The 72,089-nt window shown below is 42.4% G+C and overlaps 3 protein-coding genes across 7 annotated transcripts in view; 2 read left to right on the top strand and 1 right to left on the bottom strand.

The window, feature by feature from the left end:
- cUnh6orf89 (chromosome Un C6orf89 homolog) overlaps positions 1 to 48 on the bottom strand; it is a 6,905-nt gene extending 6,857 nt beyond the window's left edge. The window contains exon 1 of the mRNA XM_083938413.1: positions 1 to 48. This exon is cut by the window's left edge and continues 85 nt beyond it. The gene's annotated coding sequence lies outside the window, so the exon portion shown is untranslated.
- Positions 49 to 6,453: 6,405 nt separating this feature from the next.
- nfs1 (NFS1 cysteine desulfurase) lies at positions 6,454 to 17,290 on the top strand. Of its 3 annotated transcripts, XM_083938437.1 has the most exons (14): positions 6,454 to 6,509; positions 7,498 to 7,705; positions 8,963 to 9,039; positions 9,121 to 9,237; positions 11,597 to 11,680; positions 12,130 to 12,282; positions 12,376 to 12,469; positions 12,879 to 13,013; positions 13,360 to 13,517; positions 13,933 to 14,038; positions 14,283 to 14,364; positions 14,634 to 14,717; positions 15,042 to 15,131; positions 15,641 to 17,290. In XM_083938437.1, exons 2-14 carry the CDS (start codon positions 7,600 to 7,602, stop codon positions 15,702 to 15,704), a joined length of 1,350 nt encoding a protein of 449 aa, XP_083794563.1. In that variant the 5' UTR covers positions 6,454 to 6,509; positions 7,498 to 7,599; the 3' UTR covers positions 15,705 to 17,290. The 3 variants fall into 3 exon arrangements, with proteins under 3 accessions (XP_083794563.1, XP_083794562.1, XP_083794564.1); XM_083938436.1 differs by lacking the exon at positions 6,454 to 6,509 and having other exon boundaries at positions 7,388 to 7,705; XM_083938438.1 differs by lacking the exon at positions 6,454 to 6,509 and having other exon boundaries at positions 7,635 to 7,705; positions 8,722 to 9,039.
- Positions 17,291 to 37,302: 20,012 nt separating this feature from the next.
- cpne1 (copine I) lies at positions 37,303 to 70,224 on the top strand. 3 transcript variants are annotated; one of them, XM_083939172.1, is made up of 16 exons: positions 37,309 to 37,406; positions 56,943 to 57,071; positions 57,379 to 57,558; positions 59,169 to 59,243; positions 59,560 to 59,631; positions 60,294 to 60,377; positions 62,359 to 62,448; positions 62,544 to 62,642; positions 62,728 to 62,814; positions 63,981 to 64,040; positions 64,279 to 64,412; positions 64,925 to 64,979; positions 65,157 to 65,211; positions 65,513 to 65,646; positions 65,762 to 65,998; positions 66,305 to 70,224. In XM_083939172.1, the coding sequence occupies exons 2-16, from the start codon at positions 56,943 to 56,945 to the stop codon at positions 66,428 to 66,430; spliced, it is 1,617 nt and encodes a 538-aa protein (XP_083795298.1). In that variant the 5' UTR covers positions 37,309 to 37,406; the 3' UTR covers positions 66,431 to 70,224. The 3 variants fall into 3 exon arrangements, with proteins under 3 accessions (XP_083795297.1, XP_083795298.1, XP_083795299.1); XM_083939173.1 differs by lacking the exon at positions 37,309 to 37,406 and adding an exon at positions 54,970 to 55,213; XM_083939171.1 differs by lacking the exons at positions 56,943 to 57,071; positions 57,379 to 57,558; positions 59,169 to 59,243; ... (10 more) ...; positions 65,762 to 65,998; positions 66,305 to 70,224 and adding an exon at positions 45,022 to 49,068 and having other exon boundaries at positions 37,303 to 37,406.
- Positions 70,225 to 72,089: the final 1,865 nt, after the last annotated feature.

The raw sequence follows: 72,089 nt of genomic DNA, 5'->3' as shown, positions 1-72,089 counted from the left end.
AAACTAGCTTGCTAGTTAAGGTGTATTGGGCTACCACGAACAGACCGGATACAGGTTTCTATTTTTTTGGCGGACACCAACTTTAGGTTCATACTGACACCTTCTTCTTCTTCTTCTTTGTGGTTTTACGGCAGCCGGCAACCAAAAGTTGCATTGCTGCCACCTATGGGACTAGTACCTTAGTGCTCTATATTCTACTATACAGCCCAGTGTCTTTTAAGAATCTGAAAAAAAACTGCTTTTTCCCCTCCTGCTTGATCCCACTTCCAAAATACCTTTAAGAGAAACTTCATTTAATCCAATTTCTTGCAATTCTCTAAGAAGGTCTTGTCTCTGGCGATCATGTTTTCTGCAAGACATCAAAACATGTTGTACTGTCTCAGGTTCCAGACAGGAACACAAGCCACTCTGGTGTTTCCCTAAAATAAACAAGGTGCTGTTCAGATATGTGTGCCCAATTCTCAATCTAGAAATAGTAACCTGTTCCTTACGTCTTAACCCCCCTCTTTTGCAGATGTTAACTGAATCAGTTACCCTACTAGATAATGAGAACCGGTGCCTGCCTTTGTGTTCTTGCTCCCAGAGCTGCTGCCATTTTAAAATGGTTTCCTGCCAAACTATACTTTTACCCTCTGCCTTTGATAAATGTATGTTGATATCTACAGTTTCCTTAAGAGCAGCTTCCTTGGCCAACTTATCAACCTTTTCATTTGTCGCAATACCGACATGAGCTGGGACCCATAGAAACGATATTTCTACCCCTCTCCTTTTCACATCTCTTATGGCCAGAAGAATGTCATATACTAGATCTTGCCGACTCTTTGACGATCCTCTCCCAACACTATTGATCGCTGACACAGAGTCACTGCATATCAACACCTTATGGTTCTGGATCTGCTCTGTCCATTGCACTGCCATCAGGATTGCGTATAATTCCACTGTGAACATGCGTAGGAAATTTGAGGTTCTCTTCAAAGCTTGAGCATTCCATCCCTGCACAATAAATGCTGCTCCTGTAACACCTGTTTCTGGATCCTTTGAGCCATCAGTGAAAATTAATATGTGATCTTGATATTGTCCTATTACATGACACTGGAAGTGATGCACCAAATTTGAGTCAGGATTATGTGATTTAATCTCAAGTACCTCTAAGTCGATCTTTGGTACCTCCAGTTCCCATAAAGGTACTGATGGCCACAGTACTCCTGTACAAAAGTTTTTATCATATATGGACATTTCCTGTGCCACTGCCTTCCCGGTCCATCCAAAACTTGGGAATCTTGCCACCTCTCTCTCCCAGCTTTCCTGTATTGTTATTTTAACTGGGTGGTCATCCCTTTGACCCATCAAGCTGACCCAATAGTTAGCCTGAAGCTGCTTTCTCCTTAGACAGAGTGGCATTTCTCCTGTTTCTACCTGCAAAGAGCATACTGGAGAGGATCGCACCGCTCCTGTACATATTCTCAGTGCCATAGCTTGGACTTTATCTAATCCAGCTAAAACTGATTTGGCTGCAGATCCATAAACCAAACACCCATATTCAATTCTTGCTCTGATTAAATAAACATAAATTTGCTTCAAAGAAGATATATCTGCTCCCCATACTGTTCCAGCAAGACATCTCATTAAATTCATTACTTTTTTACATTTATCTACTAATTTTGATACATGGTCCCTCCATGTAAGTCCTGCATCAAAAAACACACCAAGAAATTTAAAACTTTTGACCCTCTCCAAATTCCTACCATACAGCTCCAGTTTTATATTTTCATCTATTTTCTTTCGAGTAAAAAACACAACCTTAGTCTTCTCAATAGAGAATCTAAAGCCCCATTTCCTTCCCCAGTTCTCCACTAGTGTAAGAGCTTCCTGTACCTTCTTTAGGGTGTACTTTATATTTTTCCCCCTTTTCCATAAGCTACCATCGTCTGCAAATAGTGATTTTCCAATACCTGGCTGAACATTAGCGAAAATGTCATTAATCATGATGTTGAACAGTAATGGACTAATCACACTTCCTTGCGGTGTCCCGTTTTCTACCAAGCACCTTCTAGATGTTTCTTTCCCTATTTTCACCTGAATACTTCTATTATTTAAAAAGTCCATTACCCAGTTAAACATATTTCCTCCAATTCCTAACATATGCATTTTGATTAAAAGGCCCTCTACCCATAGCATATCATACGCTTTTTCCACATCTAAAAATACTGCCACAACAGTCTCTTTCTTTACCTGTGCTTTTCTGATTTCGTCCTCAAGACATATGACTGAATCAATAGTACTTCTCCCTTTTCTAAAACCACTCTGACAACTAGTCATAACCCCCCTCTCTTCAATAAAGTGCATTATCCTTCCATTCACCAACCTTTCCATTAAGCTACCTAAGTGAGAAGTTAGAGCTATTGGCCTATAATTAGCTGGATTACTAGCATCCTTTCCTGGTTTTCTTATTGGAACAATAACTGCCTCCTTCCATCCTGCAGGAATCTTTCCTTCTTCCCATACTTTATTAAATACATTTAAAACCTTCTGAATTCCTGTTTCACTTAAATGTCTTAACATGCAATAACAGATTTCATCTTTACCAGGATCAGAGTTCTTACACCTATCCAAAGCATTTCTTAACTCTCTCAGTGTGAATGGAACATTATATTTATCCTCTGTTTTGTCTTTCTTTTGAATAATCTCATTATATAGACTCCTTGTTTCTTCCCTACCCCTTCTTTCTTCTTCTGATAAATTACTTGAACTATGTACCTTACTCAGTGTGTTCACCATCATGTCTGCTTTCTCTAGTATTGATATAGCCAACTGTTCTCCATCTGACAGGATTGGATAATTCCTATTACCTTCCATTTTCTTGATCATTCCCCATACATCATTTATATTAATAGCACTTCCAATTGAGGTACAATAATCTCTCCAGTATGTTCCTTTTCTTTGCCTTAAAGACCTTCTCACTACTGCCTGTGCTTGTTTATAATCAATCAGATGTTGAAAGTTATGAGTTCTTTTTAACCTTCTAAATGCTCTGTTCCTTTTCCGAACTGCCTCTTCACATTTAGCATCCCACCATGGAACAACTTTTCTTACTAATTTTCCTGAACTTTTTGGTATTGAAGCCAGTGCAGCCATATAAATACTGTGTCGTAACTCACTTTCATTTCTTTCAACATCATTTGTTACTTGGATTGATCTAATGTACAAATCACTTTCTTCCTTAAATTTCTTCCACTCTGCTTTTTTGAAAATCCACCTTCCATGGCGATCTTCTGAGCTCAACCTTACATCAACATCCAGTTTACATAGAATTGGATAGTGATCACTTCCAATAGTGCCTTTTCCGTGCACTTCCCATTCACATTTTGGAGCCATTCTACTGGACAGAATTGTGAGGTCTAGTACGGACTCTTTACCAGTTCTAATATCAATCCTAGTGCTTCTACCATCATTCAAACAAACTAAGTTCCTATCATTCATTAAATCTTCAATTACCTGCCCATTGTTGTCCGTCTTCCCCCCTCCCCACAGTGTATTATGGGCATTAAAATCTCCACACCATACAACATTATCTCTATCCTGACCTTCTATTTCCTCTAGTTCATTTAATGCTAGCTTTTTACAAGGGTTATAATAATTAATCACTACTATTTTCTTTTTATCTGCCCATACTTCCACTACCAAATATTCTTGTTCCTTCCCTGTACCCAACACCCTATAGGGAACACCCTTCCTTACAAAGGTAGCACATCCCCCACCACTTCCTTGTTCTCTGTCGTGTCTGATGACAGTATAGTCAGATATAACAAAATCAAATCTAGGTTTTAACCATGTTTCTTGAACACACATTATTTCTGGTTTTATACTCCTACTATCTATAAACTTTTTAAAATCTTGACCATTTGCCAACAGACTCCTTGCGTTCCATTGTAAAATTAACATATCATCCTTTCCCTACTTCCTGGTTTGAGTGCACAGCAAGACAGTCCCTTACTTCTTCCCATTTTAAGTCTACCATGCCCAAATGTTGAGTTGCTGCCTTTGTAATGATTTGAATCCTTTCAGTTTTAGATTTAACCTCAGCTGTTGCATTGATTACTCCAGCAATAAAGATAACCAAGTCCCTCTTTTCCTCCCTCTGCTTTTCCTCCTTCTCTCTGAATTGTTCTTGCCTCTGTATCCACACATTTCCTGTCGGTGTTTCCCCTCTATCATTACCTTCATTCTTATTCTTTGTTTGTTCCACTCTTTTAACTGCTTCGGCATAAGAAACTCTATCCTTCCTTTTCACACTCTGAATCTCAGTCTCCTTTCTCATTACTTCGCACCCCCAGTAGGCCGCACTGTGTCCCCCTCCACAATTACAGCATTTAGGTCTTACCCCCTCTCCACATTCTCCATAGTCATGTTCCCCACCACATTTTGCACATCTTTTTGTCCCTTTACATAGTTTAGCTACATGACCAAACTTCTGGCACTTGTAGCATCTTATTGGCTTAACAGTGAACTCTCTTACCCTGTACCTCATGAATCCAAAGTATAGCTCAGTGGGCAACTCTTTTATACTGAACTGTATCAGAACTGATTCAGATTCTTTTTTCTCAGCTCCCTTGGTTAAGCGCTTTGCACTCTGAACTGCATCACACTTTATTTTTAAGTTCTTTACCAGCTCTTTCATCTCAGTTGCCAACGGAATCCCATAAATCACTCCTTTACTCCCTTGTTCACCCACTTTTACCACCTTTACTACCACTGCTCTCCCAATAGCTTGCAGCTTTAGAGCTCTTCCAATCTGCTCTTCAGAGTTGCATCCTATTAACAAATTTCCATCATTTAGAATTCTAGCGTATTTTACCTCGCCAACCTGATTCTTAATTATTTTTGTCAGTTTTATTGGATCTAAATTCTTCACTCCTGGCTCTTCAAACCTCACCACGACATTCAATTTATCCTCACTCTCTTTCACTTCCCTAGTCCGTTTTGCTTTATTTATCCTCCTTGTCTGCCAGTGCCCATCGTCTTGATCCACTTCATCCATACTGCAACAACTATCTTCCTGATTTTCTGCCATGGTAGAGAATATGTACAAGCGTATCGTATACCGGACCTATACAGGTCGTCGGCCGATACTCTCGCAAAATACTCTCTCCACTAGATCTACTCTACTTCTAACTATCCTTGAAAAATTATTGTGACTTTTATTTATACAAAACAAAGCAAAGCAATGCAAACTTCTTCTAATCGCCGAACTCAAACGCATACACCGCTCCTCCAAACGAAACAGTCCCAGCCATACTGACACCTACCGTACTGGAGTAACTGTATGCGGTTATCTATGCTGGTTTATGAGTCTGTAAAAATAAAAGTAGAATACTTTTAAAACAAATGTTTTAAAAATCCGCTGATCATCAAGAACTCCATGGACCTTTTCCATGTTATGGAAGATAACAGTCCTAGTTTATTTCCTGTTGCAGTGAATGTGAACGACATCAACTGACAGGACGTTACCAAGGACCAAGGCTGTTGCCTAGCAATGGAATTCCATTGGAAAAGGCCTGTGACTCCTTTTGCTTCACTTTATCTCCGTTTATCTCCGGTGTGAGGGTTCATGTTGATCACCTGGGAGTAATACAGGAGAACACTGTAATCAACTTTGGATACCAGCAAAGTCAATGTATCACTGCGTCAAGCAACAGTAAAAGCATATGACGGTGAGACTATGGATCTGAAAATAGCACAGTGTTCGCGCCAAGCTGTAGGCCTAAATCCATTTTAAACTTGCATTGGAGACTGTTTAGAGCTTTATCCATAGGTTTTTATGGTGTTATTCTTTTTATTTTTTATTCTTTATTTGCCAATTTTAACAAATATAATACAAAGTATGCAGTATGGCATCATGCTTGACAAAGATAGAGGTGTATGTAAAGACAGTCAGTTCTCCTTTCAGTAAACAATACACATTTCATTATAATGACATTACATAAGAATACTTAAATACTTAATAAGATACAAAGGTATAGAAAAAAGACATTAAATAAGGCATAAATAAATACATGTTAAGAACTTAAATTAAGACACGGGCTGTTCTGTTATAAATCTTCAAAAAAAAAAGTAATGTAATTTATCTGTGGTATAATTTCATTTCTTATTATTGATAATCTGGATATACTCAAAATAGTTACCGTATTTTATTTTGAAGGGATTAAAGTTTGGTCGAGATTTGGAGAATTTAGCTTTATGGATATGATGCTTCAGGCTATGGCGTTATTCAACTTTATGGGAGGCTGAACCCCCGTTTCATAAGCTCTTCATGTAACCAATCACAGGACAGATACACTTCTCAAACAGGACCAAAACAACGCATATCGACCAAGCAGAGATCAGCCTGTCCAGAGGAAGTCCCGCCTCCTGCTCTTGTTGCTTGTGCAACACATAAACTGTGTTTATAATCGTTCCCTATCACAGAAGTAGTGCACTAATAGAGAATAGTGAGTAACTGGATGAATGAGGTAAGGATTTTGAACACCGCTATAAATTTTATAATAATAATCACATACTTCAGCGCACTTTGCACATACCTTTGTTTATTTTGGTAACCATTGTTTCTAAACTGTATGTCTTTTTCTCATATGTCTTTCATGTGTTCAAACTTGGTCATTAAAACTATGGCAAGCACTTATAACATTCAGTCGAATCACACTCCTATCTATAATCGCATTTTAGATATTCATAATACCGTATCTCCTAGTTAAAATGTAATTCTTACTAGTCAGAAGGATAATTCCAGATATCCACACTGACATTTTTCCCATTATCAGTCTTACTACTACAAATGACGTCACTTTTGCCATTAATGTGTATTGGTCTTTCAATTCTCCACAGTTACACTTTAGATATCTAGAATGATCATTCTGGTTATCTGTATTGTAATTCTTACTAGGAAAACTTGCAGTTGTACATATCCTTAAAGACATTTTAATAGTCAGAATGGATTTTGGATAGTCAAAATTACATTCTGGGTATCTGAAATGTTTTTTCATTTGGATATCTGAAATTAAAATTATGACTACTAACAAGTGGATTGTAGATATCTGAAGTAGGAGTTTTGCCTTGTAAGTATTACATTACAGATATCCAGAATGTCCATTTGAGATATCTAACATGTAATTGTGGATATCTAGCATTGAATGCCCAATACGTATGTCATTGTTGAGATCTGAAATATTATTTTAAATAGGAATAATTTATTTACAGATGTCTGTAATACATATCGAGTATAGATATTAAATGTAAAAATCGCTTGTCGTAAGCTGATTCTAATCATGAAAACATTTTATTTTGAAAATTGTCACCGGAAGTGTTCGTTGGTAACCATGTCAACCTTGACAAGGTTTATGCAACGGACAGGCGGCAACGTTTATGAAACCAAACCAAACTTCGCTCACGTTTAACGTTTTATCCTTAAATCGTGAATTATCTTCTTCGTTTTTCCCACAGAAACCAGCAGGTTAAACTGGTTTAAACCGGTTTGTACTGGTGTCGCGGTCAGCGTGTTGTTATCGGAGGTCAGCGTGTCTCTAGTTGAAACCAGCCGTCCAGATGCTTTCCCCGGGCAAAACGGTCTCCTCTCGGCTGCTCAGGCCGTTCTCGAGGCTTCATCTCTGGCTAGGCTCTGGAGGTAGAGCCGCCAGCTCTCAGCAGAAAGGTAACATCCGTCCGGAGCACGTTAGTCTGGTTATTTGGACATACAGGGCGGCTAGCAGCACCAGGCTAATCACCCAAATGACGCAGTTTAGTACCGAGACAGGAAACTTTCTAACTATGGAGGACTAAGCATGATTTAAGTCTCAATGAATCAATAAATGTGTAAATAAATACATGCATGAATAAATAAACACAGAAATAGAGGAATATATAAATGCTTAAATAAATAAAGGCACGAGCAAATGTATACATACAAAAAAATTAATGTATAAATAAAATAATCAATACAGGCTTTACATTTATTTCTACTTTTTTGTATACAGCATTTCAGAGTGTTTGTAAACAAAATCGTCAAGACACTTCCGGGTGGCAGGACGCGAGCAGCTTCACTGACCTGAAGCTGACCAGCTGCTACTGTAGACAGTGTTACACAGTTAAAAACGAAGATGTGTGTTGTGTTTGGGTTGATGATTGATTCCGCCTGATAAACAGCTAAAGGTGTAGGGTTTTATCGATTTCCTTCAGAAAAAAACAAATATATATATCCAGCTGGACCAGTGGATGAGGAGGTTAAAGAGTGGACGTGGTCAGATACATTTTCTCACAGAGAACAGATCTGTGTCACCAGACGGACAATTTCTGGCTAAAGTCTATCAAACTTCCTGTTTAACTTAAGGTGACCAGATTTCTGAGGAACATCCGCGGACACCTGACCGGTACTAAGTCAGTTTGTGATTCAACATTCATTTGATATTCAGAATAATAAAAAACTATTATGCATTTAAACCATTTCATCATAAAGACTAATGTTCATCATGTATCACAAGGCTTATTTTTGAATAATATATATTTTTTAATGTTTTTTTTATTAAACTTAAATCTATTGTGCTTCCTTATCTTTTGACCTGAAGATGTCAAACCACTTTGGCTTTGGCCTGTGAGTTGTAAGGTGCAAAACTATACATGGTTTTTGGTCAACATTTACGTTTTTTAATTTTTTCTTTATTCCTTTTTCAGATCTTTCAGTCACAGTGAAAACCGGGGGCTGTCCTCGGAAACCTGGGACGTCTAGTCACCCTAGTTTAACCTACAAATATAAATGATGGTGTAATGTTTAGAGTTAATTTAATAGTGTTAAACTAAAGTCTAACTTCTCATCTTTGTAACCATATATCGTTTTAACAGCCTGATCATCCAGGTCTTATTAAACTCTGAGTAAAACCACCTGTCTGTCTGTCTGTTGTTGTTTTTGCTGCAGAGTTGATAAAGAAACATGAATTGGAGAAAGATGAGCCCCGCCCCCTCTACTTGGACTTCCAGGCCACCACGCCCATGGTAACTCTTACCAACCGTGTTACAGGCTTTACCCACTGATGTCTTTCACCCATAGTTTAACGTGTGTGTGTGTCTGTGTAGGACCCGCGGGTACTGGACGCCATGTTGCCCTACCAGGTGAATTACTACGGTAACCCTCACTCCAGAACTCACGCCTACGGCTGGGAGAGCGAGAGCGCCATGGAGACAGCCAGGAAGGTAGAGAGAAATATATTTTATCATATTATATATTACTATATACAGTTATTTAATTACAGTGCAATCTACAGTTGAGATCAGGATTTGAGAGCCACTAATACATACTGGGTTGATTCTGAAATACTGATATTATTTATTGTTCATAATTTGATAGAATATCAGTTGTGGCTATCCCACTGCTGTCCTAGCCCTTTCCTTTATTTTATGAAAAAAAACAGTGAGCAAAAGTAGAGAAAACTTTCAGATCCCTCCCAGTAATTGGTGTTTATCTGGCACTTGGCACATTCACTTAATAGTTGGACACACCCTATTTATCTGCAGCTCTCCTGGTTACTTTGCACAATGGCGAGCTGCTCTAAGGAGACTCAAACCCTGAGACAGCAGGTTGTCCAGATGAAGGATAAAGGGATGACCCTCTCAGCCATCAGAGAGAGGTTCATCCCTTTGGCAGAATATTGATACTTTACAAGGACACAGATTCATTTAAGTCCCTCAAAAAGGCCGGCCCACCTAAAAAGAGCATGAGAGGACAGGAATATGAGAATACTCTCAACGGGGAATCAGTTCAACCCTGCAGCTGGAGTTGCTCACCAGTTCAGTGCTGATCAGGTTAAGGATCTGTCTCTGCATACAGTGTCTCATTGTTTAAGCCCAGTTCAGACCAAATATTTGCAACGAGTCGAGTTGAAACTTGCAACATGCAGGTCAGCAATGTTCTAAAACCTTCCAGTTCACACAATTGAGACAAGGTGAGACGGTTTATCGTCTCCATAACAACGCCTCTCTGTACTTCTGCTCTAACCTCCAATTTTTAAGGCTTTTTTTCGTAGCTGGATATAATTTGTAGCATTATAAAATATTAATGAGGACAGAGACAGTGAGATACCCACTACAGCTGCATTTATATAGAGATGAAACAGAGAAAATAACGTTTATTTCCCTGATTCACTTCCGTGTTCTGGATTACTGTGCTCACTCTCCTTATTTATTGTAATGCTCACGCGACCCTTTCTCTCTTCGTCTCTCTCTCCGTCTCTTTTTTCTCTCTCTCTCTCTGCCACGCTCGTTGAGCCTCCGATTGATTAATTGGCTGTTGAAACAGGTGTGTTACGTTCTAAAACCAGCAGCCTGCGATTAGACAAGTTGAATCACTAGCGACATCATTAGCCGGCAAGATTCGCAACTAAACAGGTCAGTTCACACCGCTGCAACTTTCACCTGCGACGTTCTAAAACCGTTTTGTTGTGTTTATCTTTGGTCTGAACTGGGCTTAAGACGTTTTGGACTGAAGGCCTACTCTGCAGTGACCAAACCTCTCATCAGCAGAAATAATAAAAAGGCTAGACTTACCTTTGCACAGGAGCATGTTGTGTGGATAGAGGAGAACTGGTCCAGAGTGACTTCAGTGATGAGAGTATGTTTAATTTATTTGTGTCTGATGGGAAACATTACAGTCTTTCCCCTCCCATCATATTGTGTGTGTGTGGGGGGGGGGGGGGGGGGGGCTGCTTATTGAATTGTATTTTCTGAATAGCGTCAGATCAAAACAGGAGTCATTTAAGGATCCCTTTCCTATAGAACAGCTCTATATTTTGTCCTTTTAGTAAACAAACTAAACAGCCTCATGTTATTTATCTTATTTACACGGCAGCATGTAAATTCTGTCTCTACATTGTTGCTTGTTTCCAATTCTCAGAAAAAACGACAGCGTTGGAGATTCACTTGTTCAAAGATCGTTTGATAATTTGTTTGGGAAGAGGCTCCACTCCTAACAGGAAAAACGAAACTGAAACTTATCAGAGATCCTTTATTGTTTAGTTTGAGAAGACTATAAAAAAAAAAACCAGAACAGAATTAAACAAACTTTCTAACTTCTTTCTTTATTTTGTTGATTTTTGATTTAACTTTGGACAGTTTCTGTTGGGGAACATTATTTGGACCTTTTGGACAATTATTTAAAAGACATTTTCTGATGCTGAGTGTAGCTCATTGTGCAATACACTGATTTAAACTGAGTTTGCATTGTGGCTCTGATTATTGCTGTATAATTGTGTCCTTCTGTAACACTGATTCATTTACCCGTGTGGGGATTGACCTTTAACACGAACCTAACCATTAAATTGTCTGATTAAACACTGACTAGCACGCTAAGAAAAGAACATTCAGGCGATCTGCTACAGTGCTTTGGAAACGCATGAAAACCACGATTCCTTTCATTTTTTGTCTAAATAAATAATTTTGTATAAATTCTACATTTTTGTAATTACGTTGTGAATCCTATATAGCATGATGTGCATCATTTAATTCGATCTGAATTTCAGGAAAATACTGACTGTGTGTTGTCTCTCTCTCTGAGCAGCAAGTGGCTGATCTGATTGGAGCGGATCCTAGAGAGATAATCTTCACCAGCGGAGCCACAGAGTCCAACAACATGGCCATCAAGGTCTCACCCTGCACCTCCTCTTCAACACTTCCTCTTTTTTAGCTCAGACCGTCAGTGTGTTACCTACAGTAGATGATGGTTAGCATCCCACCAGTTTAGAGAAGCAGGCAGGAGTCCTGACATGCTGTGAACTTGGGCAGTATTTTAGACACAATCCATTTCATATTAAATATATGCTATATTTAGAATATCTTTACTGCTTTACTTTGCTCTCAGACAGCTCTTTCCTCTAGTTTCCACAGAAGTTTCCCATCTCTTTCAGTAATTGCAGTGTAACAGCAGCTGCAATTTCCCAGCATAACACAGTGCACACGCAGTTATGCTTATGTGTAGGAATACATTGAGAAGATAAGCCCAGCTTTAAAAGTAAAAGTGCAATAAAAAAACAGCACTTAATTAGAACATGGTTTGTGATGTCAGCAGTGACCCCGCATTTCTCCATCCTGCAGGGCGTGGCCAGGTTCTACCAGACCAAGAAGCGTCATGTGATCACCACGCAGACGGAGCATAAATGTGTTCTGGACTCTTGTCGAGTTCTGGAGTCTGAAGGATTCAGCGTCACCTACCTGCCAGTCCAAACGAACGGACTGCTGGACCTGGAGGTACACGTAAACATAGTAGTGCAGAGTGAATGCATACAGAAAACACACGGAAGTCATTGTTTGTATTAAGTGTGTGTGTTTGTGTGTGTTCAGCTGTTGGAAGCCTCCATCCGTCCTGACACCTCTCTGTTATCGGTGATGACCATCAACAACGAGATTGGAGTCAAGCAGCCCATCGAGGACATAGGTAACCATGGCAACATGTTATGGAGTCAGAAATCAGATATCTGAAACATCCGTAAAACAGACCACCGTGACCATTACCGGCTGTTAAGCCTGACTTAACACCCTTTCAGAATACAATTTCCGGGTCCAAATGCTCCGTTGAAATAAAACAGACACAACGGCTGAGCATGTGAGCAATTACGATCATCTCTAACGTCAGTTAGACACCTTTTTCATCCATAAGAAAGAGGTTAAATGACAATTACATTGTTTTCTAAAACTCGGGGAACACGGCACTGCTGCGTTGTAAAAATACGAGGCTTGGACTGGCTTGGACCCGGAAATTATATTTTGAAAGGGTGTTACGTCATGGCTTTACAGCCTGATAGAGCCTTCACCATGGTCTTGATGGTTACGCTTTATGTCCGCAGGTCAGATTTGTCGCTCTAAAGGTGTCTTCCTCCACACTGACGCCGCTCAGGCTGTCGGGAAGATTCCCATAAATGTCACAGACTGGAAGGTCGATCTGATGTCCATCAGCGGCCACAAGATCTACGGACCCAAAGGTTAACCATTGCATTTCTGTAGATATAACGCTAACTGTTAGCTCATTAGACAACACGAGGCAGTTTATTTATACATCACGTTTCATTCATGTGGTGGTTCAAAGTGCTTTACAAATTGAATAATAAAATTAGAAATCGTAAACATCTCAGAAGTCGAAAAACATGCTTAACTGCTTTACTGTAAAATGTAGACTTCATAATAAATATGGTCATTTATGTTTGAAAAATCTGTCCCCACCACAGCATGTAATGATAGAACAGATGAGGCTTGAGTTTCGATCCTTGTGGTACTCCACGGTCATACTGACCTGCTTGCAAGTTACATTGCCGATGTGCGTGTGTACAGGTGTGGGGGCTTTGTATGTGCGTCGCCGGCCACGAGTGCGCATGGAGCCGCTGCAGAACGGGGGCGGGCAGGAGAGGGGCCTGCGCTCCGGCACTGTCCCCACCCCGCTGGTTGTTGGGCTGGGAGCTGCCTGCAGCATTGCACAGCAGGAGTTGGAGGTAAAACAAATCCACCCAAACATACAGAGTAGAGCTGCAATGATTAAACGACTAATCGATCAAACGAAAAATAAACACCAACTATACTGATAATGATTCATTTAATTTTGTTGTGCACTTTACAATGGCAATATAATAAATATATTAATCGTTATCATTTAAGTAATTTCAGTAGTTTTCAGCCTCAAACGTGGAGATTTCCTGCTTTTCTCACTCATATTAAAGTAAACATTTTTGGGTAAAGGACAAAATAAGACATCACTGTGGATTCTGAGAAACATTTTTCACTATTTTTCCAAACAATTAATTGAGAAAATAACCGGCAGATAATCGATAATCTGTTTGTTCTAGTCACCAACTAGTTAGTTGCAGGCCTGATTATGTGTGTGTTTTCCGTGTGTGTGTCTGTGTGTAGTATGATCATCACAGAGTGTCCATGCTGGCTAATCGTCTGGTCCAGAAGATCATGTCTGAGCTTCCTGACGTCATCATGAATGGAGATGCAGAACAACGCTACCCTGGTACACACACACACACACACACACACACTGAAGTAAAACTCTTGCACAAAAACACTGCGCTGTCACATGTTTGAATTTCAACCAACATGAACTTGAAAGTCCTTGAACTTAATGTTCTGTTTGAAAAACATCACTGCTCTGATTCTGACCAATCAGAGCAGTGTTGTATTGACACAAACCTGTGACTGCAGTAGAGAAGGCAGACAAACTTATCTGTTTGTTTGTTTGTTTGTTTATTTTTCAGGCTGTGTCAACTTGTCCTTTGCATATGTGGAAGGGGAGAGTCTGTTGATGGCGCTGAAGGATGTTGCTCTGTCATCTGGGAGGTCAGACACACCTGTTAAATAAGTTATGTAGTTAAATTTTAGATGTAACTGTACCCAGATGAGTTCCTGAACATTAGTAGTGCTATGGAGCAACATTTTTACCAGCATGTCCCCATTTTGTTTGTCATTCACGTAGATGCATGTTTGTGTGAAGGCAGCAACAGATATTCTACATTATTCTGATAGCAAATGAGGAAACAATGCACAATTCAAAATATTGTAACAATTGTGAATAAAAGATGGACAAATGCTTGTTTGTGTGAACACAGTGCATGTACGTCAGCGTCTCTGGAGCCATCGTACGTCCTCAGAGCGATCGGAGCTGATGAAGACCTCGCTCACTCTTCCATCAGGTAAAAAGGCTGACAGCCTCACTGTAATCCAGGTGTCAAACATATTAGTGGTTTGATTTTAATATGAATAATAATTATAAATATTTATTATAAACATAAGAGGGGGTAGGACCAGAACTTAACTTATTCCAATCCTTTTTGAACATGAACAATATTATTTGAGTCATGTATTTATCACTTAGGATTCTGAGGATCCCATTTGCTTGTTTTTCTTTTTTTTGCTTTCATTTTTACTGCTTTATTTAGTTTGTATTATTATTTTTCTATTAACATGTTCAATAAAGATTCAATGATGATGATGGTGGTGGTGTGTGTGTGTGTTAGGTTTGGCATTGGCAGGTTCACCACAGAAGAAGAGGTGGACTACACAGCAGAGAAATGTATCCACCAGGTCAACAGGCTCAGAGAGATGAGGTGAGTTCAGCTGGACAGATAATTCTGTTGTTGTTTTTCTAACTCTGATCTTATTTTGATAGTTTTGTCCATCATTAATGTCAGTATAACAACACTGTACTCAATAATAAAATCTCTTAGGGCAGCGTGACACATAAAAAAAGAAGTCTGAAACACAAGCAGTTAGACAATCAGACAGATTGGAAACAAACCATTTTTTGTAAAAGAAAATTAAACTTCAACCTTCTGTACTTACTAACAAAGTTTTCCTGTGCAAGAATGGAATTTTACTGGTTACCTTCACATAATGTGGTTTAGATAATCGGAATACATTCAATGTTTCTTTCCAACCTGTCTGTGTCTCTTGATCCATCCGACTTCTTTATAGTTATAGTGACTTTGTTCCCAGATCTCAGATACCAACTTGATGGGTAAACAATGGCAATATTATCTGTAGGTGTTCTAAATGGTAATAATGTTCTGGATAACGCCCAATAATCTCACTCTCTGACTCTCTCTCTGTCTGTCAGTCCTTTGTGGGAGATGGTTCAAGAAGGCATCGATCTGAAGAGTATCAAGTGGACGCAGCACTAGACTTCTCCCACTTCCTGTTTACTTCCTGTCGGATGATGATGATGATGATTGATTCCTAGTGAACCGTGGGAATGCACTAGCTTTTCCTTCCTGTACACAAACACGCACAAACTTCCTATCTGACTTGAAGTCTGTTTGTAACTGTAGCCTTCTGTCTCAGTAGAAGCCCCTCTTATTGCTCTAATTATGTTCAGAGAGTTGACCAAACATGGCAACCTCTGCTTGTGAGGTCCTGTATTACAAAGTCAGTTTATCTTAGTCTTACATGGCTTCACTCTCAGTTATCTCTGTGTTTTCTAATCCAGCTCTGAGCAGGTTCACAAGAAAGAGGAGTTTATAATAACAGTTACATTTAACACCATCAGCACCATAAAGGTCTTGATATGACTTGAGATGAAACTGAAACCAGCAAGGAAATTATATAACTTTTCTATTTGATTTTTACTTTATTGCAGGTGTTAAGATTAAGTATAACCAAAGAAATGAAAGCTAAATTAAACAACAAAAGTAATCTTAAATTTTGAATTATATTATTGAGTTAGCCCCACAGCGTAGGTTACCATAAGCCGTATTTCCATTTAACACTTCCAGTATAGTACCTTTAAAACCGTACAGACATCTACCAAAACACTTGTTCTGTTTTGCATTTCCACCGTAGACAGTTCTTTTAAATGTAGGCGGGGTTGTTGCCAGATGGTAAGAGCTGTGTTAACCACGCATGTAGCGTGCATACCAATCGCGGACTGCAGTGTTTCTAGCTCCACCTTTTGTTATCAGATCAGTGTGCTATAGGTACTTTAACAAAGGGGTAGTAAAAAAAACAAGACAGAATGGAGCGGTTCTATTGGTACCATCCACAACTTTTGACATTGGAAACACAAAAATAACTTCTGTGTAATGAACTGAACTTAAGTGGACTGCTTGATGATACCAGAAAACCACAGAGGTGGTCATTCTCTTGTGACAAAGACTCCTACCAATGTGTTGAGTGGAAACAAAATAGGAGCAGTGGCCCGTGTTACTTCAGTGAGGCAGAGCTGCAGCCGAAGGAAGCAGACCCAAATTAACTCATCAGTGACGATTTAATGATTCACGGATAACTCTTTGAGTCAGAACTTTCATTTGATGGTTCAAGGATTGTCTCCTGCTCTGTTCACATGATACACTGTCCTCTGTCTTGAGATTACTCTAAAGTAAATTTGCACATTAGTTTTTCAGTAGTCAATAAACTGCAGCATCATGCCAGTTTATCAGCAGTGTTCACAGTGTTAGCAGCCACAGTTTGATCATTTAGAGTCTGGAACACTCTACAAGACTTTAGCCGTGATTTGACCACAACAGCTGGTTTTCAAGGTGGTAGAGAGTAAAAAACAGCTTGGGTCCAGTCTCTGTCACTCTGACTGGAAACAGTGTGTTCTGAAAGAAAGAAAACTTTTTAAAAAAGGATTTTAAAAGTCTTCTATTGTTTGTAGATGTTCCTGGCAAATTTATTAGACTCAATCTACTGTTACTCTCATCATATACATTATTAATATTATTCTAAGTGCTGCTTCATGGTTATGCAATAAACTGCCTCATGGTTATGCAATTAACTTGTGTTGTTGTTTTTTTATGTCATGTTTACTTTTAATTACATTTACATGGATGAATGCTTCATATAGCCTGAGCTAGTTTGGACATCTTGGCCTGTGCACAAAATCCTGATTCTGATTCTGAAGAGGGGAAACTCCCCCCTCAAGTGCCAGTAAACTCAATCAGAATCAGAAATGCTTTAATGATCCCCGGGGGGAAACTATTGAAATGATTTGAAGATACATTTCTCAATATTAATGACAAATATAGCTTCTGTTACTACACTGTAGAAGCATTAGAACATTTATTTTTCCAACTACATGTGCATATCTTCAGGACTGAGTTTCAGTTGGGTCTCAAAAAACATCTTAGCAAAAATATTACATTTAGAGTTGTATTCAAACATCCAAATTTACCTAAGAACAAACAGTATTTAATTAATTTGCTAGCCTGGCAGGGAGAGGAAGCAAAAACGTGGGCGTGGAGCAGGCTTGCTAGCCCAGCTAAGAAAACAGGCACACAGACCTCTGCTACCATCTATCCTCCTTAACCCCAGATCCCTGGCGGACAAGATTGATGAGATGCAATCACAACCGCCTCATCTGTGACTGTTATCTGATTGTTAATGACTCCTGGCTACACCCGCAAATCCCCGACTCTGCAGTGTAGCTAGTAGACCGTAACTTGCACCGCCATGTTCGGACTTAAGCCTCCGGTAACACCTGGGGGGGCTGTGTGTTTAAGCGCTTGAGGGCTGGTGTTCAGACAGCAGAGTTATCAACACCTATTGCTCATCGGGCCGAGAGGCCATGTCTGTCCAGTGCCTTTCTACCTGCCGCGGGAGCTAACAGTAGTCATTGTGACTGCTGTTTACATCCACACAAATACTAACGTTAGCACGGCACTTGTCCAGCTTCAGCTCATGGTAACAACAAACAACAGAGGGCCCATCCTGATGGCGTACACATCATTGCTGGGGACTTTAACAAAGCATGCCTCAAGTCTGTTCTCTCTAAATTCCATCAGCACATCAAGTGTGCAACCAGGGGAGAAAACACACTTGATCACACTTACACCAACATTAAGCATGCCTTCAGAGCTCCCCCCTCCCCTACCTCCGACAATCAGATCACCTCTCGCTATCCCTCTTCCCGGCCTACACTCCCCTCAGGAAGCAAACAAAACCAGCCCCTCTGACCTTCAAAGCCTGGCCTGGAAATGCTCTCTTCAGGACTGCTTTCCCTGCACAGAGTGGAGTGTTTTTGAGGATCAGGACCTGGACACATACACCAAGTCTGTCCTTTTCTACATCAAGTGCTGTGTACAAAATGTCACAGAGGATAGATGTATCCGGGTCTTCCCGAACAGGAACCCCCGGATGACTAGTGAGGTCCAGACCCTAATTAGAGCTTACAACTTGGCCTTCAGGACAGGGGACAGAGCTCTCTACAGCACCACCAGAGCTGACCTGAGGAGGGTCATCAAACAGGCCAAGGACTCCTGACAGAAAACAACCCACGACAGATGTGGAGGGCCATCGAGGCCCTAACAAACTGCAAAGGCCGCTCACCTCCCACATCCTTCAGCAACAGCAGCACCCTGGTAGAGGAGCTAGCTGGTAGAACAGCTTCTTTGCCAGGTTCAAGACCACCATGACACACCTGCAGTCACTGCCGCCCACTGAATCCAGCACTCCACGGCTTTCTCTTCAGGAGCATGAGGTGAGGAGGGACCCGAAAGCAGTGATCCTCACCAAACTCTTCAACCTCTCCCTGACACATGCCACCATTCCCACCTGCCTGAAGGCCTCCCCCACCCCCCAAAAACATGTGATGATGATGATGATGATGAAGCCCTTTATTTGTCACTAGTCACAAGTACCAGCGAAATTGCAGCGCCACCTGTCCAAACATACATGTACATACAATGTGACAGAGGGGTAGACAGGACAGGAGGCAGGGATTGGATTGAGAAAGTTACAGCATAACATGAGGAGAGGGAGGAGAGAAAAAAAGGCAACCCCCAGACTGTACTCCAGAGGGAGTGCAGTGTGCACCTCAGCAACAAGCACATAATCACTCTTACAACAGAAAAACTCAAGACTAGCAACAGGGAGGGGGCGAGGGTGGGGGGTGTAACCCAGGATAGACAGCAGCCACCCGGTCCTGCAGCCATATTCGGCGCTGGTCACGGACCCGTCTGTCTCACAGGGGGGGTACAAAGCTGCAGAGACGTGGGAGAGGGGGAGGAGGGTGGATGCATATCTGTATAAATGTATAATGTCACTGTATGTGTGAGCCTGGGTCGTCACCCCGCCCGGCGTCACAACCTCGGTGCCTTAGTCTGATCCAACGGAGACGACCTTGATCATGACCCAGGCAGAGTCAACAATCAGCAGGTGTCTGTGGGAGGTGGGGGAAGGAATGAAGAGCGTCTCACTGCAGTGTTCTCCAGGGGAGTTGTTGTTCCAGCAGCAGCCTTGGCCAAGGCCACTGCTGGTTGGGGAGGCCGAAAAGGATAAGATTGGGGTTGTTTGGGTTTGGGGACGAGCAGCCACATTCCAATGTCGCGGCTACTCTCTTTGTCCATTCTGGTCAGCAATACGATCCACTTTCCTTTGCAAAGCCATGAGCATCTCCTTGATGGTACCCACATCGCGGCTCAAGTTGTCCATGTTACGGTGCAAAGCCACAGTCTGAGTGCCCATGACTCGCACCGCCTCAATCATTCCAGGCAGCCATGTGGGGCTTTTGGCAGCTGCCATGGATTCCCGAATTCTCTGATAAACCAGGCCCGTGCCTATTCCAATCAGCAGGGAAGTTGTTATCACGGTTCCGAATAGGTAGATGTTCTTAGGCGTCCTCCACGGAAAGAGCCGCCAGGCACACGACCCGCCACCTCTCCCACGCGTCCATCGAGTAGCCAGCTGCAAACGCTCCGGCAGGACAGTCAGGTTCCCCCGCACCCGGGCTTCTCGTCGAGAAGATGGTGTCAGTAGCGTGCAGAGACCAGTTGATCAATTCCATGAGTCTTTAGGTTCGGAGAGCAGTGCGGAGAGAGTCTCTCAAAAGAAATACATAAGACAGAAGACTAGACGAGACAAGAGAAGCAAAGCAGGGAAAGAGAAGGGAGAGGAGGGAAGGAAAAATGCGACCGCCTCCGCTGAGAGCCAAGAGAGAGAGATGTCATACACAGCCTCAGTGACTACAGACCCAGGGGTTGACACACAAGGTTTCAAAAGCACATGCCCATCGGGCAAGTACAGGTCATATTCTACTTGCCAGGATGTCATGTTCACTTGCCCGAATAAAAACAAAAGCCTGTTAAACAATAATGAGTATAATTGAGTTACACCTTTTAGCAGCGATGTCTCATACATGCAAACACTCCTGCCCAGTCTCATCCTGACCACATCAAACTAACATGTACTGCAGACTTTGCACAGGAAAACACCATCCTTTGCTTTATGCTGTACCCATGGAAGTTGCCATTGCCTTTTTATTTGCTTAATCAACGTATTTGTTTGGACAATCTTTAAGCAGGCCAGGTGCCTGACAAAAAAGAGCGACTAACAAATCTGCAGCTGGACCAGAAATGCTATTACTAAACCCAATTTACCGAGACTGATCAGTAGGGATGTAAAGATACATAAGGATATTGAATTAAAAACAAACTAAGGCTTGGTCTGTGTTCCTAGTTTGTGAATTACATTTTTTAAAGTAATGTCAGCATATTTACGTATATTTTCAGAAGCTGAGAACTCTGCACATTCACACGTGTGTTTACATGGACATAGTTATCCAATTTATAAGGCTTATGATAAAAGTGCGCATTCGCGGAAGTTGCATGCTGCCTGTTACTACTCCATCCTTTGAGTTTGCTTTTTAAAACTTTCTTGACTTTTATTCTCTTTCCTTCGTTCTATATCTTCACCCTAACTTCTGTGAAATTCTGCCCTCTACAATGAGGTTACTTTCGATTGTTTTTCGTGTTTCTTTTTCTCGCTGTTTTTAACAATGCCGCTTCCACCAGGACATGCTGTCTTTGTTTACTCCAGAGAACAGCTGATCGCCCTAAAGTTGACCGGCATAGCGACCAGACCAGCTGATATTCCACCCGAACTCTGAAGAAAAAAAACCCACCGGGGATGCAGAGGTGGGAAGCAACGTCGGGGCAATAGAAGAAGGTCAAGACGGGACGGGCTTATGGAGAGGAGAAGATTTAAGCCGTGTCTGCCCTCTGTTGTTATGGGAAATGTACAGTCCCTGTACAACAAAATGGATGAACTTACCGTGCTAACACGGAGCCACCCGGAGTGCCGTGGTTGATCTGATGTGTTTCATGGAAACATGGCTGCAAAGGGACATTACGGACCAGAACATCTCTGGGGATGGCTTCCACACCATTCGGGCTGACCGGGACTGCACCGAGAGCGGTAAGAGGAAAGGAGAGGGGCTTGCTGTTCTAGTAAACAGCAGATGGTGAGATCCTGGTCATATCACTGTTAAAGAACAGCTCTGTAGCCCAGATGTTGAACTGCTGGCTGTTGGACTCCGTCCATACCGTCTGCCTAGAGAGATCCTATTTGCCATCACTGTTGTTCGGTACATCCCTCCTGCTTCAAACCTGACATCTGCCTGCAGCATCAAACACACCACCATCTCCAGACTCCAGACTCAACACCCCAGTGCCCTCATCATCATGTCAGGAGACTTTAACCACGTCACCTTGGATAGAGTTCTGTCGACCTTCCATCAGTATGCGGGCAGGTCAGATCATAGCCTGGTTCACCTCAAACCCTGCTATGTGTCTCTGGTGAAGAGGAAGCCTATGACCACAAGGACTGTGAGGAGGTGGTCTGAGATGGCTTTCATTCGTTAACTTTCTTACATGTTTTTTGTCTGTTTGTCTCATTCTTGGGACTATTTTTGCCGACCGCGTCTCCGTCTGGACGCAACAATGCGGCGGCTCCATTGTTTACACTCGTGAACAGCTGTTGTCGCTAGCACCAACGGTGCTAATGCAGGAGAGGCCTGAAATCCCCACAGAACTGAGGAGAAAGTACAGGGGATGTAAGGCTGGACGTAAACACCGGGAAAAGAAGAGGAGATATAAACCATCTCTCCCTTCCATCACCATGGGGAACGTGAGGTCGCTGGCTTATAAGATGGACGAGCTGGCGGGCCTGGTGAAGACTCAGTGGATGTATCGTGTGAGCAGTGTGCTGTGTTTCACGGAAACATGGCTCCACGAGGACATTGTAACTGTGGACGGCTTTCAGACTGTTCGGGCGGACAGGAGTCACCGTGAGAGTGGCAAGAGAAAAGGTGGGGGACTTGCTATTCTTAATAACAACAAGTGGTGTCATCCTGGACATGTTACTGTAAAGTGCCGTGAGTCTTCGGCCTTACTACCTGCCGAGGGAGTTTTCACACGTGATCGTCCTGGTTGTTTACATTCCGCCGACTGCAAACGCGGCGCGCGCGAGTGACGTTATCCACACCGTCGTCGCGGGCCTTCAGACACGGCACCCAGACGCATTCATTGCAATATCTGGGGACTTCAACCACATCACTCTGGCTGCAACACTGCCCACTTTCAAGCAGTTTGTGGACTGTCCCACCAGGGAAAACAAGACACTGGACCTGCTGTATGCTAATGTTAAGGAGGCTTACAGCTCCACTGCCCTTTCTCCTCTTGGAAGATCAGACCACAACCTCATCCACCTGCAGCCCCTGTATAAGCCCCAAGTCCAGCGGCTTCCTGTGACCACCAGGACTGTGAGGAGATGGTCACAGGAGACTGATGAAGCTTTACAGGGCTGCTTTGAACTCACAGACTGGGATTTGCTCTGTAATTCACATGGAGAGGACCTTGATGATCTCACGGACTGCGTAACAGGGTACATCAATTTCTGTGTGGACAGTGTTGTTCCTACATTGACTTCACGCTGTTTCCCAAATAACAAGCCGTGGGTCACCAGAGACATCAAGGTCCCGCTGAATGCGAAGAAGAGGGCCTTCAGAGAAGGGGACAGAGAGCAGATGAGGCAGGTCCAGAGGGAGCTGGAGGAGAGGATCCAACAGGGAAAAGACACCTACGAAGGAAGCTGGAGCACAAACTCCAGCAGAACAATTTAAAGGACGTGTGGAGCGGCATGAGGAGCATCACTGGCTACAAACCATCTGGTAGCCAGACAGTAGGAGGTGGTACTGAACGTGCCAATGAGCTGAATCTGTTCTTCAACAGATTTGATGAAAGGGCTCTGGACCACCCCCCCACGGCTCCTCCACAACCATCCACCTCCAAACCTCCAACCCTGCTGACACCTCCCCCTCAATTCCTTCCTGATTTTGCCCTACCTCTCCCCTCCCCCCCGCCATCACCTCTCTCCACCCCCACCAACACACACAGCAGACAGATCTTCACTGCAGAGCAGGTGAGGAAGGAGCTGTGCAGACTCCGCCCAGGCAAGGCAGCAGGTCCCGACGGTGTCAGCCCGAGGGTCCTCAAAACATGTGCGATCCAGCTGTGTGGAGTCCTGCAGTACATCTATAACCTCAGCCTGAGTCTTGAGAAGGTCCCTATGCTGTGGAAGACATCCTGCCTGGTACCAGTACCAAAGAAGGTGCGTCCCAGCACCTCCGAAGACTACAGACCAGTGGCGCTGACGTCGCACCTGATGAAGTCCCTGGAGAGGCTGGTCCTTTCACTTCTGCGGCCCCTGGTCAGCTCATCACTGGACCCTCTACAGTTTGCCTACCAGCCGAGACTAGGTGTGGAGGATGCTATCATCTTCCTGCTCAACCGTGTCTTCGCCCACCTGGACAGACCGGGAACCACAGTGAGAATCTTGTTCATTGACTTCAGTGCGTTCAATACCATCCGGCCTGCTCTGCTGGGACGTAAGCTGACGGCGATGCAGGTGGACCCTCCCCTGGTTTCCTGGATTACGGATTACTTGACGGGTCGACCACAGTATGTCAGACTGCAGGACGGAGTGTCTGACGCTGTGGTCAGCAGCACTGGAGCTCCACAGGGAACTGTTCTTTCCCCCTTTCTGTTCACCCTGTACACCTCAGACTATCAGTTCCTCTCTGAGTCCTGCCACCTGCAGAAGTTTGCTGACGATTCTGCAATTGTTGGCTGTGTCAGTGAGGGAAAGGAGGAGGAATACAGGGGCGTTGTGGACTCCTTCGTCGACTGGTGTGCAGCTAATCACCTGGTTCTAAACGCCACCAAGACTAAGGGCGTGATCACACTGTCCTCCCGGACCGAGACCCGGGCTTTAGGGTACTTGTCCCCCCTCCTTCTCCCCCCCGCGCCCCAGCCCCGTTTGTACTCACACTGCCAGGGCCTCGGCCAATGCTTCTTGCTGTCCATATGTCATCACGCCGTAACACGTCACACGCATTGATCGCGTGTGTGGCTTTCTTTACAAATCTTTCCATAGACCTCTGAGTTTTTGTGCGTCTTGTCGGCTGTTTTTGAATATTTTCATCCGACCAAATCTGCAGTAAACACTCCACCTCCGCATCACACCAACATGAACCTTTCACCGCCATTGTTGTTGTTGTTAAATGTCCGCGCATGGTCCGTCCTTCTATTTACATGTCCGAACAGGCGGACATAACGCTACTGCCGTAGGGCTCGTGCTCGTGCGCGTACACGTGCGCACGCTCGTGCTCGTACATGTGCAAACGGCTCCGCTAAAGCCCACCTATTTCAAGCGGGCCGTGGAGGGCCAGCTGGCCCCAGTTGAGCGCGGAGCGGGTGCGCTCACACTACTTAAAGGTACTAGACTTTAGCTGAAAAAACGGTTTTGGCCGCGGCCAAAAGCACAGTGTGATCACGCTATAAGGAGCTAGTGGTGGATTTCCGCAGGAGTAAATCTGCCCCCACACCCATCTCCATCAACGGCGTGACTGTGGATGTTGTCCAGGATTACAAATACCTTGGAGTATACCTGGACAAAAAACTGGACTGGTCCAAGAACACTGAGGCTGTTTACAAGAAGGGCCAGAGTCGTCTCTATTTCCTGAGGAGGCTCCGGTCATTCAATGTATGTAACACCATGCTGAAGATGTTCTACCAGTCAGTGGTAGCCAGTGCCATCTTCTTTGCTTTTGTGTGCTGGGGCAGCAGACACCAAGAGGATCGGTAAGATCATCAGGAAGGCTGGCTCCGTCCTGGGGGTCAAACTGGACTCTTTGGTCGCGGTGTCTGAGGGCGCACTCACACTGTCCTTCCGCACCGCGCCCCGTGCTTTAGGGTACTTGTCCCCCCTCCCTCTCCCCCCGCGCCCCAGCCCCGTTTGTACTCACACTGCCAGGGCCTCGCGCAAATGCTTCTTGCTGTCCATGCGTCATCATGCCGTAACACGTCACACGCATTGATCGCGTGTGTGTGGCTTTGTTTACAAATCTTTCCACAGACCTCAGCGTTTTTGTGCGTCTTGTCGACTGTTTTTGAATATTTTCATCCGACCAGAATCTGCAGTAAACACTCCAACTCCGCATCACACCAACGTGAACCTTTCGCCACCGTTGTTGTTGTTGTTAAATGTCCGCGCATGGTCCGTCCTTCTATTTTCTATGTCCGAACTGGCGCACATACCACTACTGCCGTAGGGCTCGTGCTCGTGCTCGTACACGTGCGCACGCTCGTGCTCGTACATGTGCAAACGGCTCTACAAAAGCCCACCTCTTTAGAGCGGGCCGTGGACAGCCCGCTGTCCGCAGTTATGCGCGGAACGGGTGCACTCACACTGCTTAAACGTACTAGGCTTTAGCTGAAAAAACGGTTTTGGCCCGGTACAGAAGGACAGTGTGAGTGCGCCCTGAGAGGCGGATGCTGTCTAAACTGCACAGCATCCTGAACAACATCTCTCACCCTCTCCACCATCTCCTGACTTCCAGCAGAAGCACCTTCAGGCACAGACTCATTCTCCCCCGGTGTAATACTGAACGCCGGAGGAAGTCTTTTCTTCCGGCGGCCATCAAACTTAATAATTCATCTCCCCCGGTCAGGTAAGGAACAGAGGAGACACTGTATCCTGAGAAAATGTCACTTTGTCACTTAATATCATCACTGCACCACTTTATTCAGTTGTACTGTCACTTACTTCAGTAAGAAATGCTGCTATACTTTACACTGTCACTTTATATCACCACTACTTCACTTTATTTTGTGGTACTGTAACTATCTGCTGCTACACTGTGCTCTAGGACATGCTGCTACATTTCACTGTGCCATACTGTCACTTTAGTTCTGTAGGAAATGCTGCTACATTTTTCACACTTATAACTTATCGCTCCTTCTCACTTATTTAGTTTGTACTTATTTTATTTCAATCTGCTGCTAAACGGCACAGTGCGTATTGTTGTATATTGTATATACCTACGCTTAACCACAATGTCTGTTGCACTCTGTCACACTTAGTTAATTGCTTGATTTATTTGATGTTAGCTTTATTTTGATTTGATTATGTTTTTATGCTTATTGTTACTCTGATCCTTTCCCACCTTTGTATTGAAACTGTTGCACAATAATTTCCCTCGGGATAAATAAAGCTTCTTGAATCTTGAATCTTGAATCTTATGAGACACTGCAGGGCTGCTTTGAAGTGACTGACTGACCAGCACTTTTTGAGCTGCACGGGGAGGACATTGATGGGATCACTGAGTGCATCACGGACTACATAGATTTTTGCGTGGACTGCAATGTCCCAACTCGGACTGTAACCTGCTACGTCGACAATAAACACTGGATCAACAAGGACATTAAGGCCATCCTGAATGAAAGAAGAGAGTGTTCAGAGATGGCAACCATGATGAGGTGAGGAAAGTGCGAGGGGTTCTCAGACTTAAAATCAGGGAGGTTAAAGACAATTATAGGAGAAAGCTGGAGAATAAACTCCAGCAAAACTACCTACTTTTCAATAGGTTTGATACTGCGGCCTGTCCCCCACGAGAGTCTGCTGCTGGCTGCCCTTCAACTACTGCCACTTTACCTCCCCCTACTCCTCCTCCTTACAGACCCCTTGTCTGCCCCTCACCACCTCACTTCACACCTACCTATTCCACCCCCCCTACATCATGTCCTCCACATCCTGATGACCTCAGCCCTCCACCAACAGACACCTCTACAGTGCCTTCTCGCCTGACCTGGTGAGAAGACAGCTGACGAGACTCCACTATGGCAAAGCTGCAGGCCCCGATGGTGTATTTCCCAGGGTGCTTAAAGCCTGTGCCCCCAGCTGTGTGGAGTACTGAGTCAAGTCCCACCTCCAGAGGGTCCCTGTGCTGTGGAAGACGTTCTGCCTTGTGCCTGTGCCAAAGGCGCTGCGTCCCAGGACTACAGACCGGTGGCCCTGACGTCCCACAACATGAAGACCATGGAGAGACTCGTCCTGGAGCAGCTAAGGCCAATGATCAGGCCCTTCACTGATCCACTACAGTCCTCAACTCTTAGGTGGGTCTGGGAGTTGAGGACTGCATCCCCTACCTGCCGAACAGTGTCTAGAGTCATCTGGACAAGCCTGTGAGCACTGTGAGAGTTAAGTTCTTTGACTTCTCTAGTGCATTCAACACCATCTGTCCGGCTCTACTGGGTGAGAAGATGGCTGCGATGCAGGTGGAGACCCCCATCGTGTCCTGGATGTGGATTACCTGATGGGCAGACCACAATATGTACGCCTACAGAACTGTGTGTCTGACAGGGTGGTCAGCCACTCTGGGGCCCCACAGGGGACTGTCCTGGCTCCCTTTCACTTCACCGTCTCAGCAGTACAGTATATATTCTATACTATTTTGGCTAATTTAAATACATATATAAACATATGCCAATTACGTATATAGACAACATTTACTCAATCTACTAACTACCGAGCCATAGATACCATGGACAGAAAAAAGAATACGAAAATATCTTACTCTTAAAATTAAATTCCAGTGTAAAACCATCCCAGGCTCGTTTTAGGCAAATACACTCATCAAATAAGCCTTTGAGACAATTTTTTTCGTGCGCTAACAACTAACAGAGAAATCAGGCGGTGAGTTGGACACATTGAAACGTATTTTTTAACCACTAATACTGCTCCAAATAACACCAAACCTCTGCAGTAGCATGAGAAGAGTCCTTACACATTAACCAAAGCACCAACAACGTAGTTAGTGACATTGGAGTTTATTAAAAGAGTGTACCATTTCCTCTCGTAGTAAAGTTCATTCAAGAAGATTACAAATACAATCCAAAGGGAAGGAGCCATTGATGATTTATTCCAGCAAAACACGTAAACCTTGTGGTTTGATAATTTGGTAAAATAAAAGTTAATAATAGGTGGTAAAAGGTTTAGAAAAGTCCCAAACAGCTTCCCTCCAGCACCGAAACATTACTCGAGAGGTCAGGGGTCAGGTCTATACTTAGTCAGTTGCTGCCCTCGTGCTTTCTTCTTTAAGCATTCTTTGGATCAGAAGCTCTTCTGGGAATTGTGAAGTCGTCCTTTTCGAAATGTTTGCTGCAGACACAGTAATCCCTCTGGCTTAGCGTCTCAATCACCGTCTCAATGTCCAGATTTAAAACAATTAGCCACTGATTTATCAGGCACGGTCATCGTACCTCAGAGGCAGCCCATGAAAAGTTTCTGGGTTGTAAGCTTTCGTTTTTGTTTCACAGCCAGGAAAGTTACAAACACGAACCATTCTGTCTCTCTTCACTGCAAGTTGCAGGCTAGTCATCTTTACCTGTACCTGCACTCACTGTGCGTCTTCTGGCACGGCACCTGACCCCTGACTTCTTGCGTAATGTTTCGGTGCTGGAGGGAAGCTGTGTGGGACGTTTCTAAACCTTTTACCACCTATTATTAATTTATATTTTACCAAATTATCAAACCACAAGGTTTACGTGTTTTGCTGGAATAAATCATCAATGGCTCCTTCCCTTTGCATTTTATGTGTAATCGTCTTGAATGACCTTTACTACGAGAGGAGATGGTACACTCTTTTAATAAACTCTTATGTCACTAACTACGTTATTGGTGCGTTTGTTAATGTGTAAGGACGCTTATCATGCTACTGCAGGGGTTTGGTGTTATTTGGAGCAGTGTTAGTGGTTAAATAAGACATTTAAATGCGTCCAACTCACCACCCCGAGCTTATCCGTTTTAGCTGCATTTGGCTGTTGGCAACTGTTAGTGCCTGTCCCGGATTTCTCCGTTAGTTGTCCATGCACAAAAAAAATTGCCTTGATGGCTTATTTGATAAGTGTATTTTCCTTAAAAAGAGCATGGGATGATTTTACACCGGAATACCACTTTAAAGAATAAGAGGCTTCCTTCGTTCGACACAGACTCGCTCGTGCTTGACGCTCGGGCACTTCTACATCCGGTAAATCCTCCCTCGTTCAGGAGAAGCAAAATGGCGCCGTCCTTAGTGGAGCCTGCGCCACTGAGCAGCTTTCCATAGGAATGGATGGCGCGCCATTTTGTGTCCGCTGTCCGTGCTTCTTTATGTGTCCATGAGCCCGCGCCACTGAGAAGCTCTCCATAGGAATGAATGGGCCGCCATTTTGTGTTCTCTGGCCGTTCTTCTTTCTGTATCCGTGGATAAAACGGACCAGCGCGTCCTGGTGCGGCCGCCGCCATCTTTGCCTCGCTGTCTGATGAGACGACGGACTTCGAACATCAACGAAGTTAAAGTAGACAGCAGCATCTGACTCATTTTTAGTGTTAAACACTTTGAATCGGCGCACATTTGAATCGATTTAAACTGTCTCTGATGCATCGGTCCAACCCTAGCTCAGATTTGAGCACCAACCAGAAGTTAGAGGGAGAAACTGCAGTGAAGTGGAGGAGACACAGACAGAGAGGCTACCGGCCGCGGCGGCTGCTCAATGCAAATATATATATTTTGTGACAATTAGCCAAAAACAGGTTGTTTTGCAGTCTATAAAACACTTATATAACAGGCCTTGTATTAACAATAATACCTCAAAAATTCACTTGCACACTCGGGCAACCAGAAAACAATCTGAGCTTCCCAGAGTATTATTTTTTCTTGCACCGGGCAAGTGGGCAGCACTTAGTGTCATTGCCTGAGACCCATCGCCCTGATGTCTGTAATCATGAAGTACCTGGGGCGATCAGTCTCCCAGCGCATCAGAGACTACATCCCCTCCTACTTGGACTCCCACCAGTTTGCTTACAGGGCAAACTGGTCCAGGGAGGATGACATTGCCCTCCCACTCTGCTGAGCCACTTGGAGAACAAGAAGATCTACGCTCAGCATTTAACACAATCATCCAGGACAAGTCTAAACTGTCTTCTACAAGCTGCAGATCCCCCTCCCCACCTGCTTTTGGACTAACCCTTCCTGTTTAGTCGCCCACAGTTTGTGAGACTCGGCCTCACCACTCCTCCACACTCACACTCAGAACTGGTTCCCAAGGCTGAGTTCTCTACTGTACTGTACACCCACGACTGCTCTCCGATTCACCCAACCAACTGCATTAAATGACAGACAGTCAACACCCCCATGGTTGGACTCATCTGTGAAAGGGACGAGACAGCGTACAGGGCTGAGGTAGAGAAACTGTCAGGCTGGTGCTCACACAATAACCTGACCCTGAACGTCCGAAAGACTAAAGAACTTATCATGGACGTCAGGAGACACAGACAGGACCACACCCCCTCCTCATAAACAGACATCAGGTGGAAATTGCCACCACCTTCAAATTCCTGGGCACCTACGTCTCTGCTGACCTTTTATGGACATTTATCATCAAGAAGGCTCTGCAGCGACTACACTTCCTGCGTGTCCTCAGGAAGAACAAGCTGGACAGGAAGCTGCTGCTGACTGTCTATCACTCGTCAGTAGAGAGTGTACTGGCGTACTGCCTGAGCGTGTGGTGCGCTGGCTCCACAGCTGAGGACAGGAAGGCGGCGCAGAGGGTCATAAAGACCGGCCAAAAGCTCATTGTGCGCCCTCTGCCCACTCTGGAACAGATTTTCACAACCTGCTGCCTGGGAAGCCAAGGCCATCACGGGAGGCCCCTCCCACCCAGCACACCCCCTGTTTGACCTGGTGCCCTCTGGGAGACGCTACAGGTCAATCAAGTCTCACACCAGCAGACTGACAAACAGCTCAGTTCCCTGGCCCATACGAACGGAAAACCAATGCGGTTACACATACGGACATTCTCCCAAGTTTTGAAGACAGGCAAGAGGGACATTGTCCCCTCGAGGGGGGGGGGGGGGGGGGGGGGGGTTATGACAAACTAAGCAATGGTGGATTCACTGTTTTAGATTTTCATACTTCATACTTTTAAGATATAACAGCTCCCCATAAAAGTTTCTGACTCCCATAAAGTACTTTTGAGCTGGTCCCTTGTGTATAAACATACTGTTTCCCCTCACAAATGTTACATTTGGAATAACCAATATATATGTTTTAAATACAAGTCATTGTTTTTAAAGAATAGGGTTGATAATGGAATACTTCTTGGCCGTCACCCACTTAACAAGGAGGGTCATTTGGTTACATCTAATTAATTTTATCAGAGATTAACATTCCCGTGCTTCCTTCCTTGTCTTTGATGCAGTTCCTTTAGGTATTAAACATCTACTTTCATCTGCAATCAGAGATACTATCCAGCACACATCTCTACCAGAGCTTTATATAGGAAATTCAGATCCTTTTTAAAAATATAAAACTAATAATATGTACAAGACAATAGGTACAAAGATGCACAATTAGTAAACCTGCTTTCATATTTTTTGGAGTAATCAGTATTTTGATATATAATGTGGAAAAACATGGTCATTGCCCAGGATTATTTTCTCAAATATGGTGCAAGAGGTGTCTCTGAAATGATTGCACAGATGTTATTCTGTTAATTCTGTTAAATGTTGATCCTCTCTGCTCCTTTTGTCACGTCACAGATGAACAACACAACATCTTTTTTGGGGAATGCTCTTTTAGTCAAACACTGTGGCATGATATTAACCTCTTTTTAAACAGAAAGTTAAGAATACAACTCAAAGTCAAAATGGCATTTATTTTTTTGGTATATATACTTCCTGTTAAAACGTTGTGTTTTTAATCGTTTCTTATTATTAGGACAATTCTATATACATACCACTAAATCTGCAAACCTGAAACCTAGTTTTATTGTTTTCTTTTCTTACTTTAACTGTTACCTGGACACACTAAAGTATTGCACCAACTGTAAAGCTGTGAACCGAAGCCATTGTAATGAATTTGATCTGTTATGATTTATGTACTTCAGTGTTTTGTTTTCTATTTATGATATATGCACTACCTCGAGCGATATTGGTATTGTTACTATTGTTATATTGTTTAAAGATTTAACAGTAGTCACTGTTGTTAGTCTATTTGTGTGACTAAAGTTACGAAACGAATAAAAAGAACCACGCGAATATGCTTTTATTTTTCCACTGGTTGTTGCCTTAATTTTACCCAGATACAATAGTGCTATTTTCTGATTGGCCACTGTGTAGCCTCGGTCTTGTTTTTGATTGGCTGGTAAGTGGCAGTTCCACTGAGCTCCAGAGGAGACGGGCCTGATTCCTGCCAGTTCCATAGTGAGAGCAGCTACTGCGCTGCAGCATATTATAAGAGGTTTTTCTGCGTGAGAAATCCAATGTGTGGTGGAAGGATCAGGTGAAGAGAGACAGAGGATGAAATCAGAGCAAATTAAGTGTTTTATATTTCCTGATGCTGGTTTGTTTCTGCTAACAGAATGCTTTTCATCATGTGAATAACCTGAGTTCGCTGTGTATATCCTGAATATGATCATAAACCTCATAAACTCGATATTCATGAACATGGAAACGCACTCATTTGTGAGTGTGCAGAGATTTCAGCTGTTTTCAATTAAATTATTGCTTTTGTTATTTAAAAAAAGATATTTCCAGTTTTACTTTTACAAAGAAAAGGAATTGTGCACTGTTTTGCAGTTTATACCACAGAAATAATCATTCTTAAATTTGAAAAAGAAAAGAGAAGAGTATAGCCTACATATATTTTGTAGATTGTATCACTTTTTGTTAAAAAGTAATATCATATTGTGGATTCAGTATAGTGAATTGAATCCAATCGTGAGTTGAGTCAGTAAACCCTTACATCCCCACCGATCAGTCTCGTTAAACTGTGTTTAATAACAGGCTACTGGTCCAGCTGCAGTGTTGTTATCGTTGTTACTGTTGTCAGGCACCTAGCCAAAGATTGTCCAAACAAACACAAGAATAAAGCAAAAGAAAAGGTCTGTCATTTCCGTCATGGTGCCAAAAAGATATTTCAGTCAAATAAAAAGGTATTTCTGCAGATCAAAGGGACTGGGTGGCTCTAATGTGTCCCACATAAATATATACAAGTATAGCCTAATAGATGCCTTTATCACATAAATGTCAGCCCCATCACGCTATAAACCTCAAATGGGATCGTTATTATTCAGTTCCAAGAAACATTGAAGTTTAAAAAAAAGACATATCTTTGCTGTACCACAGACATATAGTTATGTATATTTGCATATTATGATTCAGATAAAATCAGTTAACATGTCTGTTGTCGGAGAGCTCAGAACGCCTGGCCCTCAAAAGGTCTCTGTACGGCCCTGCCCCACACATTGATACCTGGTCTGTGGGAAACACTGCCTTGTGCAATGACAAAAAAGGCTATAATATCTTATCATAGCTAAGTTTTATATTCATAAAATGAAATATCTAAATAAATTGCCCTACTATAACTATTTCAATTTTTCACATCAGATCTAAATACATATTTTTAGACGGTATCAAATTTAAAACATTAATAACTAACCAAAACGATTAATTAATGCAAATCTATTTTTTATGAACAACTTAGGTAAATCCTTGTATGTGTGGATGACTGTGTTGTGTTTTGTATTATTGTACTAATGTATTTAGTGACTGTTCATTTGAAAAACCTTGAATAAAAAAGGAGGGGGGCTTGCTGTTTACGTGAACAACAGGTGGTGCAATCCTGGTCACGTTACCATCAAAGACCGCATCTGCAGTCCGGATATTGAACTGTTATCTGTGGGCCTCCGTCCGTACTATTTACCCCGTGAATTCTCACATGCTATCGTTGTGGCTGTTTACATTCCCCCGTCCGCTAACCCAACGTCGGCATGTGACGTCATCCACTCCACAATAGCCAGACTACAGACCGCACACCCGACTGCTCTGATTATAATCTCGGGTGACTTCAACCATGTCTGCATTAAAAAGACACTGCCGAAATTCACCCAGTATGTGACCTGTACAACAAGAGAGGAAAGGACCCTGGACCTGTTGTATGCTAATGTGAAGGACGCATACACCTCCACGTCCCTTCCCCCCCTGGGGAGATCAGATCACAACCTGGTGCTTCTCACCCCCTGCTATGTGCCTCTAGTGAAGAGGCTGCCTGTGACCACAAAGACAGTGAGGACATGGTCAGAGGACTGCTATGAGGCACTGCAGGGCTGTTTTGAGGTGACAGACTGGAATGCACTCTGTGAGCCGCATGGAGAGGACATTGATGGGCTTACTGAATGCATCACAGACTACATCAATTTCTGTGTGGACGGCATTGTCCCAGCTCGGTCTGTGCGTTGTTACCCAAACAACAAGCCCTGGGTAACCAAAGACATCAAAGCCACTCTGAACCAGAAGAAGAGGGCCTTCAGAGGTGGCAACAGGGAGGAGCTTCGGGACGTTCAGAGGGAGCTTAACAACAAGATCAGAGAGGCTAAGGACAGCTACAGGAGGAAGCTGGAGATGAAACTCCAGCAAAACAACATGAGGGAGGTCTGGAGTGGCATGAAGACCATCACAGGCTTCAGACCAGCTAGCGGTGGATCTGATGGCAGTGTGGCTGGGGCTAATGAGTTGAATCTGTTCTTCAACAGGTTTGACACTGCAGCCCAGGCCCCTGCTGTCTCTCCTGCTGACTGTCTACAGCCATCACTGCTTCTGACCCCCCCTCCTCCTCCTGTTAGCACCTCATTCAACGCCATGAGACCCTCACACCCATCCCCCTCTCTTCACACCTCTCCTGGCTCCCCTGCTACCTGCCCTCCTCTCACTCTGGACTTCAAACCTCCCCCTGCTCAACCTGCACAGTTTACACCGCTTCAGGTACGGAGACAACTGAGCAAACTCCACGCCGGTAAGGCTGCAGGCCCTGATGGTGTCAGTCCACGGGTTCTCAGAGCCTGCGCCGAACAGCTATGTGGAGTTCTACACCGCGTCTTCGAGATGAGCCTGAGCCTCCAGAGGGTCCCTGTGATATGGAAGACGTCCTGCCTCGTTCCAGTGCCAAAGACGCCGCAGCCCAGCGGTCTCTCTGACTACCGACCGGTGGCACTGACGTCTCATATCATGAAGACCCTGGAGAGACTCGTCCTGGAGCAGCTCAGGCCTATGGTCAGGCCACACCTGGACCCCCTGCAGTTCGCCTATCAGCCCCGGATTGGAGTTGAGGATGCCATCATCTACCTGCTAAACCGTGCCTACACCCACCTGGACAAGCCGAGGAGCACTGTGAGGGTCACTTTCTTTGACTTCTCCAGCGCATTCAACACCATCAGGCCTGCTCTACTGGGTGACAAGATGACGGCGATGCTGGTGGATCCCCCCCTTGTTTCCTGGATTGTGGACTACCTCACTGGTCGACCACAGTACGTGCGCCTGCGTCACTGTGTGTCAGATACAGTGGTTAGCAGCACTGGCGCACAACAAGGGACTGTTCTCTCTCCTTTCCTCTTCACCCTTTACACCACGGACTTCAGCTACCAGACAGAGTCTTGCCATCTTCAGAAGTTTTCTGATGACTCTGCTGTAGTGGGATGTATCAGTAAGGGTGAGGAGGCTGAATACAGGGCTGTGGTTGACAACTTTGTCACATGGTGTGAGCTGAACCACCTGCAGCTCAACACAGCAAAAACCAAAGAGCTGGTGGTGGATCTGAGGAGGACAAAGACACCAGTGACCCCAGTTTCCATCCGGGGGCATAACGTGGACATTGTAGAACACTACAAATATCTGGGGGTGTTCATTGACAATAAACTGGACTGGACTAAGAACACTGAAGTCCTTTACAAGAAGGGACAGAGCCGCCTCTATTTTCTGAGGAGGCTCCGCTCCTTCAACATCTGTCGGACCATGCTGAGGATGTTTTATGAGTCTGTGGTGGCTAGTGCTTTTATGTTTGCTGTAGTGTGCTGGGGCAGCAGACTGAAGGTTGCAGATGCCAACAGACTCAATAAACTGATCAGAAAAGCCAGTGACATTGTGGGGGTGGAGCTGGACACCTTGGCTGCAGTGTCAGACAGGAGGATGCTGTCGAAGGTGCAGGCGATACTGCAGGATGGCTCTCACCCTCTCCACAACACTCTGGCTGAACAGAGGAGCACCTTCAGCCAGAGACTGATTGCTCCTAAATGCACCACTGAGCGCCACAGGAGGTCATTCTTACCTGTGGCCATTAAACTGTACAACTCATCTCTTTAATTATCGGACTCTTGACTACTTAAAAACAAAACAAAACAAAATATAAATATCTGTTCTCATTTCATTTCATTTGCCATAACAACCTAATTGTACAGTGTATATATCTCAGATTGTATTTTCACACCCACTTCAGATTGTTTACTTGATTGTTTATTATTTATTTGTACTGTATTTTATTGGCTATTTATTAGCTACTTAGATTTATTTTAATTGTATTTTATTTGAGTCTTTACTTTATTTTATTTCTACATTATTCATCTTTATGGCTTGTTTCTACTGTGCACGGAGCATTCGAACAAAAGAATTTCCCCCCGGGGATCAATAAAGTATTCTGATTCTGATTCTGATTCTGATAAAAAATAAAAAATGATGAAATGATGAAGCAGCATTAGCGCCCTTCAGCCAGTAGAGGGCACTGTCGCTCCGGCTGGACCGCAGTCTCGCGTTATCATGTATGGTATCGCGGTGTTTGCGCCGACATTTCCCGCAGCGGCGCAGGAGCAGCAGCCTACAAAGAGAAGAGACGAGACGAGAAGAGAAGAGGAGAGCTCCGTTCATGAGTTAAACCTCAAGTGTGTTTATTCACAAATTTCTCGGTAAGAATCATCCAGCAGCGGCAGCCCGCTCAGTGACGCACTCACACCGGGGAGCAGAGCACGAGAGGAGCCGCTAAAAGCGCGCATCCTGATCGCTGCTCCAACACACACATACACACGCACGCTCCCATACACACAAAGCGAGGCTCACGACCAGCTAGGTGGCTAACTAGCTTAGCTCAACTAAACCAGCTACAATCTGCTGTAAATGAGCTAGTTAGCTATGAGTGTTAGGGAATTGCTTTAGGGGTTTCTTTAGAGGATATTTATCATAGTAACTGTTTTAAAAATATGAATACAGGTTTGTTTAAAATGGTGTGTGTGTGTTGTTTAAATTAGCCGCAGCCCCTGAATTAGGACACTTATTGATGTTTCTATGTAATATCCATGATGGATCAGCTCATGTTGTAGTTTATCCACTGTATGAACGGATGTGTGTGACTTAGAGCTTTGATCAGTTTTGTCTTGTAGCTCAGTTTTTGTTCGTTTTTACTGCTGCAGACCACGAGCACAGGCCACGCCCCGGGTCAATACGTCACACGCCCACCGCTACGAGTACTTCTGATATATAAGCAGGTAGAGTTGTTCAAGATGAGTGACATCTGTCATGGAGGCAGTCTGGGAGTGCAGATTGTTTTTTTTGTGACAGTAAAACATTTTTTTTAACTGAATTTGTATGGAGAAGAACAAATACTAGAGACTTTTAAACAGATGTAATTTCATTGCCAGGCAACGGTCTGGATCCTTGTTAACTGAGTGAGTGAGCGTGAGATCATACATAATAATGTATATGGTTCACCCAAGGACCCAGGCTGTTGCTTAGCAACATAATTCCATTGATAATGTCTATAGTACCTACGGTACATCAGTTGTTTCTGTTTCCACCCTGTGCAGGTCAGTGGAGTTCTGTTCAAGCAGAACCTGAGGTTTGATCCATCACTTATGAAATAGGTGGATGGATAAGGTCTGGAGCGCACAGCAATAGTTAAAGGTTTGATTTGCTTGTGTAGACCAGGTCTCGTCGCACCAGATCCTGTCTCGTTGTCCTGTCTGTCAAGATTTGAGCTCCAAGTTTGCTGATGTGTGGAGATTCCCTCGTCCTTGTAATAAAAATAGATAAAAATCTTTGTGTTTCAGGGGTTTAGTCCAAGGATGTCGTTCTTCTATCTTCTCGTTTTTGCTGTGTTTTGAGGTTGATGACAACATGTGGACAGTTATGTACTCCAGCTTTTAAGTGTTTCGATCTTTAATCCTGAATTTGCTGTATTAAAACTTTCTTTCTGGGTTTCTGGCTGTTTGAAGGAGGTTATTTTCTCTGTCTCATCAGCTCCTTTGTATCTTGGTTGATGTGAGTGCAAACTGCAGCTTCAAGTTGAAGCTTTTCATCTCTCTCTCTCTGGATACTTTGGTTGTTTCTAACATTATTAGCTGTTGCCGTTTCCTCTCCTGCTGTGTTTTATTCTTTTATTGCTGTCGATGTTTCACACAGACTGTTGACAGGTCGACACCAAGAAGTAACGTGAAGGCAGACTGGATGTCCAGGTGAAAATTCATAATAAGTCAATCTTTGTCTCATTAGGAAACCTGACAGTCACGTCAGTGTTGGTGTGAATTGTCAGTGCTGAGGTTGAGCACTGTGATTGATTATGATGATGTCTGGCATCATGTTGAAAGCTGTGGTGGGCTGCAGGTGTCAGTCTTGCACCCAGACTAGGATATTTTTTTTAGTGATGCCCACCCAGGACCATAACGTCTGAAAGTCCTGGATCCGGGTTAGTTGGAGAACAGAAACCTGAAGCTGTGTCTGAGGATCCAGAAGATTGTGGAAGCAGTGAGCATTGCTCCACCTGCTATTGCTCAGTTGGACAACATGTGTTTTTTCTGAGTGTTGCTCTGCACCTAACTTCTGTTTGCTTTCTCTTCTGATCAGCTGCTGTCTTTGGTGCTGTGCTGTGGATCAGTTGCTGATGTCGCTCTGGTTAATATAATGCTAATGTTGCTCTGGTTGACATGATGCTAATGTTGCTCTGGTTTACATCCACCTGGCTTTGCTTTTGTTAACATGTTGGGGACATTGCTCGTTATGCACTGGTTGATAAATTACTGCTGTTGCTCCTGTTAACATGATGTTTTGTTGAGAATCTGTCGCAGATTTGCTGGTTGACATGTTGCTTATGTGATGGTCTTCTACAACCAGTTGGTGAAGTGCTGCCAACTGATTTTGTGCCCCTTGAAGATTCAGGAAGCAGAAGGATCAGTCCTGTTCACTTCTATGTTGTTGCTGATTGCCTGGGTTGCTTCTAGGGATGGGCACAAGTAGTTCATTCCAAGATTGAGGGATTGTATCAATTCTTAGAGGGCCAATCGAGTACTCGTTTTTCTAAATATATTTTTAGAATGCAATGCATCAGGGGTGTACGGTATAAACGGTATAGAGGGTAGGAATTTGCTCCACCATGGATTTTGAGAGAATATTAACTGGGCCTTTGAGTAGAAGCCGATGTGAAAAAGTAATTCCTGGCCGTAGCGGGTGATGTGAACTGCTGTCCTCTCTTGCATCTTAGCGTAACTGTAGCAACTGGAGACTTGCTCCAGACGCTGCCTTTAGACACGTGGCCACAACGCTCCCCATGCTATGTTCTCTTTACACCTGTTGTTGTTCTTGCAGTCGTTTCAGTCTGGTTAAATCACCACCACCATGTTTCTTTCTACTTTGAAGAAAAGAAAGGTTGACACAGAAACCTGGCAATGGTGAGGTGCCAGTTCCAAAAATCTAAGGTGTTTGTGTCTCGGGTTACACAGAAGCAACACTCATGCACGCACACGAAATGATTTGAGTGCCATTGTTTACCAATCAAGTTCATTTGAAATGAGGAAGGAATCGAACACTCACACCCATCCCTAATTGCTACTTGATGTTTTCAGGGTTTTGCCAGCTGGTTGCTTGTTCTGATGACAGTTTGGGTCTAGTTTGATATTTGGTGTAAACTGTCAGCTTTAGTTATGTTGGTATTTTGTTTTGAGCAGGTGTGTCATAGGTAGGAAAGCTGCTGCCTTCTGATTCTGAGAGTTTTTCGAGTCGTAATTTTAAAAAACTTTTGTGACTCTTGAGTTTAGTGGGTTTTACCTCTTCTGTTGAGGTTAAAGACAATCTTTAAAGTGCAACTTGCAGGTTAGAGACCCCTGTTAATCAATGTGTAGGAAAATGATGTAGGAACTAAGTAAAAAAAAAAAAAAAATATATATATATATATATATATGCATCAGGGGTGTACGGTATAAACGGTATAGAGGGTAGGAATTTCCTAACTGGATGTGACGTAAGAGAAGGGAGTCGCTCAGTTTCATATATGGATCACAATGCTTATTTTGCATTATTTTGACACTAAAGGGCTGAAAATGTATATTCATATGCATATCACACGTATTACTTAGCACTAAGAGAAACAAATGTGCATGTGATATCAGTTATATCTGGAATTACAATATATAACTCCACACTACGTGTATGTGCTGTAACAAACCACAGGAGAGAGCACAGACTGAGAGAAATCATTTATTACTCCATTTACTTTCTTCAGTTACCACATGTTCTAGACCAAATTTAATGTGCCCAGCAACTTTTTAAACCGAGAACTAATTTGCTTTCATATCATATACCTGATGTTTTATAGGTTGACTTAGTATCTCTTTGAACTTGCAAAAACTACAGAAAAATAGATAAATAGTGAAAATTTAAAAAATGGTATCGTATAAATCAAATAGTAAAATGAAAAGTATATTAAAACTAAGTATTACATCATCACTACCTCTAACTTGATGTTAATATAATTAACTGTATATAACCAGGCAGTATTATTACACAGCTAAGATACAGGTTGTCTGCTCGGCCTGTGGCTGGCACAGAAAGCCCTCACCTTCACTAGGTCCATCATCAGGAGACAGTTTCCAGAAGGAGAAGGACTTTAGATTATGAATGATCTCATTTGGGTGGCAATCTACAAAATTAATCACAAAGTGTCTTACTGTATAAAAACAGTGGATGCAGTAAAGATCAAATACTGCATTAATGTTAGGTCTGCATACAGAAGTTACAAAACTATTTAGCCTACCAACATTCCTAAATATACAAACAATAATGTATTCTTATATTCAGGAACAACAGTTAAAACCATAAGAAACATTCTGTAATACAGATGTAATTTAAAAGTTAACTCCTCCATCAAAACTTCAAACACAAGACTGGAACTTTTTAAAATATGAATGTGAATGTGCCAAATGGTGAAAAGGAAAAAAAAAAGATGTATCCATTTAAAACTAAAACGCCCTCACTAATACCCTGCAATCCTAACCCCAATTTCCCAAAAACCACGATAATCACAGAAAAAAACAAAAAACAAAAACGGCACAGGGCTAGGCCTTAGCGAGGCGGTCAGACTAAACCAACTCAAACCACAAAAGAAAGAAAATCACTACAAAGAAAATCACCCAGTGCCATAACAAACTTAGGTAGCACTCACACTGTCCATCTGTACCGTGCCCCGTGCTTTAGGGTACTTTCTCCTGGTTCTCTGGTTTCATTCCACAGTCCAAAGACGTGCACGTGTTCGGTTAATTGATGACTCTAAATTGCCCGTAGGTGTGAATGGTTGTCTGTCTCTGTTTGTCTCTATGTGCCCTGTGATGGCCTGACGTCCTGTCCAGGGGGTACCCCGCCTCACGCGGAAATACTGGAAAGTAATAAATTCACAGCAGCTGTATCACTATGACCATACAGTGTACAGTGAAGACGACTCCCTTCTCCTACGTAATATGACGCGTTTGACGTATGATGTTGAGAAAAAGAGGTCGTTAGAAGCAAAGCTCAAAGCTGCCACTTTCACCTCTGATTTCTGCCCATATGTTATGTAAAACATAAAAAAATCATTTTCAAATGGTCATCTAAGAGAAAGGTTAAATGTAAATTCAACTAAAAAAAAATGAACCTGCAAGTTGCACTTTTAAGAAGCAAGTCTGAAATCATACACCACACAATGCTTTGAGGGTGCCCTCACACTTTTCCCAGTTAATCTGTGCCGTGCTTAAGCCTGATTGCCACGGCATGATTGCTTCTTGCTTATACGTCATCACAACTCAATACGACACACGCATTGATTGACGTCACTTTGGTTTTCATCCGTAGACCTGAGTTTTTGTGTGTTTTGTCCAACTGCTTTTGAATATTTTCATCTGACCAAATATGCAGTAAACATTCATTCTCCGCATCAGACCACCACAAACCCTTAGGCGGCATTTTTTTGTGTCTGTTGTGGGGAACAGCAAGCCCTTTTCTCTCAACCAGGCCATGGTCAGGGAACGTTACAGTTGTACTCACACTGGTGAAACGAACTAGACTTTAGCCATGAATCTGCTTGGGCATGGTACGAATGCCAAGTGTGAGTACATCCTAATATTCGACTCTTTGATGAGTCTGAAAGAGAGTCTGTTATTTTCACACTGATAAAGAACAACTTGCTGAAAACACCAAAACTTATTGTCAGTCTGTTCTGTCAAAAGCTGGTGATCAGGTGAAAGGAATGTTTGCTTTTCTGACCGTTTCACCTTTTTAGGGCGCACTCACACCGTCCTTCCGCACCGGGCCAAAACCGTTTTTTCAGCTAAAGCCTAGTGCGTTTGAGCAGTGTGAGTGCACCCGCTCCGCGCATAACTGCGGACAGCTGGCCGTCCACGGCCCACCTGAGAGAGGTGGTCTTTTGTAGAGCCCGTTTGCACATGTACGAGCAAGAGCGCGCGCACGTACGTGTACGAGCACGAGCACGAGCATGAGCACGAGGCCTACGACGGTTCTGACGTAATTTATGTGCGCCTGTTCGGACATAGAAAAAAGAAGGAGGGACCATGCGCGGACATTTAACAACAACAACAACAATGGCAGCGGAAGGTTCACGTTGGTGTGGTGCGGAGGTGGAGTGTTTACTGCAGATTTGGTCGATGAAAATATTCAAAAATAGTCGACAAGACGCACAAAAACTCTGAGGTCTATGGAAAGATTTGTAAACAAAGCGACGCATCGCAATGTCAATCAATGCGCGTGACGTGTTACGGCGTTATGAAGTATAGACAGCAAGAAGCATTTGCGCGAGGCCCAGGCAGTGTGAGTACAAACGGGCCTGGGGCGCGGGGGGAGAGGGAGGGGGGACAAGTACCCTAAAGCCCGGGGCGCGGTGTGGAAAGGACAGTGTGAGTGCGCCCTTAGTCGACAAATCTGTTAACTAACCAGTTAACCAGATTCACAGATTTGTGAATCAGTTTTTTCACAAAGAATCATACAAAGGCAACACTTTAAATCTTGTTTACCAGACCCATGCTCAACAGTTTCTTGGGAAATAAATCATTCAGCATTAAAAAAAAGCAAAAAATGAATTTAGGTGTACTAAGACCATTAAGTGAATTAAGAGGGGGCATCCCTAAACTATACACACAGTTTAGTTGTGTTGGTGAGTTGCAAGTTGCATGATATTCATGAGGATTAATGTTTCACAAAATACTTCAGACTGCAGGCAAAGTCTTAGTACTACATGATAGATAACAGTAAGGGTTACTTTATGAGCCAAATTGCACACAACTTCTCGAGGGCTGATACACAGAGCAACTCGATTTCATGTCGAGTTCACCTTTGGAAATGGGGATTCTGATATTGTAACATGATATGCAAAGCACTTTGTTTGAAGCAATCTGTAGATGTTAATCTTCAGCTAAGTTGCACCGGATAGTTTCTTGTGTCTCAAAAAAAGTTGTTAGATAAAATATAAGATTAGATCAGATCAATCAGACATCACTGAGAGGAGTTTTAGAAACCTGTGACCTGGTGCATGCTTGTTCTTTTTGTTTAAGCAAAACTCTTGGCCAGTCTCAGTAACAATCCTAAACCATGTCACAGAAGGCAGATGTTTCAGTCTATTTTGGACTGTAAAACACAATTTTTCCTATCTCAATTGAATTTCCATGAATTTTCAGTATGTAGCATCAGAGACAGTTGAGTAGAGAATGTACAATTTATATAGCATCAGCTCTGTCGGTCAGTCTGGAGGCCTGAAGTGTTTTGTTCCTCTTAGAACTTTCATTTCTGTAAGGTCTTACTTGTACATATACATGTATGTATGTATGTAAATAAAAGTATATACATACTGTATGTATTTGTAATAAGGCTATGGATGTTATTGTAATTCCATAACTGATTAACTTTGCTTCTGTTGGGGATTAACAAAAAGTCTGATTTTCTTAATTTTCCAATATCTGAAACAAGTTTATCAAATTTAGTAAAAGCTGCAGATGGATAGATTGCCTCAGTTTAGGTTTTTGCCAGTTCCTTGCAATATTTATCACGCTCAAACCCATTCCAAAAACCACTGGTTTCCAAATGTCAGGACCCAAAAATGGGTGCATAAAGTTCAAAACATGGCCTCCGAGTTATTCTAACACTGATATATAACAGTTTTGGCTAAGCCTTTATTGGCCTACAAATTCAGATCTGAGTTCCATGAGGAAACATCTGGAAACTACTGGTCCCCTTCTTTTTGCTCTCCATCTGACGGTAGTGTTGCTTTCTCCCCAGGTTGTAGGGCTGTTGTTTAGCAGTCAGTATGGCGGTAGTCATCAGGCTGCAGGGTCTGCCCATAGTGGCCGGCACCATGGACATCAGACACTTCTTCTCTGGCCTTACCATCCCTGATGGGGGAGTGCACATCGTGGGTGGTGAGCATGGAGAAGCCTTCATTGTCTTCGCTACAGACGAGGATGCTCGGCTGGGGATGATGCGAACAGGCGGGTCCATTAAGGGCTCGAAAGTGTCACTGTTGCTCAGCAGCAAGACAGAGATGCAGAACATGATTGAACTCAGCCGTCGCAGGTTTGAGGCTGGGGCAGGTGCTGTGGAGACGGCTGCACCTACAGCTGGAAATGCCAACCGACAAGCAGGCACTGCTCCCATACCCACAGTACAGTCAGGAGCAGGCGGGAGAAGCAGTAGTCATGGAAATCAAGGTTTTCTTAACAACCCTTCAGTGACGGCAGCAAGCTCATCTCATGAGCCACCGAGCAACAAGTCTGTGGCTAGTGTTGTGCCCAGCTTCCCCAACAGCTACAGCTCTGCCCCCACAATAACCACAGCTCTGGCATCACTCAGTGCAGGCCCCCCACCCATCCCTCCACTTCCCAGCATGCCTTCCATGCCCCCCATGCCCACACTGCCCACCATTCCAGTTCCTCCTCCGGTGTCCTCCCTTCCCCCTGTACCTACTGTCTCCCCCTTGTCCCAAGGACCTCCAGTGCCTCCTATGTCCCACCTTTCTCACATGTCCTCCATGCCTCCCTTCAACCCCTCCCTACCTCCCCCAGGAGGAATGGGCTCTGGCCTCCCTCTTGGAACCCCTAACCCCATGCTGTTTAACCCTCTCTCCCCTCTGGCCTCTCTGGGCCTCCAAGCCCATATGAAGGCTGCTGCTGCCGCAGCTGCCGGGGCTGGAATAGCCCATCCTGATGAGTTGTTTGTCCTCCTGCAGAACCTCCCGTTCTCCTGCTCAGAGATGGAAGTCAGGGAGTTTTTCAGGGGTCTTGGGGTAGATGGGGCTCGTCTGCTGAGGGATGGGCAGGGTCGGCCAACTGGCAGGGCTATAGTCAAGTTCTTCTCACCACAGGACAGCTTTGAAGCTGTGAAGCGGGGTGGTGGCATGATGGGCCAAAGATTCATTGAGATCACCCCAGGCTCTGAGCGGCAATGGGCCAGCCTCAATGATGGCATGATGGGCCATGCTCCCCATAATATCAGCAAATCAAATAACAGCAATGAGTCACAGGACCAGCATCACCGCCGTGGAAATGTTGGGGCTGGAGGCAGAGATCAGCGAGGAAGGTCACGATCTCCCCACCGGCAGGAGTTCTGTGTTTACCTAAAGGGCCTTCCCTACGAGGCAGACAAGAAACAGATAAAGGAGTTCTTCAACAATTTGGCCATCATGGAGGACAGCATTTACATTGCCTATGGGCCCAATGGGCGGGCCACAGGAGAGGGCTTCCTTGAGTTCAAAGCAGAACAGGACTACAAGACTGCTCTGGGTGCTCACATGCAGTACATGGGCACCCGCTTCATTCAAGTCCACCCAATCAACCGAAAGGGAATGCTTGAAAAAATAGACACCATTCGCAAACGTGAAGCAGCACAGGGTGATGGCAAGAACCAAGATGGCATGAAAGTTCCTAGGAACTGCGCCCATATCACCAACATCCCTTACAATGTCTCTAAGAAGGATGTCCGTGCCTTCCTGGAGGGTGTGGGGCTTTATGAGGACACCCTGAAGGTTCTTACAGATAGCCATGGCAATGGATTAGGGCAAGCGATCTTCCAACTGCGGACTGAGGATGATGCCCGCAAAGCTGAAAGACTGCACCGCCAAAAACTCAACGGTCGTGATGCGTTTGTCCACCTGGTGACCTTTGACCAGATGAAGGAAATTGAGAGGAATCCTCCTCCACAGAACAAGAGGGGCCAACGCAACCAGATCCAGCAGAACCAAAACCAGAACCAACACCAGCAAGCCCAGCCCACTCCCCAGCAACCCCAGATCAACCCATTTGCAGGGATTAGTGGGGAGGAGTTTAACTTTCTCAGAAACACCATGGGGAACCTCAACAGTCCCCCCTTTGTAACTCCATTTTCAGCCCCAGGCAACGGGCTGGCAGGCCCTCCTCCTCTCCCTCTGGCAGCAGGTCTGGGGGATGTGAATCTGGGCGTGGCTCCTCCACTAGTTGCCGGTCTTCCTGGTGCTCCAATCTTGGAGCCACCAGGCTTTCGACCCGGAGCTGCAGGGGGAGCCCCGTTCAGCCAGGATGGGCTGAGAGGGCTGGTGCCATTTGACAATGCCAACAGAAAAGCAAGTGGAGGTCAGACCAGAGGGGGAGGGTCGAACAACAATCAAGGACGCCCAGGGGGCGGGGGTACTGGTGGACAGCAGGTGTTCACTCCAGGAGCTGATGGTCTCCGTAACCAACCGGCCCCTGGAGGATCTAACAATCCCAACACTCAACGTGGTGCTCCTGGTCCGACAATTGTAAAGCTTCAAAACATGCCGTTCACTGTTACTGTTGATGAGATCATGGATTTCTTCTATGGTTACCAGGTGCTGCAAGGCTCAGTCTGCCTGCAGTTCAGTGAGAAAGGCCTGCCAACTGGGGAGGCCATGGTTGCTTTCCAGAACCATGAGGAGGCCACTGCCGCTGTCATGGACCTCAATGACCGACCTATCGGCGCACGCAAGGTCAAGATAAGCCTGGGTTAAAGCTCAGCCCAAAACAGACTAACTGTATAAATACCGTTACACCTACCTGGATTAATCATACAGGGGAAACAAAGCCAACAGAAACCATACCTAATTCTGGACTGAAACTCTACTACAACCCACTTAAGACATTACCCTGCCGCTGACAGAAGCTTAAATCCCTCTGTGTAGATAATGTTAGGTACACCCTGCCCTCTGCAGTCTGTTCAGTAGGAAGACTCTTATCCAGACTTTGCTCTTTTCTGCAGCTCCTCCACTGACCCTGGTAGCACAAACTTATGATGACGATGATGATGTTGATGATAAATATGTTGGCAAGATTTTGGTCCTCTCTTATCTGTTTCGAATGCAGCTTTTTGTCATGTCCAGAGTTGACAAACTGAACATACATGTTGTGTGTTGTGGTAACATCATGATCATAATGAAGCTGATAAATATTCTTGCTGTTTGCGCTTAATATGCTGTGCTGCTGTGGTTTAAAATGTACATGCTCTGTTGCTATCATAAAATTATGATGAAAAGCCACAGTATGTTGCTATGATAAAATGTTTATGCTCTGTTGCTATGGTAAATTTTGTTGCTGTGGTAAAATCTTTACATTCTCTGTTGCTACATTAAAATCTTTACATGCTCTGTTGCTATGGTGATATGTGCTGTATATGAAAAGCTTTTCTACCACAATGATGTGTTGGTTCTCAGTTGCTATGATAAAGTCTTCACATTCTGTTCTGTTGCTATGGTAAAATCCTGATAAAAAAGCTATGTTGCCATGTTCAAATGTTTATGCTCTGTTGCTATGGTGAAATGTTGACATGCCCTGTTGCTATGGTAAAAATGACACCAACTTCACTGGCTATGGTAAAATGTTGACAAAATTCTGAGTTGTGACACTGCTCTGTTGCTATGTAGAAAATGCGGATGGACCGATTACTAAATCATGTTTTATTTAGTAAATAATGACTTAAGCTGCTGGATCTTTTTTTTTCTTCCGTTTGAACAATGCCACTCCAACCCCCTTCCTTTCTGCACCTCATGCTCAATAGGTGTTTGGTCTGTGGAGCGCTGACATGAAGTCTGTAGCGTTTGTAGTTTGGTAGCTTTATGTTGTATGAAATATATTTTGGATGTTTCCACCTTTTAAAGCTCATTTTTGTTTCTATTATCAGTGTGAAGAAACTTGTATGTTTTTATAACCATACACTATGTGGAGTCTTCTTTGCTTTGGCTAATAAAAGGATGTTCCTGATGCCTACCTGCGATCGGCTTTCTCTGACTGTCTGCTTTTCACTTTCTAATGATGGAAACGTATCTGATTAATGGGTTCATTTGAGTTAATGACTTATTTCTTTATGTTTTAAAACTTGAATGGTTTGGTTGGTTTTGTTTGGTATACAGATGACCTCATCGACATCTTCAATGCAATATAATGTACTTAAAGTTACTCATCAATATTCAGCATGCCCTTGGTGATTCATGAGCTTTTTCTTTGCTAACGTTTGTGTTTTTTTAAAATAGAAGTTTAACTGCCTTTGTATTTCCTCGCAAAACTTAAATTGTTCTTAAAAACATGTGCACCCACGTTTGATGTAGTTACATTGCAGCTATGATTGAAGATTGGGTTTACTCCAGAAATGTGGATCGTAGGCAATAATGCAAGAATGTATTGTGAGGTAATGCAAAAGTACCGCAAGTGAGCATACTGTAAAAGTAGTTTGCTGTGACCTGTGGTGATCAAATTAACTAATTTTTTTTAAGAAAGTGAAAAAAAAAAAAAGCTTATATAAATTTTTTAAAGCCAGTTATACTGAGGTAATTTAGGATGTAATGTTCAGGTTTACGTAAACATGGTTTAATTTCATGATCTCTGAATATGTCCTTCATGTTCTATCCAAGTGGGATTGATCAGGAGAAATATGGAGGGCTGTGTAGAACGGTTAACATAATTTACACCCATGTTTCAGTTTCTAACTATGCATGATAGTCTTATAAGAAAGGCATAATTAAGATAAAAGGTTTAAGGTTTGATTTCAACATTAATTGCCTAAATCGTATTGGCTACTGCAGCTGCTCAGCTTCTGTTATGTATGTGCTTCATGCTGCAAATTTTAAATAAAGCTTCAGTTATTTTTAGTCCACACACAGGCTTTGATAGACATTTTATAGTACTGAACCTAACGAGCAGGAAGCATCAGTTGAAGTAGTTTTGTTTGAAGCAGGTCTGTCTACTACTTTTAGGAAGTGGTTAACCTCCAATCAGGTACAACGATAACAATGTTCAACTGGTTGCGCATGCAGTACTGAAGTGTGTGTGTTAAAAAAATGAACAGGCTTTAATAAAGTGAATTGAAACCCTGTCTAGACAAATGGTCATTGGCAAATATGATTGTGACTGTTGTGGACCTTGTGTGGAGAAAAGGGGAAAAAAATGCATTGGAATAAAAGAAAATTCCTGTTGACAGACTTGGCTTGTGCAAAGGATGCGATTCTGAATCAGTGGGTGAGGGACAGATTTAATGACACTGTGCTATCAAGCTATCACTTGCTGAGGTCCCCCTCCGTCCGACTGACCAATAGACAAACCGAAGGCAAGACTTGCAGGTGAGTGACAGATACAAAGATGCTCAATTCAATTCAAAACATGAGGAATGAAAGGTACATTAGTGCTTTAAACTATCTTAGATTTGCCTTAAATTGCCGTATAGGATAAATCTTATTGACAATTATAGCATTTAAGGGCTGATGGTAGATGTAGTCTCTAGATGGATTATGGCCTGTAGAGGGTAGTCTTTAAGTAATAGATGATGGCCTGTAAATGGAAAACCACATGCACAGAAAAGTCTTTAGATAGCAGATTGTGGCCTAATGATGGTAAATGGTTGCCTGTAGAGGGTAGTCTTTAGATATATAGTAGGCGGTGGCATGTTGATGGTAATCTTTAGATATAGATGGTGGCATGTAGATTGTAAATGGTTGCCTGTAGGTGGTAGTCTTTATATAATAGGTGGTGGCATGTAGATTGTAAATGGTGGCCTGTAGGGGGTAGTCTTTATATAATAGGTGGTGGCATGTAGATTGTAAATGGTGGCCTGTAGGGGGTAGTCTTTATATAATAGGTGGTGGCATGTAGATTGTAAATGGTGGCCTGTAGGGGGTAGTCTTTAGATATAGGTGGTGGCATGTTGATGGTAAATGGTTAACTCTAGGGGTTAGTCTTTAGATAAAGGTGGTGGCATGCAGATGGCAAATTGTGGCCTATAGGGGGGTAGTCTTTAGATATAGGTGGTGGCATGTAGATGGTAAATTGTGGCCTGTAGATGATATTTTTTAAATATAGGTGGTGGCATGTTGATGGTAAACGGTGACCTGTAGGGGGTAGTCTTTAGATATAGGTGGTGGCATGTTGATGGTAAGTGGTTAACTCTAGGGGTTAGTCTTTAGATATAGGTGGTGGCATGTAGGGGTTGGTCTTTATATATAGGTGGTGGCATGTAGATGGTAAATGATGGCCTGTAGGGGGTAGTCTTTATATATAGGTGGGGGCATGTTGATGGTAAATGGTGACCTGCAGCGGGTATTCTTGGGATAATAGATGGTGGCCTAATGATGCTAAATGGTGGCCTGTAAGGGGAACCTTGAGATATGAAATGGTGTTCTATAGGGGGTAGTCTTTAGATAATAGATGGTGGCCAGTAGAGGATAGTCTTTAGATAATAGATGGTGGCCTGTAGAGGATAGTCTTTAGATAATAGATGGAGGCCTGTAGAGGATAGTCTTTAGATAATAGGTGGTGTTATGTAGACTGTAAACGGTGGCCTATAGGGGGTCGTTTTTAGATAATAGATGGTGGCCAGTAGAGGGTAGTCTTTAGATATAGGTAGTGGTATGTAGATGGTAAATGGTGGCCTGTAGGGGGAACCTTGAGATATGAAATGGTGTTCTGTAGGGGGTAGTATTTAGATAATAGATGCTGGCCTGTAGGGGGCAGTCTTTAGATAATAGGTGGTGGCATGTAGAGGGTAGTCTTTAGATAATAGGTGGTGGTGTGTAGATGGTAAATGGTGGCCTGTAGGGGGCAGTCTTTAGATAATAGGTGGTGGTATTTGGATGGTAAATGGTGGCCTGTAGGGGGTAGTCTTTAGATAATAGGTGGTGGTGTGTAGATGGTAAATGGTGGCCTTTAGGGAGGGGAAGCTCATTTTTCCAGCCTACATCATAAATGTGTTTGGTTTTTGTTATATGTAAATTCTACCCTTCGTTCCTTTTCAAGAAAATGATCTGTGACCTTGTACCAACTAGGCGTCTTTTCCAGGGACTTGACCAGTGTCTTCTCAATGGCCAGCAGAGCTAGGCTGCTTAAACGGCCTTGGCCCAGCTGGAGCTGCTGCGCCAGGCTACTGTGAAGTGTGACCGCCTGTGGGTGTGAGTGATCGTGACGGGGGGAAGAAGCTCTGCAGCTGCTGCTGCTGCTCGTATGGGAAAGAAACCGCAGAGTGACAGAACAGAGTCGCCAAACACAACGCTAGTGGTATTTAACAAAGTCTCTGTGGATGGGTAAAGTCTCCGGATCAGTTCAGAACAACGGAATGAAAAACTTGGAAAATGCTTTGGTGGCTGTTTATTCTTCAAGATCATTTTTAGTCTTAGAGCAATCGTGTTGATGGTAAATCTTGGCCTGTAGGGGTCTTTAGATCAGGGGTGTCAAACTGATCCTGCAGGTTTTCATTTCAATCATGCAACAACAAACTTGTTCCAACAAATCAACTGTGTGAAGACAATTCAGGTGAGGGAATAAGTCGAGTCAGGTGTGTTCTTGCTTTAGGTTTCTCCCTGCTATAATATACCTGATTCTAAGGATTTTCATTTTGTGACAAGCTTCAGCTGCTTAATAACGAGCACACCATTAGAATCAGGTGTGTTGGAGCAGGGAGAAACTTAAAACATGCAGGATAGTAGCTCTCCATAAGCAGGGTTGGTCGCCCCTGCTTTAGATAATGAACTGTGGCCTGTAGGGGGTAGCCTTGAGATAATAGGTTGTGGCATCTAGATTGTAAATTGACCAGTAGGTAATAGTGTTTAGATGATAGATGGCTGACTGTAGATGTAGATGGTGGCCTGTAGAGGTAAGTGTTTGGATTGTGTATGGCAGGGCTGCCCAACCCTGCTCCTGGAGAGCCACTGTCCTGCATGTTTTAGGTTCCTCTCTACTCCATCACACCTGATTCTAATGATGTGCTCATTAAGCAGCTGAAGCTTGTCACAGGTTTGAAAATAGGTAGAGCAGAGAGAAACCTAAAGCGTGCAGGACAGCGGCCCTCCAGGAGCAGGACTAGACACCCCTGGTATATGGGGATCAGTAGATCGTAGATAGTGGCATCAAGGGCCAGTTTGGGTCATTTGATTAGATTTTATGTTTCCAAGGTAATAAAACAACATCAATGGATCTATAAAAGGGTTAGCCTCTCCTAGCTTCTGTGCAGGTCCTGGAATGTGCAGTAGCTCAGTCCAGACCTATTGTTTAGGTAATAAACTCCAATTCCAGACTACTGTATCTCTTTTGCAACTTTACTGTTGCTGTATGAGGAGTTAGATTTTGACACTAAAAGTGATAAAATATTATATAATATGATAAATACAGAAAAAAATCACATTAGAATTTAATAGCGAACAAGTTTTCCCTTATATTCCTTTCCCTGTTTCTTTCTGTGACAGTATATCTATCACATACATTGTGTTGTGTGTAAGTTTGTTCAGAATCCTAATTGAAGCTGTATGGTGCTATGAGCAGTTTTTCCAGGGAGGTGGGTCAATAGAGAGTATGGATGATATAATGATGTCATAGACGGCTGAAGCAAGAGCTCAGTTTGTGTGGATGATCTACAGGGTTTAACAGAACGCTATGGTTCTGTGCATGATGCCCGTTCTTTTTCAGTACAATTTTTCTGTGTTTTGGTCTTTCCTGTTCTCTTTCTCAGCTGCTCTGCTGCCCTTTTTCTGACTCCACGGTGGTTCTACAGCAAGTGAATAAAATTTAACTTTATTTTTCTTTTTGAGTAGGTTGGCTCATGTGATGTTCAGTTTGTTACTGTTTTCTATTATACTTCTGAGACTTATTTTTTCTCTGTGATCATCTCAGTACTCATTATCAGACACATTTTTTTGCTTCAGCAACAGTACTTCTGGCTTGACCGTCTCTCCTTCAACATAAAAACACATACATTTACTTTCTAACCAGTCCTGGAGTATAAAAGTTATTTTCTTGATCTTGAGAACATAATTTGACCCTGGAAAATATCTTAGTTACAGGTAGGAGATTGCAATGACCATCTTCCTCAACAGATGTTGTTTTTAATTGTCTTTTTACAACCATATTCAGGCCACCTGCACCATCATCTAGAGCAAACTTGATGGGGCAGAGGAAGACCTTGAGATGTGATTGAAAGTTCTGGAACAGTGATGCAATATTATATTTAATCACAACAACAAAAGCACATATATTATATGTTAATAAATAGACCAGAATATATGCAATCTGTCATATATCATACCATCATTTGTATTATTGAACTCTTTCTGTTAAAGTGTATTATTGTGCTGGAAATCACAGAGCCCTTTATGCATTAGCCTTAAATATTTTCTAAAATTTTAGACTGGAGAGAGCAATCTCATACTCACAAGATTACAATAACTTTGGACCATGGCCATTATTAAGGTCATTAAAGAAACAGCCTGTCTGATCCTACAAACTTTCCCAATCTTTACCCTTTTCCTTTCTTGATTTTGTGCAATATTTTCTGTGATATTGTCTTTATGGAGGCAGCATAGGGATGTTTGGCACATGGAGAAGAAACAACAAGGACAATAAAGTTGCTGTTTACAGTACAAGTGGCTAGAGTATTTGACATATACTACTTGGCTTTGTAGCAACTTAATTCAGGAGTTAATGAAAGTAGATTAAGCAATGTTAATGATTTAGGTTGGTAGACTGCAATGTTTGCTTTTAAAACATATTTTTCCAGCCACTCCTGCTGTATGTGAGGATTTGTTGTCGTGTCGCTTTATTCTGAAAGAGTCAGCCAGGAAGTCTCTTGTTGTTGCTGCTTGAAGCTGAACCCAGAGGAGGCGTGACTGACAGTCGTCGTGTCCAATCAGGACGCGGTTATGGAGCTGCCTGTCCAATCACAGCGTGGCCTGTCTGTGTGTGCCACTCCCTGTTAGTTCAAGCTGCTTAACGCAGTCAAACGTCTGTTTTATGCCTCCGTTACAGTTGAAATACAAACCGCAGCTGTGTTTCTCCATGTAAAAGGCTGACAGGGTGACCAGGTCACGGTAACGGCTCTCTCAGGTGTGTTTACTCCGGTTTACTCTGACTGTAAAGGCGTCGTTTCCTGTTCCGGACTGTGTGAGTGGTTTTTCCTCCGCCCTGCTGTTTGCTCCTGTGGTCTGAAGAAGATAAAACATAACGACTCTGATAAGGTGATTTACAAAGTTTATACTAACACAATGCCACACGTGTGTGTGTGAGAGAGAACTGGTGTGTGTTTACTGTGCTGGGTAAGCTGACTGACTGGTTTTACACATAGTTTTACAGCCTCAGTTTTAGTGCTGGTGCTGCCTTCAGGTGCTGCCCGCTCTGCTCGATGAATTTGAGAATAAAACTATCACAGGTGTGGTTGCAGGATCCCAGCAAAAGTTTATTACACCTGTCAGGGGTGGAAGGAGTATTCAAGTAATTTACTTAAGTGAGAGTAGAAATCCCACACATTTAAAATACTCCATTGCTAGTGAAAGTCCTGCATTCATAATTGTACTACTAAAAAGTAAAATATAAGCCAAAGGAATAAGATATAGGATAAATGTGCTGAAATTAATGTGTACCTTGTTAAAAAGTAAAGATAAGTGGTGATTAATACATTGTAAGTTATAAATGCTGAACTTAATTTATATCTATTATAAATGCATTTGTGTAGTGATTATTATACATTATAATTATACTATAAATGATTAAATACAGAATACTGAACAGAGCCCAGCCCCAGTTTAATGTGCAGCTGTAGAAGAAGATTCTCCGAGGCTTCAGCTGTGGTTCACTCAGTTATTCAGTGTCTGTTGGGGGACTGGACACCTCCTTTGCATGTGGAAGACAGAACTGTACAGTGTTATCTCAGCAGAGAGCTTGTGACATGCCATAAAGTAAGGTACATTTCATGTAAAAGAAGAAGATAAGTAAGGCACCTAACAGCAGAAAAAACACTCTGTGACTCCAGATGGTCAGAGGAAACCGTATAAATTGGCTGTTTATGACTTTATCTCTGTGGTTCAGCAGGGTAGGAACTGAGGGAATTGTTTTTGTGCAAGTTTGAAGAATTGTAAAGAAACTGTTTGGATTCAGTGGAGACTGCAGTGAAGGTCTGTAGCTGTAGTTCCTGGATATGTTTTTATTAGTGGTGTTTATCAGGACTGTAACTAATGATTATTTATAAGTTAATTCATTATTTGGTATTTACCACTCCTGTTTTCCTTCAGTCACATTTGACCTGTATTCAATTTATTAGTGAATAAAATTGCATCTGTCAAATATTAGCCAAGATACCTCCAGGTCCAAAGTGACTTATATCTGTCTGTGACAATCCAAACACCTCCTAACATTTTATGTTAATTAGGCCCGTTGATCATGAATTCCAAGAAGAAGTGTAAAACTTGTTGTAATGAGTTGGAATTAGTCCTTTTCACATAACAGATTAATTATTTGTTCTTTTAAAATGCTGAAAAAGGTTGATCCCATCCCCTAAAGGCTAGATCACATCTTTCTCTTCCTGGTTTTGTCTAACAGAAGAATCAAGCTTTTAAAAGTGCCTGGATTTTTTTAGAAAGTGCTTGAAACTGAGATTTTAATGAGGTTTTTATTTGTTACGAAACATAACTTTGTATTTTTTTTTATAGCACAACACATCTTAATTAATGTACTTTAATCAGTATGTTGTAAACACAGTTTGTTCTATATTAAATATGAAATTTACCACAGCTGTAAGGTGCTGGAAACGCTTGAAATGCTTGAATTTGACATAGAAAAAGGAATAGGAACCCTGTAATGAGACAATTTTTGCAAGTCAAATAATGTAAGCAGTGAATCGATTGTTAAAATAGTTGCTGATAATTTTCTGTTGAATCCTGATATGAAGGTCTCTCTCTGTCCCCCCCTCAGATGGCGGACTGCGTCACTAAGGTGGAGCTATGTGTCTCCTGCACCGACCTGCTGGATAAAGATGTCGGCTCAAAGTCCGATCCTCTGTGTGTGCTGCTGCAGAGCTCCGGAAAAGACAGCTGGACCGAGGTAACATCAGACATCAGGATATGTGGGTTTTTATATTTATGGACTCAATCATAAACAATCTGTTCTTTGCACATTATTACAGTACATTTGATTTGTTTATATTACCATTGTATCTTTTATATTTTTATATATATCTCTATATATGCTGTTATATATTTCTGTTTTTATAAATATGTTATCTGTATTATATTGTTGTTGTTAAATATGTTGTTTGTATAGCTGGAGTTTGAAACAAAAACAATTTCCCCAGGGATTATGAAAGTATTTCTGATTTTGAATTAAACAAACTGTACCGTCTCTCTGTCAGCTGGGACGTACTGAGCGTTTGATGAACACCTCTAGTCCGTCCTTCAGCCAGCGTCTCAGACTGGATTATCACTTTGAGACGGTGCAAAATCTGAAGCTGGGGGTCTACGACATCGACAACTCCAGCTCTGACCTCGGCGATGATGACTACCTGGGAGGAGTGGAGCTAACACTGGGACAGGTACACACTCGGCTCTTCAGGCTCTTCTGATGCTTCTTTTGATGTTAAATGATCAATTATACTGGTTTGGAGATAACGTTCCAGACGGAAATATTGTAACAGATATTTAATGGATTGACATCAAATTTTGAAATCTAACGAACATCCATGTTAACTTTGGTTCAGTCACATCTTCTTGTCGAAACAATAAGCACTGAAAACTTTACCGTATAATTCCTGAAACCAGCTGATTTTCTTTTGTCAACAAGTGGCACCTTTTTAGTCCATAGTATATCATTCATTTTTTTGAATGAAAGCTTAAACTTGTTGATTATAACTTCTGGCTTGCAACAAACAATTAGTTTAATTGATTAATCTGCTGATTATTTTCTCAATTAATCGACTTATCATTTTATGTAAAGAATGCTCACTATACCCAACTGTCCAAATCCCCCAAAAGATTCAGTTTACAATAATATTTGATCAAGAAAACAGCAAATAATCCCATTTGAGGAGCTGAATCTTTGTCTCTTTTGCTTGAAAAATGAGAAATTATTAATCGATAATCTATAATATAATAATAAGTATGTAGGAGATTTTCTTGCAGAGTTTCTTGTGTTATCCATCGGAGTGTCAGCTCTGGAGGACAAAAGGAGTCATGACCCTCTGTGATGTCTGTGCTCTCAGCTCACTTTTTAAATATAAAAGTCATCAGCATGTCATGTAGTGATGGGAATTATAGGCCATGGAAGGGAGCCGGATGTTCTGGCTTCGTTCGCTTCTACTGCTCATTGTTCTTTTTTTTTTTTTTTTTAGGGGGGGAGAGTTTCTGTTGAATAATCACTAGGATAATAATAGAGTAAGATTTGGATCAATTCCAAACTTAGACATCCCACAAATAACATTTCATTTATTTGTGTGGACGAGGTTGAGCAGTACTAAATGATTTAAGCTGCCAGGCCTTGTTTGAATTCACTGTTTAAAATGTACCCTCTTTAAAAAATGTAGATAACGTTGCCCAGAGCTGCCTCCAATGCAATTTATGCAACACTTAATATTAGAAAACGTTTTTATTGGAAATAGAGATGTACATACAGTACACATCCAAGCCAAAGAGGGCAGGCGCTGAGCTAAAGGTGAACAAATCAAACAAAATAACAAAATAAAAGCTCTCTCCCTGCAGGACTTTATTGGGACAAAAAAAATAAAACAAGTATAATGTACAATGATAAACAGAACAGCTCTCGCTCAGCTCCCTCCTCTTGTACCAGAGCTTTAGAAAGAATCTGCTAGTCCTGGTGGAGGAATTAGTTTGTTTCACAGTAACCCTAAAAAAACAGACAAACAGATGCTGCAGGTTTGACGTTATAAACCTGATAATGACTCTCAGTTTTAACATTTAGTCTTTATGAACATTTTTAGCAGAGATCCTTCAAAATTACTAAGAGGCAGAAATGTTTCTCAGGTCCACACTGCCAACTGCTGGACAAACTTTGCAATTACAACCCCCGTCCCTGAGCATTATGGACTCTATTTACAGTGCATTTATAACTCTATAAAAGCTTTTATTCAAAGTGCTTGAATTTTGTTGTTACTATTGCTGCTATTGATTTCATCTCTGTATTTTTCAGATAGTTTCCAGTAAAACTCTGACCAGACCCCTGCAGCTAAAGAAAGGCAAACCTGCAGGCAAAGGAAGCATCACCGTATGTTGTGTGTGTGTGTGTGTGTGTGTGTGTGTGTGTGTGTGTGTGTGTGTGTGTGTGTGTGTGTGTGTGTGTGTGTGTGTGTGTGTGTGTGTGTGTGTGTGTGTGTGTGTGTGTGTGTGTGTGTGTGTGTGTGTGTGTGTGTGTGTGTGTGTGTGTGTGTGTGTGTGTGTGTGTGTGTGTGTGTGTGTGTGTGTGTGTGTGTGTGTGTGTGTGTGTGTGTGTGACATTACAAGTTCTTCATGGAGAATCCTGTTCTGAGATGATTATAACAAAATTCTGATAAGTTTGACAAAGTAAAACTGTGTGTGTTTAGATCACAGCAGAGGAGATGAAGGACAACAGAGCCATTCAGTTGGAGTTTGAGGCTAAAAACCTGGATAAGAAGGTAACTCTTTCTTCATTGTCTAACCTCAAACCTCTTCAGGACTGTGCTCCACCAGCACCACCCTTCCTCAGCTCTCATTTATTCACTAAATCAAGTTGGGCTTTTAAAAGTTTTGCAATGTATTATTAAGTAAAGACTTAATAATAAGATAAAGTCACTACATAACTTACAAAAAATACAGTTTTAATGGGGCTTTATATAATATACCTGAATCATTTGAAATATAAAAGAATCAGGGTTGTCAATGAATATTCTAAATTTCAATATATATTTGAATATTTAAAACAAAAGAGTGCAGGTATGTTTATATTTTAAAAGACAGGTTAATGTTGAAATGAATATATCTATGCCAGTTATTTCTACCGTTGTATTGAAAAAATAGATATTCAAATATATTAAAGATATTCAAAGATCATTTTTGGCCAGTTTGTCAGCCCTCAAATGTATACAGTTATACAAACAAAGTCAGACCTCCATTTACAGATTTCTGTCATTTGAAAGCACGTGTCTCTAATCCCCTACCAGGTGCAGGAAGAAGCAGGTTTTATTGTTTACATGATGTTTAAAAAAAATCTCTTTTATAGGGAACAAGGCTGTAAACCGGTTATTTAAGTATAAACACATTGAATGAAATGGAGGCATGTTGTCTTTTTTCTGTTCAGGATACGTTTGGGAAGTCTGATCCTTTCCTGGAGATTTTTAAAAAAGGAGGCGATGGAAAATGGCAGCTGGTCCACAGAACAGAAGTAGACAAACACACACGCACACACACACACACACACACACACACACACACACACACACACACACACACACACATTTGTACTTCCTACGCCGAGTGATTGTTGCATGTTTAGTCATGAATATTTATTCATTTAGTAGACACGGGTCGAGTCTTGCTCCCCTGCAACTTATTATAATTTCACGTTTCAGGACCCCGAAAGTCACTACAAATAGTAATATTCGTCTTGTTAGACGGATACACCACTAAAATATGTCAACGTAAGAGACCATACAGACTGTAAAAGACCAGGGGGCGAAGGCTAGCACCGCAGACGAGGCAGGTGGCGAGATTAGCATGGCGGCCATTGCTAACCTCTGGGAAGAGCATCGTACCTCTGTCAATCTCAAAGCCTCTATTTCAACGCTTGAGGCAGACGTCTGCCCACCATTGGCTCATACTGAGATAACATCTTCCTCCTGCTCTTTGCACTCTACGATTTGCTCACAGCTCCCCTTAACTGCTCATAAGGTCTCATCCAATCCGGTTGTCGTTAATGCCATCAAAATTTGGATCCAGTTCTGGAAGCAGTGCGGCTTGCAAAGGGCTTCGGTCCTTGCCCCAGTTTTGAATAACTATGCATTGGTCCCTTCCTGCACCGACCCTGCGTTCCACACAGGGTCAGATAAGGGCCTCTAAACGCTTAATGACCTGTATGACGAAGGTGTTTTTGCGTCCTTTGCATCTATGTTGGACAAATACAGCCTGCCTAATAGCTTTTTTTTTTTCAGAACCTTCAAATGAGCCTTTTTTCCAAAAGCAATTCCCACATTTTCCGAACCGCCCCTGAAGCTGAAATGGACCAATTCCTGTCACTTAACGCACAACACAAACGACTGATATCTGTCATTTATAAAAGGATTGCCCTTCTGAGCCCAGTCCCCACTGCCTCAACTAAAAAAGCATGGGAAAAGGATTTGGGGGTAGACATTACTGAGGTCCAGTTGAGGGACATTCTGAAAGTGGTCCACTCATCCTCGATTTGTGCCAGGCACGGCCTATTACAGTGGAAGATGCTTCATAGAGCCCATTTCACCAACGCTAAATTGGCTAAGATATACCCTAGTCACAGTGTTGCTTGTAACCGCTGTAAGCAGTCCTCAGCCGACCACGCACACATGTTCTGGATGAGCCCAGAGCTCGCTGAATTTTGGTCCGATAAATTTCAAACCCTCAAACAGGCTCTTAACACAAATTTGGAACCAGATCCTCTTACTGCTCTTTTTGTGCTTCCTCCGTCTCAAATCCATTACTACACAACGTGTCGTGGCCTTTACCACCCTTCTCGCCAGACGTAACATTCTCCTTAAATGGAAACATGTTTCTCCACCGACTCATAATAGTTGGATACATGAAATTTTACAATGTCTAAGGATGGAGAAGTTAAGGTTTTTAAAGAGTGGATCTTTGACAGCAGTCCACCAAACGTGGGACCAACTGCTGGCTCTTATTAGTTATAATCTTACTGTTTCTCCTGAGGGTGCTTCCTTTCTTGAATTACTTCATTCATTTTTGCTATTAGTATTAGTTTTTAATTTATTTGGTTTCATTGTACCTTACCTATCAACTTATGTTATATGTTTTTCAGTTACTTAACTGTGTCCATGTCTGACATGGGTTGTTGGGAGGGATAGCGAGATTAGTGCTGTTTTTAACTTTAAAGCACATACACTGTACAACTGTTATACCCTTTCTTGTGTATTTGTCTGCAAAATTCAATTAAAACAATTGGGGGGGATAATTAAGATTTGCAACTATGTTTTCAGACTATATTTCCTCACTTTCAAGCTATACAACTATGATTGAAGAGCAGACACACACACACACACACACACACACACACACACACACACACACACACACACACACACACACACACACACATAAAGGATGATGTCATTGTGATGAAGATGATGGTGTTTGATTATGAGTGTGTGTCTGTGTAGGTGGTGAAGAACAATCTGAATCCCACCTGGAAGAAGTTCACTGTTCCTCTTCAGACGTTCTGTGGCAGCGACCTTGACAGCCCGCTGAAGGTTCCACCAATCTGTTTACAATCAGAATCCACCTTTGGTCATAACAACCAAAAGAATCTTCAACGGTTACATGAAACCTCCTCCTCCCTCTGCAGGTGGATTGCTCGGACCACGACAGCGATGGATCTCATGACCTGATTGGTTCTTTCACCACTAAAGTCTCTGAGCTGCAGAAGACTGCACATGGTTCACAGGTGAGCTCGCTGTTGATAAAGAAATAAAACATCTGACATCTTTGTTATCTGATCAGAGGTCGTTAAACTGTCTGATGTCCTTCAGGTGGCATTTGACTGCATCCACCCTGAGAAACAGAAGAAAAAGAAGAGCTACAAGAACTCTGGAGTCGTCTCTGTGAAGAGCTGCAAGGTAGAGACCACATTACCCAGAATTCTCTGCTTTGCGAACTTTAAAGCTTGCTGAGAATGGATTACTCTTTCGATCCATCTTCACCATCTGTAACCTGAACAGAGTTGCCTGCACGGCTCTCTGTGGAGCATACGGGAAGAAAACAACATTGTTTATATAATTTTAACGTCACCGGAGCTCTTATTGCCCTCAGTGGGACTGGAGATCCGCCATTATAGATGTCTTTAATGTGTTATAGGGATGGGACAAATATCGATTCGGCAATCATGTTACTTCCTCTTGTAATACATTATTGATACACTAAGCTGAGGCTCCGTGCACTTTGTTTTACATTTATTCATCTCAATTGTAAAGCTATGTTAAACTGACAGTGCAGTGAGTAAATACATAATTCATGCTTTTTGCCTTTTAGTGGTATTTTTTCTTCTTCGGCTACACAGATATCGCAATGTATCGTAGAGGATTGTCTTGCAATGTATCGAATGTCACATAATCGCTTTATAGTGATAACATTGTTAACATGGGCCACACATCATGCTAGTATCATTGTCGTGACAAAATTGGCTTTAATTCGCTTTTTCCCATAACCTCCATTTCACTGTCCATTCATTTTCCCACCATGGGGAGGCGGGGCAGTTTGTCCGACTCGCAGCCTGTCTCATAAAAACGAAAATTCAGTTCTTGGTTCCCTGTAGTTTGGATGTTTATTGTAAAACAAATATAACATGGAAGTAAATTAAATTGTTTCAATGTCCTTCATAAACTTGTAGCGTTGCGGATGCTAGTCACCAGCAGACGCGTTCACAGGACCGTGGATCAGGCTGAGGTTAAAGACCGTATCTGCCGTAGCCGCCGTTTATCGTTTATCCCCCAAACGCCATGCCCATCAACTTATAGCGCCTCTCACCACCTGTTAAGGGTGCACACTGACATTTTGTCTTACAAAGAGAATAGAGACTTAGCACATATTATGATTGTGAATACACTTAAATGTGGCTCCTACAATCATATTGTGAGTTTCTCTGTCATTCCCACACATACTTTAATATGCTCACAACATATAGACGGCTGCATGTGGAAATCGCATTTACTGAAACAGAGAAAAAACCTAAATAAAAATGTCCATTGTTGATTGACTCAAACACTGTGCTTCTATGTGTTTGCAGCTGGTGACTCAGTACTCCTTCCTGGACTACGTGATGGGCGGCTGCCAGATCAACTTCACCGTATGTCAACATCAGTGAACACGTTCACATTTTAAATGCTTTATTTTAATCCACCAATCACAATCAAAAAGGACAAAAAAAACAAGCAAAATGTTGTGTTCTTAAGATGATGAGATGATTGCTGTTGGGATCTTGTGATCATAACCTCTTAATTGATCTATTAAAACTCACTCTGTAAACTGTTTGATTAAGCAGGTAAAATTATGTATTTCTGTAATGAATGAATGAATGTTTGTAGGTGGGGATCGACTTCACCGGCTCTAATGGAGACCCTCGCTCGCCCAACTCTCTCCACTACATGAGTCCAGATGGGTTGAACCAGTACCTCTCTGCTCTGTGGTCTGTGGGTCACGTGGTCCAGGACTACGACACGTTAGTGCACGCTCACACATAACCTACACTTAAAAAAACTGCACATTCAAACATACGCAATTATAACCATCTCAGCACAGGCCCTACGCCCGTAAGCCTTAACCCGACGCATACATCTAAACCATAAATAATTCAAATTAAAATGTACATCCTACAACCTAAACTACACATCCTACACCCTTGACCCTACACACTCTTCCCTACGTCCTACACCCTGAATCATTCATCCTACACCCTAAAACCTAAACTATTCATAGTACACCCTTAATCTTTAATCCTACAATCTAAGTTATACATATTACACCGTGAATCTTTCACCCTCTATTCTGCAACCTAAATCCTACACCCTAATTCCTACATTCTTCGTCTAAACCCCCACACTCCACACCCTAAACCCACCACCTACACCCTAAGTCCTTAACTTCACACCCTGAATTGAAAATAAAAGAACAGATTGAACCAGAAAAGCACTTTTATTTGTGTGATGTAACAGTGGTTGTTTCCCTTTTCAGTGATAAACTCTTCCCAGCATTCGGTTTTGGAGCCAAACTGCCTCCAGACTATCAGGTAAGCTCTCTAACCAACCTATCACAACACAGTATTCTGCAGGCCCCATTGGTCTGTGTGACCTCATCAATCATCATATTTTAGACCCTCCCAGAGTCTGCGGTGCAAAATCATTTTCTAACTTTGGTTGAATTAAATTACTCTTTATAAAATCTGCTTTTGTTGTTCATCTTGCAGGCTGCGAACCACGAGTTCGCCCTCAACTTCAACCCCACTAGCCCCTACTGCCAAGGTACATACACCAACTAAAAGTCCTGTATTGAAAATCTAACTTAATTAAAGGTTCTGAAGTAAAATTACTCATTCTGCGAAAGAATGGCACCTGATACTGGTATCTTATTATAAATGATATTATTAGAGTTAGTACTGATGTATTAATCTGTAAGTAGTGTTTTACTATTGTATGTATGTTTATAAAAATACTAGTATTTTTGTACCCTAATTTCATAGCCTGTTTTCCCAGTTTCCATATATTTCTGGATATTATTAGATATTTCCCTCTATGTAAACTGCTTCTCCTCTGTTTCTCGCAGGTATTCAGGGGATCCTTGAGGCCTACAGGATGGTTTTGCCTCAGCTGAGACTCTCTGGACCCACAAACTTTTCTCCAATCATCAATCACGTTGCTTCCATCGCCTCCCAGGCTGCGCAGAGCAACAACGCCTCTGTGAGGACACACACACACACACACACACACACACACACACACACACACACACACACACACACACGCACACACAAAAAATAAACAAAAACACACTCACAGATGTATATCTCTGCAGCAATACTCCGTCCTCCTCATCCTCACTGACGGCGAGATCACCGACTTCGATCAGACTCGGGACGCCATAGTCCGGGCTTCACGGCTTCCAATGTCTATCATCATCGTGGGGGTGGGGCCGGCAGACTTCAAGGCCATGGAGCTTTTGGACGGAGACGATGGCGTGCTTAGGTCGTCAGTGGGGGAGGCCGTTGCCAGAGACATTGTCCAGTTCGTCCCGTACAGAAAGTTCAAAGATGTAAGTGTGTGTGTGTGTGTGTGTGTGTGTGTGTGTGTGTGTGTGTGTGTGTGTGTGTGTGTGTGTGTGTGTGTGTGTGTGTGTGTGTGTGTGTGTGTGTGTGTGTGTGTGTGTGTGTGTGTGTGTGTGTGTGTGTGTGTGTGTGTGTGTGTGTGTGTGTGTGTGTGTGTGTGTGTGTGTGTGTGTGTGTGTGTGTGTGTGTCAACATGAGGAATGATTACAATTGTTTCAACATTCATGTGGACTTAACAGAAATATTCTTTGATGGCTCCAGATAGGCACTTACATCTCTCTCTGTCTCTCCAGGCTCCACAGTCGGCTCTGGCTCAGTCTGTCCTTGCTGAGGTTCCCAACCAGCTGGTCTCTTATTTCAAAATGAGAGGCTTTGAACCACCTAAACCTGCAGCTAAGGCTACTCCTCCTAAATCCTAAATCCTAAACCCTGCACCCAGAAAGGCCATAACATCATCCCTGCACCCCCTGAACCCCCTCAAGCTGAAGGCCAACCCTCACCTCATTCCAGGATCAGACAGTCCCCCACCCTACAGGGACCAACCTGATGTGTTGCTAAAATCTCAGCCAATCACAATGCAGCATTCAGCTGTCAGCCAATCAGGATGCCATTGGCGGTAAAAAATGAAAATCTGTTTTATAACCACTTTTGTTTTTTTATTTTCATTCTTAATAAGTGGGATTATTATATAATGTAGTATAGATGTTTGATTATTGATTCTCTCTGCTGCTTCCACTTTAGCTATGCAGATCACATGTTTACTAACATGTGTTTAACAATCACAGAGCCACATACACACACTTCTGTTTACAATGTCGTTTCCATAGTAACAGAAGAAGGTCAACTGGTTGTAAAAACTCTATTGTAAGTTGAGGGTTTTCAGTTCAGTTCAAATACATTCACTTTTATCACAGAAGCATCTAGTGGACGTTAGAGGAACTGCAGCTGCAGGTACCTCAACGTAAGGGACCAGGTGTGTGTGTGTGTGTGTGGCTCTGCTAAGCTTTATTGATCAGGTATTGATACTTAGCACTTTGCTCTTGCACTACATGCTGGAATACTATATCATGATTGATATTATATACTCTATCATAGCTTTAGTACCTTCGCCTTACTATTAAACTTTACTAAAGCCTTACTATAACACTTGACTGTACTTGACTTACTGCAGTCTATAGTTTGCACGCTGCTTCAGCCTGAATGTTTTCAGACTGTTCCCTCAGGACTCTCAGTGACTTGTTGATGCGGCCATTTTTGCTCCAAGGCAGCGCAGAACGCATTTCAACCATCAGACCACACATTGCAAATCCGTACTTGATGCCAGTCAAATATGACATGTGGAACAGATTCTGTGGTATATTCCAACTGGTGTGTCACACCTCTTTTTATGTATAATGCGAAAAGGATACGTTGCAAAGGACATACACATTTCGGAATTCATAAATCCTTCAAGCTCGATGCGATCGATTTCCGGGTCGCAGGGAGGTGACAAGGATGCACAAAAGTGATTAATGCAAACAAATCCCTTTACAGGTAAATAAACACAGCGCTCACAAGTTTTTTATTCTACGTATCCAAGTTCTGATTTAATGCGGATCATGAACGCTGCCTGACCTCTGCCTGTCAAACACATTATTGTTCATAAATGCGTGTTCTGACTGAATGCGATGCAAATTTTAGAGGTAGTGCAATTCCATATAATGTCGGTGAAAAGATGTAAACAAGCTTGAACTGAAACTTTCCATCTTAGTTGTGAAGTGAGCGTTTGGAAGTCGTAACCGTGGTAACCCTCCGTCCCACATGAACCAAGCGTCACACTGAGAGTCTGTCTGAACATTTGCTCTGTTTCTTTACCAAAGACTGTCTTTTGAATACTAAATGACCTGAACACACACACTTTTGTCAAAATGTGTGAAACTCATGCTAACTGCATCAAAGCCACAGTTAATTTTGCTTTTTAAAGAGTTATTGCCAACGCTTCATCTGCTGCCACTTTAAATGACTTAAAGTAACTTTAGAATTAACTTTAAGTAACTTTTTTTTTACCAATTATAACTAGAGCTGCATGATTAATCGATTATTTGTCAACTATTTTATTAATCCACAACTATTTTGATAATCAATTTGAGTCATTTTTTAAGAATAAAAAGTGAAACTTCTCTGATTTTAGCTCCTTAAATGTGATTATTTTCCGGTTTCTTTCCTCCTCTATGATGGTAAACTGAATAGTGAATACTTGAGTCATTTTTTAACCACTTTCAGGTATTTTCTGTACCAACAACTAATCGATTCATCAAGAAAATAATTAGTTGCAGCCCTACTAATAACACCACCTTTGCTGTGGATGTTTTTTTTTATTATTTTCAGGGTCCATTTTATTAAAGTGAAATATTTTTATATTAGTGTAGAGCTGTTTGTTCTAATTTCAGCAAAGAAGTCCATGATGTTTGGGAACAGACTGTGTTACAAAACGTTAACAGTTGAAAGGTCAGGAAAATAATGTAATTTCAGAAAGTGAGAGAAGTTTATTTTGTTAAACATATCATTCAAGTTTTTTTAGTTGAGGCAGAGTTGAGGATTTTTTTCCAAGGTGCCAACATTGTGCTGCTTCACTGTGTGTGTGGCTGTTTTGGATCAAATTTGTTCCACTTACAGTAGATATCAAGATAACAATAAAAAATTGTCGCTCAAGTTTAGAGCATCTTCTACTTGACTTTTATTTCTTAAATTGACCAGGTTTTTGATGTTTTCACAAAATGTTTAAATCTGTTTCCCTGAAAGTAGAAAGGATGAAAGTGTTGATTTGTAAAGATGTTTTCCAGAGAGACTGACAGGTAGCTGAGTCTTGATTAAGCCAAAGTTAAGGAGAATAACTTTGTTTTTGTCTTGTTTCCTAAAGAGTTCTGACCTCCTAAACTAATATCTACAACTGGTCATTAACATATAAACATACCAACAAATCTATTTGCTGCATCAACAGTTGAATCGGCTGATTGAATTAATTGCTCCCTTGTGATATTTGAACACATTTTTAGAGTCGTCGAGAGTTAAAATGATCCAGTAATTTATAAGAAAACAAGCTAATATTATAGAAAGGTTTGGAAAAATAAATTACCCTTTTGCGGGTCCTAACCCTCATGTTGGGAACCGCTTGTTTACTTCACAGATGAGTCACAAGTCTCTATAGAAAACTTTTCTAGCAATCAACACATTGGGCTACACTTCTCTACTTCCTGGGGGCTCGTAGAAAATTTACAGACCTGCACGTTTTTTATGAAGGCATAACAAACTCAAAAAGATTTATTAATTCATCCTCCAGGTAAACATACAAACTACCAAATTGAAGTTTGGTTTATTTTGACAGTAGTTAGCAGTATAAAAAGAAGAGAGGCACTTGAAAAAGTGGACCGGAGTTTGGATTGTTTTGTGTTTGTTTTGATGCCAAACTGCAGCAGATTCTTTATACTGAAGTTCATCCCTGTCAAGCTGCCATGATGTTCTTTTTGTTTTCTTTATTGTCAAGAATTTTTTTTTATGTCTGTTTTCTAGTTGAATGGATTTTTTTTGTGTTCACACACAAGGTTTAAATTAAGTGTTGTAATAATGGAAACTTCAGCCAAACACCTTCAGTTAACATTTAAAACACACTGTTAGTGAAGTAAATTGAATATAATCAAAACAGAATCATTATAGATCATCCACCAGCAGTTTGAAAAAGCAGCCTCATCACCAAATGGCATATGAATAACCAATTTCTCACATTTTTGTTTTTCCCGTGTCATTTTTTACACCACAACTTTTATTGTGACGTATAAAGAGCAAGAAGGTCCGTATAGAGGGAATGACAGTGTAAATGGAAGGGTCGGTTGTTAAATGACACGTGAAAAGTTTATATTGCGTTTACATGTCACTCAAAATGTGCTTGAAAGTTGCATGCTATTTATAAGGCTTTGCATGGATCACATTGGGAAAAAGAGAAAACAAGAACAAACGCTGCCTTATGTTATGTTGATAGAACTACACATCCCATTATGCTTTGCTCCACAGTGTGACTAAGCTTCACTTTAAAATATTTAACTGGTTGATCCACAGCATCCACCAGCTCCGCTGCTCACTTATTCAACTAACTGCTAATAACTAACCAGTGTTACTAAACCAGTATAACCAGTAACATCATGTCTGTATCAACACTTCCTGTGACAATACAATAATAAAAAAAACAACTTTGGGAAAGAAAAACAACCTTTCTTTACTGTTTCAGAGGAGAGAGCAGCTTCTGTTTAAAGGATTGTTCAGCTTTATTCTTGACTTTTATTTTCATAATTTTTACGATCATTGTTGATTGCCTGACTGCTTTTGTTTTTATTGATGCCACCATGTTCCCAGATCTAGGATGTTAACTTGATGAGTACAAAGTTTTTATCACTTGGAGTAATGACTGTTTAGTTAGTCCTCCTCTTCAAATCATCTTCTAAAAGTGACCAAGTAACTTCTGAGTAAGTTTACCCAGGTACTGTACTAAAGCACAATTAGGAAATATTTGAACTTAACTGGCTATTATCAATGCTACTTTAAACTACATATCAGAGGGAAATGTACTTTTCATTCCACTAGGCCTACTTTTATTTGACAGCTTTAGATTTTACATGATAACTGTCACATTTTGCTTTTTTGATTCATGAACCAAAACTCCTTAAAGTGTAATTCCGACATAAAATCATCCCATGGTCTTTTTCTTTTTTAAATATTAACCGAGAAATCTGGTAGAGTTGCTAACAAAAAAAAGCAGCTTCTTACAAAATATTAAAACCTGTCTGTTTGAATCCATAACGTTTACAGAGGGTCACCGTTTTACGGGCGCCACGTTACAACACACTGAAAACTTCCAGCTAGGAGATCAATCATTTTGATTTGATGAGCTAATCAGAACCATGAAACCACTTACTGTCACATATCACAGCAATGACACTGCACAAATGAAACCAGGTGACACCCTTTACTGTCAAACTGGGAAAATAACCAATACAACAGCATTAATTAGTCTACACATAACTGTTGTGTGCGCGTGATGAATCTTTTCTGATTTTATATTGGTTATTAGCTACATGGCCCTACAGTGTAACATAATATAAAGATAACCTTTTCACATCCTGACTATTGCAGGCAAGAGTAGCTGGAGAGAGCAGAGCAATGAAAAGGAAAGCAAAACGTGGGGATATTGACAGTTTTTTAGTAAAAAAAAGTGCAAAGCAGGAAGAGAAGGAGGGAAATGAAGAAGGTCAACAACTGGAGAGACCAGGAGGGTCAGAGCAGGAGAAGGCCACAGAAGGAGGTGAAGAAACAAGTGAAGGAGAAGAGGACGTGAGGGATGAAGAGGAGGCTGCTGCAGATTCAGAAAGAGGGTCAGAGGCAGGGAGTGACCACCAGGCAGAAGAAGATGACAGGGAGGAAGAGGGTCCTAGGCCTGCTGCAACTCCCCCTGGACCGTATGTTATGTTTTTATTCTCCTTCCATATAAACTGCAGTACAGTAGCATCTACATATCACGTCACTCATGTCACCCATTTACATTTGGGGATTCCTGCGTACCGTCCTCCCGTGCCACCCTATGTAGAATTTTCTAGATCCACCACTGCATTACGGTGAACGCATTAAAAACGTCTTTTTTAACCACTAACACTGCTCAAAATAACACCAAACCTCTGCAGCAGCATAAGAAGAGTCCTTACACAGAAAACAAATCACTAACAATGTAGTTAGTGAACCCAGAGATCATTAAAAGAGTGTTTTAAAGACCTATCAACTGGCCCCTGTACCAGCTCCTCTTATAGTAAAGTCCATTCAAGTTGAACCAAAGTCAATCCCAAAGGAAGGAGCCCATTGGTGCTTTGTTTTATGTGAAGGGACTCTTATCATGCTGCTGCAGAGGTTTGGTGTTATTTTGATTAATATTAGTGGTTAAAAAAGCAGTTTTAATGCCTTCACCATACTGTCCAAGCTAATCACTGTTAGCCACGTCAGGCTGTTAGCGACTCTCCCGGATTTCTCTGTTAATGGTTCATACACATACCACTATTA

The sequence above is a fragment of the Echiichthys vipera genome (genome assembly GCF_963691815.1).
Source record: "Echiichthys vipera genome assembly, chromosome: X".
In the NCBI taxonomy this organism is placed as follows: Eukaryota; Metazoa; Chordata; class Actinopteri; order Perciformes; family Trachinidae; genus Echiichthys; species Echiichthys vipera.
This window is presented reverse-complemented; position numbering and strand designations above follow the sequence as displayed.

Excerpts from the sequence above, each read along its gene's own strand:
- cpne1 (XM_083939171.1), top strand. The coding sequence starts at position 45,050 with ATGGCGGTAGTCATCAGGCTGCAGGGTCTGCCCATAGTGGCCGGCACC.
- nfs1 (XM_083938437.1), top strand. The coding sequence starts at position 7,600 with ATGCTTTCCCCGGGCAAAACGGTCTCCTCTCGGCTGCTCAGGCCGTTC. Across the intron at positions 7,706-8,962 it reads CGCCAGCTCTCAGCAGAAAG|AGTTGATAAAGAAACATGAA; the intron begins GTAACATCCGTC and ends TTTTTGCTGCAG. Across the intron at positions 14,718-15,041 it reads CTCGCTCACTCTTCCATCAG|GTTTGGCATTGGCAGGTTCA; the intron begins GTAAAAAGGCTG and ends TGTGTGTGTTAG.